This window comes from Gigantopelta aegis, chromosome 6 (assembly GCF_016097555.1).
Source record: "Gigantopelta aegis isolate Gae_Host chromosome 6, Gae_host_genome, whole genome shotgun sequence".
Taxonomy (NCBI): domain Eukaryota; kingdom Metazoa; phylum Mollusca; class Gastropoda; order Neomphalida; family Peltospiridae; genus Gigantopelta; species Gigantopelta aegis.
In genome coordinates, this window is record NC_054704.1 from 82,340,527 (window position 1) to 82,401,474 (window position 60,948).

The 60,948-nt window shown below is 35.0% G+C and overlaps 4 protein-coding genes across 5 annotated transcripts; 2 read left to right on the plus strand and 2 right to left on the minus strand.

The window, feature by feature from the left end:
• Positions 1–5,863: 5,863 nt before the first annotated feature.
• On the minus strand, positions 5,864–16,379 carry LOC121373935. The gene is made up of 3 exons (XM_041500762.1): positions 16,346–16,379; positions 12,641–12,715; positions 5,864–10,474 (listed from the first exon to the last, which is right to left on the minus strand). Exon 3 carries the CDS (start codon positions 10,317–10,319, stop codon positions 8,262–8,264), a length of 2,058 nt encoding a protein of 685 aa, XP_041356696.1. The 5' UTR covers positions 10,320–10,474; positions 12,641–12,715; positions 16,346–16,379; the 3' UTR covers positions 5,864–8,261.
• A 46-nt stretch (positions 16,380–16,425) lies between these two features.
• On the plus strand, positions 16,426–23,307 carry LOC121375500 (cytochrome c oxidase assembly factor 7B-like). Its single transcript, XM_041502980.1, has 3 exons — positions 16,426–16,641; positions 19,638–19,778; positions 22,673–23,307. The coding sequence occupies exons 1-3, from the start codon at positions 16,542–16,544 to the stop codon at positions 23,116–23,118; spliced, it is 687 nt and encodes a 228-aa protein (XP_041358914.1). The 5' UTR covers positions 16,426–16,541; the 3' UTR covers positions 23,119–23,307.
• Positions 23,308–26,448: 3,141 nt separating this feature from the next.
• Positions 26,449–27,189, plus strand: LOC121374902 (histone H2A). Its single transcript, XM_041502028.1, has one exon. It carries the CDS (start codon positions 26,549–26,551, stop codon positions 26,969–26,971), a length of 423 nt encoding a protein of 140 aa, XP_041357962.1. The 5' UTR covers positions 26,449–26,548; the 3' UTR covers positions 26,972–27,189.
• A 12,038-nt stretch (positions 27,190–39,227) lies between these two features.
• Positions 39,228–51,715, minus strand: LOC121375435 (UMP-CMP kinase 2-like). Of its 2 annotated transcripts, none has more exons than XM_041502889.1 (6): positions 51,158–51,715; positions 47,976–48,122; positions 46,956–47,093; positions 45,468–45,544; positions 40,644–40,740; positions 39,228–39,713 (listed from the first exon to the last, which is right to left on the minus strand). In XM_041502889.1, the coding sequence occupies exons 1-6, from the start codon at positions 51,242–51,244 to the stop codon at positions 39,666–39,668; spliced, it is 594 nt and encodes a 197-aa protein (XP_041358823.1). In that variant the 5' UTR covers positions 51,245–51,715; the 3' UTR covers positions 39,228–39,665. The 2 variants fall into 2 exon arrangements, 1 of the variants encoding a protein (XP_041358823.1); XR_005958312.1 differs by lacking the exon at positions 39,228–39,713 and adding an exon at positions 43,632–43,788 and having other exon boundaries at positions 40,708–40,740.
• Between the last annotated feature and the right edge of the window lie 9,233 nt (positions 51,716–60,948).

Consider the following 60,948-nt stretch of genomic DNA (forward strand, 5'->3'; position numbering starts at 1 on the left):
GAAATAGTTATAAAAATATTGCGTATCAACTAAACCTGTAATCTTACATATGGATGAAATTTTTTAACTGGGCATACACCAAGGGATACATAAAATGGTGATATTCATGAACATTAACTGACAGCCTACAGCAGATCAACCATAAAAATAAAAATAAACATTTCTTCTCACCCTTCTGATGTTTCAAAACATTACAGTAAGATTTCTGTATAATTTCACTGAATCTATGTATCGAGGACAAAGCCCAGGTTGGATGCAAATTTTAAAATATTTTTTATCAACAAGATAACTGTTGAAATCTTCACATGGTGAATTGCCTGAATATTCACCTGATCAATGCTAACAGACATATGTGGTATAAAAAAGCTTTTGAAAGCTTTCGAAATGGTAAGGGATAAAAAAAAAATGAAAAGAACATATCAGATTCCATGTAGATGGCAGCACCTTTTATACAAAGCACTCATTTGACATATAAATCAAAAAAACATTTTATCAATACATTTGACAAATGAAATAATATTGCAATGTTAACAAGATGTTAAATAAAAGTTGTGACTCATTCATAAACAAATGATGATTTTGATAAAATTGATGTACACATCACATTCTGTATTTGGGGAAGGGGCGTTTAAAACACAGAATGTAATTTAATGTTGATAATTAATATGACATGAAAAATGGAAGATAAATATGTTTGTGCATGTTAATAAAAAATTTAAACGTTTCTTTTTCAAAAATATTTAAAATAGCCCCCCCCCCCCCCCCCCCAATCTTCATATATTCATATTCAGTTTTTCTACTGTGATTTTTTAAAATTGATGTTTAAAACTGGTGACAGTGAATATATCCACTATCCTCATTATTATTATTTTAAAATAAATTATAAAATTTACCACAGGTTGGTTGCAATAAAAGTAATTATTCAAGAATTGTTTTTACCAAAATTATTAATTGTTCACCAACTGTAAATGCAAAAAAATCTGGTGTGCATAAAATGTTCTAAGCATAGCAACTTTGCAAATTCAAACTATCACAATGAATAAACATTTTTAAAAAACCTAAAAATTGAAAAGGTTTTAACTAATTCTTGACCAAGTAACTCAACCCAATATGTATCATTTAAACAATTATCAAGGCATTAATAGTGCAACATGTTGGTTGGGGATCAAAACCCAATTGTCAACTGCAATTATAAAAATATGTGCTCACCCCAAAATAAATAACTTAAAAGCTATTGCTTTTAATCTATTATTCGAAATAATACCTGGGTCATTCTGCTCTTTTAGCTGTAAAGTGTGCTATTATGACCATATAAGGTGTTAGTCCTGCACAACATTTTGACATAACATTGTACTGGTCATAGGATCACAATAAGGTATCTAAACCCAGATCACAGCAGATACATAAAGACCAACTGAATAGAGATCACACAGAATACCTCTATTGCAGTATATACTATTCAATTTATTAATTTGTATTTAAAAAAAAGAAAAAAAAAAGGGACAAATTATGATACTTTATGATAACTGTCATTAAGTATTACTAAATGACAATTTTCTTAATTTGGATCTTTTCTCCCACAAGCTCAGGAAAATCAAGCTACCATTTCAAAAGAAGAAGAAAAGAGAAAGGAAGAAAGAAAAATGTACCTAACCCATCCCCCAAAATGACCCTATCTCCAGCAGAATTAATGTTGTGAATTGGTTGGAATTTCATCATCAGTTATCAGTTACAATTGATTTGTATTAACTAACCAAATCAGTCAGACTTATATGAACTTTAATAGAAACAAATTAATATACAGTGAAACTCCTCTAAACTGTTTACCCTTGGGACCAGGTAAAATGTCCGGTTTCCAGAGGTATACAGTTTAAAGAGGTTCTCTTCTACACAGATATTTAAAAAGGGACCAAGTAAAACATCCGGTTTTGAGGGAATTCCAGTTTACAGAGGGTCCTGTTTTGAGGGGTTGTACTGTATTAGGACCTGTGGTGGTGGTGGTGCTCACCATGCTAGATCCTAGAAACTGCTAATTATACCTTTAATATCACTTTTCGTTACTTATTTATATTTATTTCATTATCTAAACTGTAGGAACAATTAGTTAACATTTTTCACAACCGATTACGGAATTTTATAATCGATCATCACAATGGAATATTGGAACTAATCAATTTTCGACAGTAATTATCATTGGAACATCACTAAGCAAATCTAAATAAACATCCAGCAAGCATGTAATGACCTTCAATAGAGAGGTCTGCTGAATTTGAACTGTGTATGCCTGTTGCAATTTATTAAAACGCAATTTAAATGGTTCACTGGTTAAAAAGATATAAATAAAACTTGCCAGGTTTACAAGTGTCTTTTGATTCTTTTAAGAAATAATTATTTAAAAGAGAACTGTAAATGGAGTTAGTTGCCATTATAAGATGTTATGACTAATAGAGCGTCTTTAACGACTAAAACTACACTTTAAATAAGTTTTCCTGTTTAGAACATCAGTGGCTCTATATTCAGTGTGTTTTTGGTTGTTCTAATGTCTGTTGTAGTTTAAACTTTTTTTTATTTCCTAATATATATATATATATATTAGTTTTCTTAAGTATGGAATTATTGGAAGAAAAAAGTGAGTTTGGACTACAATAAACAATAGGACAACCAGAAATACATTGGATATAGTCACTGGATATAGTCACTGATGTTCTAAACAGGAACAATTAATTAAAGTATATTTTTAGTCGTTAAAGACATACTGAATTGTCAATTTATATACAGAAGTAGAGCCCCAAAGTAAATTAATTCTGGTAATATGTAAAAATCTATTAAAAAGATATAAGATTGCAAGTATGAAACATTATTAAAAGAAAAAAAAAGGAACAAAAAGATAGCTACATGTTCTGGATGTCGTAGTGAATCAAATCAAATAGTCTGGCAAGCCATAACGGACATCAAGTGTTTTCCCAAACATGGTATACACAAAAAGAAAGATTCAGGGGGAGACAATCAATTATCACACTGAATTTGGCCATTAAATCACTTTGGCTCATAAACATAATAAACTGTACAAAACGGGCAATAATTTATGACCTTTAAACACTGTACAGAATGGATCATAGGTTCCATGAAAAGCAAAGACAAAACAACGCCAATCCTAAAAGAAAAAGGTGTTTACTATAACCTTTTTCCACCATTAAAGCACTGGGTTGGCCATTAAGTAGAATTGAAACAAAATATTAATTTTATAATACAGGTTTAAAAAAAAGAAGAAAAAAAAAGAAAAGAATTATGACTTTTAAAAAAACCCAGGTGTGTTGAGATAAACATCTAACAGACTTTTGTTTTCTTAAAGTAAAGTTGGTTTAAATTATTGTACATGTTGAGCTTATAGTTTTAAAACATTTTTATAATGGTAATTTTAAGAGGATTCTTTACTTCAAGTCAACCATGAACAAAAATCATATTTATTCATTCCAAAAGATATAATGTAAATTTTCTATTCTGCTACCATTTTTAAATATGTGCTCTCTTGTTTATTTTTCAGATGTTTAAGAGTTCATTATAATAACCACCGGTTTCAGAAAGAGTTTAAATAATTGTAAGTGATCTATGATGTGATGAATGTCTAACCATAACATTATTTGTCATACTAATATTTAATGAATGTAGACAAAATGACTAATGATGGCCTTTTCACCATGGTGATTGCACAGTTTGATTGATCTGGCACTTATACATGTAGTTTATAATAATTAAAAAAAAAAAAGAAAAAAAAAGTGACACATCATTTTAAACAATTAAGCTCATATGTATTATATTGTTTTCCTTGAATATTATTGGAGGTATGACCAAAACAATGTAAAGATATCACACAAGTGAAAATTTTACAAACAATTATGACATCACAGATGACCATTACAGGGAAGACATAGCTAAAAAAAATATATAGTTAGAATGAAAAAATCTTTAATCAAGCTTTGTGACTGGTCCAACAAATTTTCAGTGAAACCTATGCAATAAAATTCTAAAACAAACAAATATTGAAATGCACAAATGACTCCAATGTAAGTACATGCATATTATGTACTATTGTTGTTTCAAGATTAAAAGAATTTTAAAAATATATTTTATCAATATGACAGAACTTAACATACAATTAAACAATAAGAATTAAAAGTGATGGGGAAAAAAAATTCTGTTACAAATATATGAAAAGTGTTGCATTGAATCCATTCCAGAAATGATCACATCATGGAGTGGGTGGAAAGTGGATTTTTTTTCATGGGGACTACTATTTTCAATTTGTAGCAAGAGATATTTTATACCCAAGACAGTACATACCACAGATGTGGAGTATTGGCTGGAACGAGAAATAGCCCAATGGGCCTACTGACAGGGATCACACTTCAGGCTACTGGTTTATGTCCTGTCCCATGATTGAATGAATCAAGGCAATATGACACAAAGACCACATCAAGTCACCAAATTGAAAATGTTTGTAAAATATCTATTTGCTACTTTTTCGGAAGGTATCCTATCCTTTGAGATGGCAGAGGTTTTCCTATCTATGTGTTGAACAGAACATATGCTGGGCACTAAATAGCCACAATTTAAAATGTGCTGAGGTGTTACTAACCAATTACTCCTTTCCCTGTTCACAATGAAGACAACTGAGGCCCTGTGAACAAAGAGTTAACAAACCAATTACCTTCCACTTGCTTCCCATGCGATAATTTTTAGAACTAACAATATATAAATTTCAAACACTGTTATATGAAATGCCAGGTAGGTATTAGGTGATAATATTAACACATTCTCAATACTGGAAAGGTCACTGATCATCATTCAGAAGTGATTACACAGTTCTTCACAAAAATGGAGAGATGATGATGATTAAAAAATGGTAATTCAGTCTTCGCCAAGATAGGCGAGTGATCATTCGTAACCATGTTTTACACTCACATGTAAAGTTTTAGCAGAGCAGCAAATTGATCGCCTTGGAATACGTTAAATTTTATTTGAATCTGCATGTGATTACTTGTCTAACAATTTCAAGAGAACGATCTCCAGCTAGCCTTGATTTTACTCACGACGAAGACTGGTTATTTACCCCTTGTCATGTTTACCAAACTAAAACAACTAAGAAAAAAAAACATGTTCAGCAGCATACGAGGACTAAATTGTGAACACTCAAATCACAATAATTAACAACACTGATGGAAAAACGCACATAAAAACCGTACAACCCTAAAATAACATGAACACCAATACCAAATATATTTGTATCCCCCTCCCCAACAAGTGCTAGGGCCGTACATAGGTTTTAGTTGAAAAAGGCATTTAAATTTATTTTAAAACTGTTTTCTGAAGATATGTAAGAAATAGAAGAATACATTCGTGTCTGTTATATACCATTTATTTTACAACTTGTTGCTTGAAACATATCCAAGTCGCTTTTCTTCGTTGGATACCTTTATAAACAACTTGTTGTAAGAAACAGTATAAACAGCCCCTCATGTAGCAGGGCTTCTAGATTTGTTATAAAATACACTAGCCATGGGATCAATGAGTTTTAAAATTTACTAGTCACAATTAAAAATTCACTAGCCCTACTTCACTTTTTTACTAAATAATAGTGAAAATTGGGTACGTCACCCAAAGAGAGATATAGCTTAAAAACACTAACAATGGGGTGGACTTTTGGGGTAGGATATTCATATTTACAAAATAAACTGAACTGCAACACTTGACTCCCAAAAAAAATTCACTAGCCGTCGGGCATGGCAATAGTAGTTATTTACTAGCCCAACACTGAATATCACTAGCCATGGGAGTGGGGCTACCATAATCTAGAAGCTCTGCTAGCCATCGGGCATGGCAATAGTAGTTATTTACTAGCCCAACACTGAATATTACTAGCCATGGGAGTGGGGCTACCATAATCTAGAAGCCCTGTGTAGTATTCTCTATTTATTACACTGTGGTGGCGGAGATATCCATATTTTCCATCTCCCACAATGTGAAATATGTCATAACCGCCAAATCTGTTGATCGATCGTGTGACACAGCATGATTGTGCACAGATCAAGAAAAAAGTGTTCATGGTTCTTTCAATTCACATTTTTATAATCGGAAAAAAGACTTGCTATCAATTCTTATAATTAATGTTAGCTGCATATTGTAATAAGTTTGTATAGTGGCTATAGCCTTTAATCCGTTTATAAAAATTTTTTATGTAATCTTCATGCATAGTGTAGCAATCCAAAGTTTCATTGATAAATAGTTAAATCAAGTGACCATCATATGATATAATTTTATGATGTCTCATTTAGTTACTTTGGAAGAAATTCCATCAACATTTTGTTCATCGATGCGCAGTATAATAAACAAAATATTATACTCGTTTCCAAAAAGAGACCATTTATAAATATTACAACTTGTGTTTTCGATCATACATCACAGGCTTTCATTCTGGATGTACTATTGAAAATATGCACATTGTAATATAAATAGTCTTTCACAGGAACTCATTTAGTATTCTCTCTGTCATGTGCTCATGATATAATAATTTTATACTTGTACCATATACTGATACAGGAATGTTAAATGGTTTGTTGCTTTTATATATTGTTTGGTGGAGTATGTAACCATGGCCCCATTCCACAAAGCTATCTTAGACCTAAGATCTTCTGAAGTGCATGTAGTTAAGCATTTAAAGTGATCTTTGTGCTAAGATTGCTTCGTGAAACGAGGATCAGAACTAATCAGTTAAAATAAATGGCTTGCCAATGTTTTGAAAATTCCACCTCATAGAATTTTAATTATGATGAAATTAATGCTATTGAACAATTTGATTCTGTTTCCCCAAAACGTAAGTAGAATTATTTTTACCTCTGATAAATCTGAATTTGTATAATGAATGCTATCACTAAAAAAATTATGAACTGTGTATTTTGATCTTGTTACAAATAATACATAAGGGATATAACTGTTTATCTTTTAATGTTACCTACAGTAAAACAAAGTACAAAGTACTTGTAAAAGTACATGTATTTACCTCCTCTTTTTGGGGGGTTTTGTTTATGTAGATGCCTCCGGGTAGTTAGTCTTCAAATTAAAATTCACACAACATATCCCCTTAAAGGACAATCTAGATATAAATATTTAACAATATACACTAAAATACAAAAATGTACACTTTTGTTGTTTTGATAAAATGCAAACAATGAGAAACAAAACAGATCATAGTTGATACATTCTAAATGTATCTGTTATTTACAGAACAAGTCAACAATCTTCATAAACTGGATGTTGAAATAATATATACAGTACAGTGGAAATTGTTAAAACCAGAATAGAAGTTCTGTTCAGGTTCTTTAATACACCAAGCCATTTGATAGCAAATGCTGAGTATGAGTTGGTGCATACTATAAAAACAAAATGAGCATTCTTTTGAAGAACGTTTCATGGAAAGGAAATTATTTAGTGTGATTTCTTTTTTTTTATCAAAAGAAAATGATGTATTTAGAAATAAGCAATACATGTAGTCATGTACATCATTTGTCAAACCTGATTCAGTGTAATGCTATCACATCAAAAGAAGTAATCGAATCAATGTGCCTTGATAAAAGTGTTAAGTCCAATGGTATTAAATTATGTTCCTAAAGCAGTTTAGGCAAGTTCCACTGTATAAGGAAACAATAACTATCACACATATTCAAAAGAATCTTTCACCTTTAAGAATAAACCTATATTCAAAACTATCATGAAAACACAGTTATTGAAATGCCAGAATAGCATCCAACAATTTCAGTCAAAATTGTGACATGCCATGTTCAATTTGAAGAGCTTTTCAAATGACACAGTTATGTACTTTAAAAAATCAAACATTAAAAAATGTCTGTAAATAATAAAGATTGTATTTGTTTCTTCCTTTTTTAACTTTTAGTATGTACAGTCAAACACACTAAACCAGCCACCTCTGTTAAACACCCAAAGTACTATTCTCGCTAACCATCTTTAGAATATAATACAACCAAAAACTGTATTTAAACCCTCATGTACATGTACCATTTATTTTAAATGGCTACTTTTTGATACTTTTTTTTACACTACTTTGGGTGGCTGCTCAAGACTGGTTTGACTGCAGTTTGCAATTAACACCACAAGATATACTTTTAAAGAGTGAAAAGATTCGACCATAATGCATGAAATGCAGCAAGTCCTATCAGTGGGAAATGCTACATTATTGATGACCAACATCACAAAGAACGGTAGTTCCAAGCCACCAGACGGTCCAAGAACTTCTCGAGATCCTTTGGAAAGCGGAGAACGTATTCGTACTTCAGTGTGAGATCAGGGAGCAACAGTTTGAGGAGAGTGTAGATCTTTTCCTGGTACTCCTCCAGGCAGTCCTTTGGAGTGTTACACAGCTGAACCTGCGGCTCAAACACTGTAACCGATGAAGTGTCTGCTCTCAGCGACACGCCGAGAAGCTGTTTGCTCAGCTCTTCAGAGTCCATGAGCTGTTCATCCTCGGGAGATGCTTCCAGTGTCCTTATCACTTCGTCGAGCATGTCTTCGAACCTAAGCGATTCGGGAGGCATTGCAACCAGAGCAGACTCCAGTCTCGGAAATAGGTGTATGAACAGGATGTGCAGTTTCTGCTGCAGACTGGACAGGTTTAAAGCACTTTTCACAAACTTTCTTTGTTTCGGTGACATGTACGTCACATCGCACTTGAGATGTGACGTCGATCCACTGGTGAACACAATGGAGCCTGGAGTGTTCGAAACGGAGAGCGACCGCTTGCGTTTTTCACCTCTGAATCGGTGTTTCTTCGGAGAACTCATACAGCAGCCACAAACGCGAGAACCGTTTCTCCGAGACTTCTGGCGGTTTTGCCTCGGGATCTTTGCCTCCTCTTCCAACACAACATCATCACAGGAATGATCAGGTGAAGCTGCAGCCAACTCCTTACTCACGGAATCACATTCGCACAGCCTATCAGTGACAGACTCAACACTGACACTCTGCTTGAAAGAGTGCCTTTGTTCTGGCTCGTGGCTGGAATTGGAAATCTCACTATGACTCCTTGATGATCTTTTCCTACAAGAATTGTTTTCGCTAGCAAAACCACGACTGTTTCTTTCTGAATCGATCAATTTCAGCTTTGGAGGTGAATCGGTTGGTGTAACATTTTCACAGAAGTACATGGGAGATTTTTTGTACTGCGGACTCCTGTCGCACTTAATCTTTAATATAAGAGGCCTTTCTTCATCTCTTTGGCTTTCTAGTTTGTAATGTTTAGAAATCTGCAGCACCGTCAAGTGCTCTGGTGATTTAGATGGGTTACAGTGACTCACAGTATGACTTGGTGATTTTGATGGAGGTATGTGACACGAGTTGGGGGACTCAACGAAATCAGAATCGTAAGAATTAGGACTGTGGTTCTTACGTGCAGATTTGGTCCTGTACACAGAATGCAAGTTAAATCCGACACCAAGACTCTTTGAACACAGGAACGCGGGATGATTTCCTTCCCCTGCACTACTGAGCGGGGATTCGGACTGACTAGGTGGCGAGACACTGGTCAGTTGGAATTCTTCCATAGAATGGTAACCGTTACTCCTGCGGGAGATGTCATCGTGCTCGGAATCAACAGCTATGTCTTCACCGTAACCAGCGTCACTCACGGGAGACACCTCAGTACTATGAGGAACAGACATTGAATGGCTGTCTGTAAACTTTTCCACCGAATTCTTCTTCAGCTGAGATCCATCATCTGTTCTGCGAGACCCATATTTCCCCCGGCAACGACTTGCGTCACTGTGAGAACTGGTGGGACATTTGGCATCAATGAAGTTTGTTTTAATATACTTTTCCTCTTTTTTTCTCGAGGCACCACTGTTTGTGGGTACTTTAATAAAAGTGGATCTTGTATTATTGCTTGCAAATTGCTGTAAGGAGAAATGTCTCCGGCTGTTACCGTGGTTACTGAAATATTTTCTTTTGATTGCTTGGCACAGAGCCATGGATGGTGGTTTATGTCTTGTCAGTCGTTTTAGCCTGATTGTTTTGCTGCTGTTCTGAACATCCTTAAAATGACTAGATAACAATGGAGGACTGTCTCTCATCGGCCGAGCTGAGGGTAGATCACCATCCACGTCAGAATCCGTGTTATTGTTTTTGTCCGCCTGGCTACAGACGCTCCCAGTCTCTACCTCATCCATCCTCTCCAGTGAGGGAGGTGCTGCCTTGCTTAACCACTCTTCAAAAGCACTCTCAAAAGCAGTCAAATTGTTTGATGGTTCATCCATCTTGCGTGTTAGAATCGCCGATAATTTCAAGCAAACACTATAAAACTTAGTGTTAGGATGGAATAGTGATGAATCGGAATCAGGTGCAATCAATCGTCTTCAGTGTGCAGCTGCCAGGGACTTCTTCAAAATCCATGGCAAACACGACTCTAAACCTGAAATGCAACAAGTTTATTAAATATCTGGCAAACACGACTCTAAATGTGAAATACAACAAGTTTGTTAAACATCTGGCAAACACGATTCTAAACGTGAAATGCAACAAGTTTATTAAATATCTGGCAGTGCTCAATTTTAAGGATTTTGGTTGCTTGCCTGGAGGGCAAGTATGGGTTCACATTGAGGTTGCCCCTCCAAAAATTTGGTTGCCCTGATTTTGAAACTAGAGTTATATTTATATTCCAATAAAACAGTAACTAACAGGTTTGGAATTAATATGTTGTCAATGTAAAATGTAATATGTACTGTCTGATAATAAAATACATTACTTTTTAATAATGTTTTTAAATGTTTGTAGTTATACACATGTACACATAGGGCCTAATTGCTTAAGATGGTTGTGATTTGGCGACACATCAGCTATTTTCTAATTGAATGCACTCTATGTTCCAATCGAATGCACTGGAATGTTTACTATTCGGAATACTTAAGCTGATTACGATTTTTCCTGATGTCTCACAGAATCTCATTAAGAGAGGGGAAAAATTACCTGGGGAAAATAAATGTACACAATTACTCACTGTGGGACCCCCTGAAGCGCGGGGACATAGCATGTGCTACATGTGCTACTAGAATAAACCAGTAAGAAGAAAAGTAAAATGCTATTTTTGTGTGCAATTTAGAAAACAATCGGTTCAGAAATAAATAATGTGTAGTAAATTCCATAGCATGAAAAAAGGTGTTCCCTGTGGGAGCAACTATAAATGTGAATTGCTTCTGTACAGATAGATTAACGAATGTGCCCAAAGGTTTACGAAATTATGTTTTCCAACGAAAGCGTTGTGTAAATCGGTTATGCTTACGAATCGTAATAAGTATTATTAAAAAATATTGAAATTGAACATACTAGAAATCTTGTTATATAATCAACATTCTAAAATTGTATTAGTTCATGTTTATTTTTATATTTCAAATTAAATTTTACTGTGTAAAGTGACACGGGTAAACAGTCAACATGCTTTTGTTACAAGCGTACAGCATAACTTCCGAGAATGAACGGTTCTGGTAGTGTTTAGGCATACGAAAGTTGGCATACAAAAACACTATATGCGTATATTATTCATATTGAATCTTAAAACTACCAAAAAGATTATAATGTTGCTTGAACCAGAAATACAACCTTTGAAGGTTTTTTGTGTTTTTTTTAAATCGCAAATTCCGTTTCAGTTACTAAATTCTGCGATTCCGTCCATGTTTTTCGTGATCGCGGAAAATCATCCCCTCTACTTTAGATAACGACAGTTTAAAAGCGATTGTGGGCAAGGAAACTGCACATTATTATGCGACACAACTCCTTTTGGTGTTTAAACAAAAGTCAGTCATCCGATGGGCAACTAGTATCATAGAATTAAGTTGCCCGACTGAATATTAGGTCGTCACAGACGACTGGACGACCGTAAAAATTGAGCGCTGTCTGGCAAACACGACTCTAAACGTGAAATACAACAACTTTATTAAACCCATGGCAAATACAACTTGAAACCTGAAATATAACAACTTTATTAAATATCTGGCATTCTATACCGACATCTCTCAAAATAATGCTTGAAAACGGTGTTGCAGATGTCGAAATGTTATACTTTTGCTTGAAATAAAAATACATAACTATTACAGTTGAATTTATTTCCTTAAATCGGTAAAATACTAGTTATTCTAATCATTTTAACATATCATTCTAATCATTTTAGTTTAGCCAATTTTCAGAAATTTAGAGTATCTAAGGAATATTTTATTAGCTAAAAACTAAATGCTGTAGCCACTTTGTATAAAAATTAGCAATTGGTTAATTTGGCACTGTACAGGGTGACCCCTGTGAAGGTAGTGTTATTCCTTATTGACCCCTAGAGGTGCTTGGTACTACCTCTTAATGTAATGGAAGTGGGGCACCAGGAATAGAAAGGTTATGAAACACAGTACATATCAAGGCAAACAATTTATGAAAACGTAAATGAATTGTAAATTTAACATACACTATGAAATGTAAAATTGAACACTACCTATGCAGTATTGTAACACCAAACTGTTTAATGTAAGATAAGCAGTTGCCATCGCTAAGCTAATGTCAATATTTGTAATGAATACAAACGATAATTTAAATTTACCTATATCGTGACTGTCATCAATTCATTATTTTGCCATCATAGTGAGAACGTTTTCAGAAGCTGGTATACAGATATCTGAAAAAGACAATAGGTAAACTTTAATATTCTGAAAAAAAATCATCAATCCACGTTAAAACAAAAATATACGGTATGAAAAATGTTTTGTTTAAGGACACCACTAGAGCACATTGATTTATTAATCATCAGCTATTGGACTGTCAAAAATATGTCCATTTACTAAGGTATGATTGAGACTGTACATGTGGTTTATTATTTACAATGTTGGAAATTGCCATCAATGAATGAATGAATGAATGAATGTTTAACGACACCCCAGCATAAAAATACACATCGGCTATTGGGTGTCACAAATGGTAAGTATATGAAAATGTTATTTATATACATTTATGTAAAACCACAGTGTAAGGAGCTGTGGGTGAAAAATATAATACAATACATAAAATCAAGGTAAGTACATTTTAAAACTTTGTATAGAAGTCAGTGTTTTAAAAACGTTACAATTAATTCTGGATGGAATTTAAAAGATTCCAAAACATTTCTGTTGCCAAATATATTATTTATCGTCGTCTTGAGATGATCACACTCCACCAAAATGTTATTATTAAGATCACAGGGTATTCTTCAAATCGTAATGGACTTATCAGCCTTCCTGCTTTATTACTGTAAGTAATTCTGTAAAACTCTTCTAAAATCATAAAACTGACCAATTACGTTGTCCCAAAGAAAAGAAAAGTATCACTTGGGTATCGTGAGTGGTCGTTTTTGCTCAAACATACCCTACCAATAGGCCTAATAATCTGCATTTTTTCTTTGGATTTTTTTAAAAAAGAAAAATACTATAACTCCATTTCGTTATATTGATGCAAACTGAAATATATTTAGTTAAATAATTTATTATACTATCAAGTCATTTATGTTGTTTTACAAGTCAGTTTGCTGAAAGCGAAGCGCCTTGTCGTAAATTATAGCATTTGTTTACACTGTGATGGACGGAGCCGACGTCACTATGCCCCAAGCTATACCACTGGTTGTCACAAAAACGAAACAAAATGGCTGCCCCCAGTTAGTAAGAATAATCATGTTTTTTTAATTAACTCTAAAATTACGCGTTTTTAGTTTCTTAAAGTGTCAGTATGTGTTGGTGGTCCGGGTATGCATCTTTCCAACACATAAGGCTCTTGTCTGAGTTGACCATACCTTTAATCAGGCCCTATCTAGATTTAAAAAAGTGGAAGTGACTTCTCCCTTCCCAGAAGAAAGTGGAGAAGTTTGGTAAAAAAAAATTAGGTTGAAGTGAACATTGATTTTATCGGTATATTTGTTCCAAGTTCATTCGGAAAAATTCTGAATTCTGAATTATGCATGCAGTTAAAATCGTAATATTTTAATATAAAATACTACTACTTCCAGTAACAAAATTTAAACAAAACTGTATGTTTCATTAAAAATTTGATATTATTTAGTAGTTGATACAAGCCTGGAAATAAGTGGCCCGTTACAGACACTAACCCGTACAAATTTGACATTTGTCAAGCCTTGAGATCACCAACTTTAGATTAGCAGTCATTGAAGCAGTTCAATGCAGTATGTTTTAAAATTCATACTTAAAATCGTTTATTGATCATATCATGCAGCATGTATCTGCTTATTTTGGAAATTGCTAGAATGCATTTGCCCGGAAATGTTGTTCCCCATGTCTATTAATAGACATCACCGAGCAAGCCCGATGACCTGATGTGTTCTGAAAGATCCAAATTGACAATGCATATTTTAACACGAAAAATTGACCTCGGTGGTGTCGTGGTTAAGCCATCAGACATAACGCTGGTAGGTACAGGGTTCACAGCCCAGTACCGGCTCCCACCCAGAGCTAGTTTTAACGACTCAATAGGTAGGTGTAATCCACTGTCCTGGACAGCCAGGCCATATAGCTGATGTGTGTCCAGGACAGCGCGTTTGAACCTTAATTGGATATAAGCATAAAAATAAATTGAAATAACATGAAAATTTAACCATCTAAACTGAACAGTGGACAAATAATCTAGTTCCATGGTGTTTATTTAATGCACGGTCCCGTGGGTAGCAGTCATTATTTAAATTCTGATATGTACATTGACCAAATAAACAGGTTTTGTGATGTGAGCAAGCTTAAGAGTCAGTTATCAATCCACATTTATCAACACCGGCCTCGGTGGCATCGTGGTTAGGCCATCGGTCTACAGGCTGGTAGGTACTGGGTTCGGATCCCAGTCAAGGTATGGGATTTTTAATCCAGATACCGACTCCAAACCCTGAGTGATAGCTACACAAAGCTCAATGGATAGGTGTAAACCACTTGCACCGACCAGTGATCCATAACTGGTTCAACAAAGGCCATGGTTTGTGCTATGCTATCCTGCCTGTGGGAAGCGCAAATAAAAGATCCCTTGCTGCTAATCGGAAAGAGTAGCCCATGTAGTGGCGACAGTGGGTTTCCTCTCCAAATATGTGTGGTCCGTAACCATATGTCTGACGCCATATAACCGTAAATAAAAAGTGTTGAGTGCGTCATTAAATAAATCATTTCTTTCTTTCCATATTTATCAAGTGCCATAATTGACAGGGTTTTATTTCTCAAATCTGACTTGATGCACATGGCTTTGCTCTTTGGTGGGCAGCGGTTGAACGAAAATTACATGGCTTGGTCTGACTGTAATCAGAGTACATAACCTTCCAAATGTCCATCTAGCTCTCTTACAGTCAGAGTACTTGGGCTAGCAGAAAAGCTAATGACAAAAAAATAATCTAACATTAAGCTTTCTTTTAAATTAGTCTATCAAAATCATACTAAAGAAATTAATTGAGAAATATGCCATGTTGATGAGCATGTTAAGTACAGTCTTGATTTCTCTGATTTAACCTCATCTTTACTAACATTTCTATAAATGTGACAAACGTTTGTTTACTTTCATTACAAAATGGTCAATGATGTCAGAAGTCTTCAAATATACCTACTGTTATACACAATTGATCAATGTTTCTGCCAGAAAGAAATTTTTGGATATGGCACTATGGAATTGAATGCAACCACAGTCAACCGGGGGTATTGGAGGCCTCCCCCAAAAAGAAAATAAGTTTAGGGTTAAGAAAATCATACAATAAGAGTAATTAATTTTGTCAAAAAGTTAACTTAAATTTGTTTAATCTTTTATTAAATAAACATTTTTGGGTATGGCACCATACCCATTTTACCCTCTGGCAGAAACCCTGTTGATGCATCCATTGAAACAGGCTCCCCACTGAAACAGGGAAATGGATGACATAAATGTCAGATCCATCAAAAAATATTTTTAAAATGTGAACAGCAATGCAGCTATGCTTAACACTATCATAAATTAAAATCCAGAATTAAACCATACATGCAACAAAAAAAGCATACCCGGTACTATGTTACATTTTAATGGTAGCTTTCTAAAAACAATTCATTAATGGCTACCAACAATCTGCTAGCCTTGACAAATGAAATTGTAAACACCTCAAATCGGTTAAAATGTTTTCTAGAAAGTATGTAATCATTTTACAATACAGCCATATTAATAACATATTTAGAATATTAAAACATATCTTAACAAACTACAAACATAATTTGTGCGCATTAAATGGTTAATATATTGAAACTGAAACAAATTTAACAAAAATTTTAACCTGATCCTTCAATAGCTTCTGGCGCGAACTGCCACCTGTCGGCAGAATTGACTTCCGTTTTTGTGGCTTGACGTCACATCCTTGTTTTTGGTAAACACCACACGTGTGTGTAAATGTCAAGTTGCGTCAACTTGATTTAAAAGATGCAAATTTTTCTTCGATAGTTGTGAATCAAAGTTTAATATATGTTTTTGAGATGTCGTACGACTTTAAAGATGAAGAACAAGTTAAAGAATATATAAAAAATCTTGGCACAGAATATCGTTTTCAGTGTTATCATGAAAAAATCCCGGAAGGTTAGCAATGACATTGACAATAAATTGATATGGGAAAGAAGGAAATGGTTTATTTAACCACTCAACACATATTATTTACGGTTATATGGCGTCGGACAGATTTTGAGGGAGGAAACCCGATGCTGCCATTTCATGGGCTACTCTTTTCGATTAGCAGCAAGGGATCTTTTATATGCACTATCCCATAGACTGGATAGCACATACCACGGCCTTTGATGTACCAGTCGTGGTGCACTGGTTGGAGCGAGAAATAGCCCAGTGGGCCCCCTGACAGGGATCGATCCCAAACCGACCGTGCATGGAGCGAGCGCTTTACCACTTGGCTACGTCTGTCATTCATTAATATGTAACAATTACGTCAGTGCAACTGACATAAAATATTCAAATTTGTAAAGTCGATTTACATGGTGTTTTAGCAAATAGTTCCAATTTTTGAACAGATGTAATCCTAGCCATAATCCTGTTACTAACTCTAGGCTAACAATCCTGAACCTAACCTTGTTATAATATGTTGCATAAAACTGAGGGAGGGGCGTGATTTAGTGGTATCAGGTCGTTTCGTAACCATACCGTTTCGTACCATACCGGCTCGTACCCAAAAGCATACCAGTTCGTACCCAAAGGCATACCAGTTCGTACCCACATTTGTACATGTTATTTAATGAAAAACAAAACAACAAAAATCCAAGCCAACTGCATTTTAATAATTAGCGATTAGAAATTGTCACGAAGAATCATGTCAAGTGAAGTCAGCTTATTTGTTGATATATTTCAAACACATAACATTTTTCTTTTTACATGACAAAAAACATTTTATGTACAAACATAATAATATTTACAAACATCGTAATATTAAAATAATTATATAATTATATATAGAGATATTGAAACCCAGTACATTCATACAATTGTATTTATGGTAAAGGTAAATGTGAAATTAATAAAAACTTATATGTTGGTATATTTCTAAAAACTTTCAAAATGTGACTTATTCCCTATTTAGCACCGAGTCCTTCAATTATTGACAGGTGAAAGTAGCATTATGAACTTTTAAATTTGCATATGACATGAAATTTGCATACCGTTATTACACGGGTTAATACAATCAAATATTAAATGGGTTTATGACAAAAGAATTACTCTTTGGCTTCGAAAAGGTATGCTTTTTGGTTACGAAACAGCATGCTTCAGTGATGATATTACCAAATGATAAACTGAAGGAAAATTGGAATTTGTGCCACAGTTTTAATTGATATATGCAGTGTCATACCTAGTTCATGAAGATAAACATCGCCGGCATGATATTTATTATTGTGATGTTTATTGCTGTGTCAGAGGTCCAATAGAAGGATGGAAGGAAATTTTTATTAAATAACACACTCGGCACATTTTATTTACGGTTATTGATTTATTAATCATGGGCTACTGGATGTCAAACATATACTAATTTTGACATACAGACACAGAAAGGAAGGAAATGTTTTTATTTAACGATGTACTCAACACATTTTATAATATTTATGGTTATATGGCATTGGACATTTGTTTAAAGACCACACAGATATTGAGAGAGGAAACCCACTGTCGCCACTTTATGGGCTACTCTTTCCAATTAGCAGCAAGGGATCTTTTATATGCACCATCCCACAAACAGGATGTTACATACCACAGCCTTTGTTACACTAGTTGTGGAGCACTGGCTGGAACAAGAAATGGCCCACCGACGGGGATCTATCCTAGATCGATCATGCATCAAGCGAGTGCTGTACAACTAAGCTACACCCCGTCCCAAGAGGTCCAATAGATGTCAAAATGTTAATAAATGGACCGGAGATGTTTACCTTGGTGAACTATGTCCTACCTAACACAACAAATGCACATAAGTATACATACACTGTAGTCCAAGTTGCATCTTCTGTTACATACTTTTAAAGTTGTTTATTGTTTTTGTATATTACTGAACAGTAGATTACTGCAGAATAAAATCAGTTTTCTTTGAAGGGTAAAGTTCTAAAGTTTCAGGACAGCCACACTAAGGCTTGAAGCTAGTCTTGTCTCACCATATCATAAACATAATTTACTAATGTGAAATAGCCAAATATGTCTTATACAGTTCAAATTCAATAATTCTTAAACGTGACAAAATTCAGGGCTTCTAGAATGTTATAAAAATTCACTATCCATGGGATCAGTCATTTTAAAAGTGTACTAGCCGTGATTAAAAAATTTCTAGCCCTACTTTAAATAGATACAATTTTACTAATAGTAATAATCAGATATGTCACCTAAAGAGGGAGATTGAGCTTACAAATCCTTAGATTGGGGTGGAAAGAGGGGTCAAGATATTTACATTTATAAAATATGTAAATGCAGCATTTGACAAGGTTTGGTTTCCACTAGCCATCGGGCTAATTATAGTAATTATTTACTAGCCCAACACTGAATATCATTAGCCATGGGAGTGGGGCTACCATAATCTAGAATCCCTGCAAAATTGAAAAGTATTATAGCCGAGCTTTATAGGTCGATGGGACTCTTGTTTGTTTTTTTACTTTTTACCAGTAGAATGGCACTTAGCTTCTCAGTGTTAAAATGAAGAATAATATTTTGCCTGTATGTTAATTAAATAGCACATATAACCAAACAATATCAAATAATGGTGTGTGGTAGTTAAGACAGTGTTAAAGATGGGTTTTTTAACACCACCACTAGTGCACATTGATTTATTAATAATCAGCTATTGGATGTCAAACATTTGATAATTCTGACTGTCTTGATGAAATTCAGCAGCAAGGGATCTTTTACATGCACTTTCTCACTGGCAGGAGAGCACATACCATGACCTTTGATATACATTTGTTGGGATGGGAATAGTTAAGAGAAAGTGAATGACCTATTCTAAATTGTTAAATATAAATGAAAATATATGTGATACTGCAGCTTTAAATTATTTCCTACATTTACTATATCCAACAATATATTACCTTTATTTTCAGGCTGTCACAGACTAGGAGATTTTTTTGAAAGCATCAAAAAGGATCTTGAAAAAGCAAGCAAAGTGTTCAAAACCAACTGTGATGACAACAACTATGGATGGAGCTGCTTTAAGGTTGCCAATTACTTATTACATAATAAAGGTATGTCTCTTGTTACATAATGGGCAGGATTTAGCTCAGTCGCTTGAGGTGCTTGCATCACAGGATCGAGCCACTTCGGTGGATCCATTCAACTCGTTTTTGTTTTCATTCCAAATAGTGCATTACAACTTGTCAAAGAGCTTGGTATGTGCTTTCCTGTTTGTGGGAAAGTGCATATAAAAGATCCCTTTCTGCATTAGGAAACATTTAGTGGGTTTCCTCTGATGACCGAATTACCAAATGTTTGACATCCAATAGCCGATGATTAATTAATCAATGTGCACTAATGGTGTCATTAAACAAAACAAACTTTACTTGTTACTTAATGGGGTGGAACATAGCTCAGTGGTAAAGTGTTCGCCTGATGCACAATCTGTCTGGGATCACTCCGATCAGTGGGCCCATTGGGCTATTTACCATTCCGGCCAGTACACCACAACTGGTATATATATCAAATACTGCTGTATGTGCTATCCTGTCTGTGGGATAGTGCATATAAAAGATCCCTTGCTACTAATGAAAACATTTTGTGGGTTTTCTCTCTAAGACTGTCGAAATTACCAAATGTTTCACATCCAGTTGCTGATGATTAATAAATTAATATGCTCTAGTGGTGTCGTTAAGCAAAACAAAATTTTAACTTGTTAACTAATAAAGGTACATGTATGTTACTTATTACATGATAAAGGTTTGTCAATTGTTACATAAGATATTTCATTTGTTACATGATAAAAATAAATATTACATGATAAAGGTACATGTCACTTGTCACATGATAAAGGTACATGTTAGGTACATGTCACTTGTCACATGATAAAGGTACATGTCACTTGTCACATGATAAAGGTACATGTCAGGTACATGTCACTTGTCACATGATAAAGGTACATGTCAATTGTCACATGATAAAGGTACATGTCAGGTACATGTCACTTGTCACATGATAAAGGTACATGTCAATTGTCACATGATAAAGGTACATGTCAGGTACATGTCACTTGTCACATGATAAAGGTACATGTCAATTGTCACATGATAAAGGTACATGTCAATTGTCACGTGATAAAGGTACATGTCACTTGTCACATGATAAAGGTACATGTCAATTGTCACATGATAAAGGTACATGTCACTTGTCACATGATAAAGGTACATGTCAATTGTCACGTGATAAAGGTACCCGTCACTTGTCACGTGATAAAGGTACTTGTCACATCATAAAGGTACCCGTCACTTGTCACGTGATAAAGGTACATGTCACTTGTCACATGATAAAGGTACCTGTCACTTGTCACATAATAAAGGTACATGTCAATTGTCACATGATAAAGGTACCTGTCACTTGTCACATGATAAAGGTACATGTCAATTGTCACGTGATAAAGGTACCTGTCACTTGTCACATGATAAAGGTACATGTCAATTGTCACGTGATAAAGGTACATGTCAATTGTCACGTGATAAAGGTACATGTCACTTGTCACATGATAAAGGTACATGTCAATTGTCACATGATAAAGGTGCATGTCACTTGTCACATGATAAAGGTACATGTCAATTGTCACGTGATAAAGGTACCCGTCACTTGTCACGTGATAAAGGTACCCGTCACTTGTCACGTGATAAAGGTACTTGTCACATCATAAAGGTACCCGTCACTTGTCACGTGATAAAGGTACATGTCACTTGTCACATGATAAAGGTACCTGTCACTTGTCACATAATAAAGGTACATGTCAATTGTCACGTGATAAAGGTACCTGTCACTTGTCACATGATAAAGGTACATGTCAATTGTCACGTGATAAAGGTACCTGTCACTTGTCACATGATAAAGGTACATGTCAATTGTCACGTGATAAAGGTACATGTCAATTGTCACATGATAAAGGTACATGTCAATTGTCACATGATAAAGGTACATGTCACTTGTCACATGATAAAGGTACATGTCAATTGTCACATGATAAAGGTACATGTCAATTGTCATGTGATAAAGGTACATGTCACTTGTCACATGATAAAGGTACATGCATATCACTTGTTTAGCCCTTGAAATTCATTATGGCAATTAGCAGTGCCACTTCAAAAAGCTATTGCAAATTTAATCCATAATGGCATTTTTAACATTATTGAGGTTTTACTTTGTTCTTTTTTGGTACTTAATTGCTGTTGTTAGATGATCTGAATTTCAGGAGCTGCTTGTTACCTAATTCTGACATGCTTCTACTGTGGTACTCTACTACACTGGCGGTCCAAATATCCACAAATGAGTCCAGGACCTTGCTGGAATACATAAGTAAAGCTCTCGTGGGCCCATTGGACTGTTTCTCATTTCAACCAGTGGTTGTCCTGTGGCCAAGTAAAAGATTTCAGTGCAGTTTCATTTTAAGCAATCACAAACATTATCCTTGGTACTTGAATAAAACAATCCATTTATTTGCCAAATAAATGGATTATTTTATTCAAGTGCCAGGATGATTGGGACAAGTGAAAATATTGGTAGACAAATAGATTTCTAGATTTTTTGCTTATTTCTATCACTGTTTACTGTCCTGTTTGTGGGATGATACATTTAAAAGATCCCTGATAATAGAAATCTGTAGCCCATGGAGTGGTGACAGAAGGTTCCCTCTCTAATTATCTGCGTGGTCCTTACAGTGGCTTAGTGTGGGTTGCCAGCACACAGGGCAAGGCAAGTATTGCACCCCCTAACTGGTGGACCATTAGCACTCCCCAAGTCCCTTCCACCAGTCCAGAATTTTGTGCCCAGGGCAACCGCCCCGGTAGCCCCACCCACGCTACGCCACTGGGTCCTTAAAAATATGTCATGTAACTGAAAATGAAATGTTTTGATAGCATCATTAAATAAAAGGTTTCTTACTTCTTTTCAGTTTCAGCTGAAAAAAAAGAAAAGAATGGAAAAGAAATAGCACAGTATTTTGTGAAAGGATGCGAAAATGGCTACGTTCCTTCCTGCCACCTTGCAGGATTGCTATTTAGTACCGACAAGATAGGGCCAGGCAAGGACTTCAAGAAAGCGGAGCATTACCTACAGAAAGCTTGTGATCAGAAATACGCTGCAAGTTGTTACCAGCTCAGCGCGATGTTCATACGCGGTAGTGAGGAATATCCCAAAGACATGGCAAGGGCTTTTAAATATTCATTGAGGTCATGTGATATGAACCATATGTATGCCTGTTCCAACGTCAGTCAGATGTATAAGAAGGGAGACGGAGTCGTGAAAAATTTAAATCTGGCAGAAAAGTTCAGAAAGAAAGCGAAAGAGCTTTTTGAAGCACAGAAGGTTCCAGAAAAGCCGATAGCGTTTAGTGAATAGAACTTTAGAAGACAATGTTTGCAGTGCGTATCAACTTTATTTTGTTCAGCACCATGTTGTAGCTGATTACGCAAGTTTTAAAGATCACTACAAAAAAATTTAATTTTAAATATTAGTTGCTATTCAATTTTAAAATATATTATCATAATGTATAATCCTATTGGATATTAAAAAGCTTTTTTCACATTTTATAGTTTTCTGTTTCTTTTTGGTACCTCATGTTGTCTCTGTGTGCAATGATAATGTATTTCTATGATTAAAGTTAAACTTTCCATCTTTGACACTAAATTATATATATTTTTTTTTAAGTTGAAATGCTTCAATTTGTAATACAACCACAAGAAGAAATGAAATAATCTTGACAAACAATTTATGACATTTAGAAGATGCTGCCATTTTATTTTTCATTACTAGGCTTGCATGTTGTCAAATTAACAGTGGTTAAGCCATCGGACAACAGGCTGGTAAGTACAGGGTTCGCAGCTCCAACCCAGAGCGAGTCTTAAGGGCTCAATGGGTAGGTGTAAGGCCACTACACCCTCTTCTTTTTCACTAACCACTAACCAATTAACAACTAACCCACTGTCCTGGACAGACAGCCCAGATAGTTGAGGTGTGTGCTCAAGACAGCATGTTTGAACCTTAAATGGATATAAGCACGAAAATAAGTTGAAATGTCAAATGATTTTAAAAAATCACCTGAGATACACAGTTCGGAATGTGTTATAAAAGATGATAACAAAATATAAAAAGAGAAGGAAATAAGGTTGAAAAGTGAGAAAAAAAAATGTTTGTATTATTATCGCCCAATGGAAAGGAATATTTTCTTAACAACACAGCATACTTTAAAAGTACATCTACGGTATTTAATATTGAAGGGCCAGTACGGTATATCCATGCTTGCTGAACAATGGAAGGGAGATAACTACACAATTCCTCATACTGGTCAATGAAGTTAATGGAATTATTTTATAATAAACGTTTCTAATGCGGTTAAATATCTTTAGGTGGCAAATGCAAATTTTTTAAAATCTTGTTAACAGTGAGTAGTGTGGTATCTAGTCAAAAATAATAGGTTTGGTCATTTGAAATTTTTTTAAAAAAGATTATACATATATCTGTACACCAATATAATTGGGTTTTCCAACTAAATAGTTCCAAGGCAGTTTGAAACTACAAAAGGCACGTCGTATTTTTCGGTGGGTGGGGGCAACTCCGCCCAATAAAAAATCCTGACCCCGCTAGTTAGGGTCGTAAATAGTTATCCTGTATTCTGGCATGTTTTAATTCAGCTTTTCTGTTATTTTAAAACCTTTTTGTTTCCTATATTTGTCTGTGTCGCCACCATGCATATTTCTATCAAAACCGCATGCATTAAAAACAATACCCTAAAAATACGCCCAAAAAAACCACAGTGAACAAACAAAAACAAAATGGAAGAAGAAAAGCAAAAGAAAAAAAGAAATTGGAGGTGGGTGAGAGAGAGAGAGGGGGGGGGGGGGAGGGAGAGCGAGAGGGGGAGGGAGGGTAAAACATATATAGACAGGCCTACAGCATAACAATTAGGCAGTAAAAGTGCATACAGAAACATACAGTATCATTTTTGGAAATTGCTCAAATTTAGTAACATCAAAAGGTTTTAAATCCCACATTTAATTAGCTATTATTTACATGTATATAATAAGAGTAGTAAACTGACTGAATATAAAATCGTCATAAACGACAGACAAGTGTCATAAAACCAATTAACATATCGCATGTAATACTTTGATGTCAGCAGTGTAACACAAAATAATCGCACACACACAATTAACCATTTCACCAGCCTAATTCTTTCCAAATTTTTTTATTTTGAAAGTGTACGGAAGCAACACATCTGTTTGTTGTTAAAGCCCTTGTATATGTAATGCTTTGATGTTAATAGTGTAAGAAAAAATGAAAACACATAATGAACCATCGTATCCCCAATCCATTTATCTAAAAAAATGTTGATTTTGCAAGTGTATCAACATTTATATGTTTGTTTTAAAAGCCTAGGTTGGGATTAACTCGTCAACCCTTACGAGCGGTTTGTATATACACTTAAGTTATTGAACGACACCTAATATCGCTACCTGCATGGTAAACTTTTGAGGGTGCTCTAACAGTATAAAATTACTTCGACTATTAGTTCTGTTTGTTTTAAAGAGCGAGTTAAAGGGACATTTACTGCATTGTAAGATGTTTCCGGCAAATAAAATATTTCTACGATTAACCTTACATATTAAATATATTTTCTTGTTTAGAATATCAGTGTCTGTATATTTAGTGTGTTTCTGGTCGTCTTAATATCTGTAAGAAGCCCAAATTGGATTTTGTCTTCAAATAATATACCCTAGTCTGATACTCTCTCATTCAGACGGATCCGGCTTCTCAAGATCTGTATTTCAGCACAGCACTACACCTTCAGCGTCTATTGACTGTCAATCTAGGGGTTTTCTTTGCGGGATGCAACCCATCTCGTCCCTATAAGCTGTGCACCTAAACGGCCTTAACGAGGCCACTCACGTGAACATATCGATTGGACTTTAAACTTTTAGATCTGCGTTAAAAAATTTATGTCGAAATTACTTTTTTTTTTTTTTTAATATTATTAAATAGTCCGATCCTCTCTTCTTTCTCTTATTTAATTTTGGACTGTCCTTTTAAAATGCTCCAAATTATATAAATATTCGGCCGAGTAGTCAATTCTTTTTATTTTTGGCTTGTAACTTTTTTTTTTTATTCTATTAACTTTTTTACTAATTGCTATTTTCAAAATTCTGCCCATTTTCAACTCTACCCCACCCCTCCATCCCGAGTCAGGCCACCGATCTTATCGGAGGTCGGACTCGGGATGGGCGTGTTCGAAACCCTAGTGGTATATGGGCACGTTAAACTAGTTATTATCATCATCATCAAATAATTTCGTACGAAAACAAATTATTTACGAAATAAAATGAAATTTAACCTATTACAAATATTAGAACGATCAGAAACACGTTTAATATACAGCAACTAATATTTTATGTAATTACAATCGTTAAAAAGTCTCATTTAGTCGATAGCATTCTAAAAATTGCAGCAAACTCAGGAATGTCACTTTAATGGTAAAATGTTAGTTCAATGGCAGTACTCGGTATTGGAGTGCGAACCGACCAAAACCGATCTCGAAAAAGTCATTCGGCCTTTTCCGTAATTGGAAACATGCCATTTTTGACGGACCTAGAAGTAAACGTTTTCCAAACCTTATATGTGGATTGGCTGTATTTATCCAATGAAATCGTTTTATTTTTAGATCCACTTCCGGCATATATAAGTGAAAAACCTCGCAAAATTTTTGTATTAATCTTGAGATTCGTTTGTTGAGCAGTTGTTGAGTTGTAGTTTTGTCTTCAAAAGTTAAATCAAGATGTCTGGACGTGGAAAAGGCGGCAAAGCTAAAGCCAAGGCGAAAACAAGGTCCAGTCGTGCTGGTCTGCAGTTTCCAGTCGGTAGGATTCATAGACTTTTGAGGAAAGGAAATTACTGTGAACGTATTGGTGGAGGGGCACCTGTTTACCTTGCGGCCGTTCTAGAATATTTGGCGGCAGAGGTTTTGGAATTGGCGGGAAATGCCGCGAGAGACAACAAGAAGAGCAGAATTATCCCCAGGCATCTGCAGCTTGCTATTCGCAATGACGAAGAATTGAACAAACTTTTATCAGGTGTTACTATTTCCCAAGGTGGTGTGCTGCCAAATATTCAAGCCGTACTTTTGCCGAAAAAGAGCGCGGCCGCGGCCGCCGCTGGAGGTGGAAAAGGAAAGAAGTCTTCCCAGTCGCAGGAGTATTAAAGCTAGACATTCATTTCATTGGACACTTTTAAAGTATATTATGTTCTTAGCATACCTGCGCAAGATTGTTTGGACGTTTTTAAATGACAGACTCCTGATGAGGAAATCTTTTGCAGAACTTTTTTCATAAATCTTATCATTTAGTGAGCTTTTTGGCATGCTCGGTTTAAATCATCATTTTATTGTTGTATTATACTATTAAATATATAAAATGAAAATAGTTTTTTTATTTTATTTATGAGGTGTACTAGTTAATCATAGATTTTATGGTCATAACAAAATAAATTGATTATCCAGTTATATTTTAAAAAAATTAAGAGGGTTGGGGGTGAACAAATTTTGTATTTAGGAATATATCATCAAGCAATTTTTTTTTGGATGCAGACTTTAGGACCTTTTAATATGCTCATTATTCGTGTGTACTGTCCTAAAAAAATATTTATTTGCTGCCAACCACTCAACTTGATGGTGTAGTGGTTAAAGCTGATGCTTTTCACTGTTCGTCCACTATTATAACATTTAGACCAATAAATCAAAAATATTATTTCTTAGCCATTGAAATGGTTGATTGTTTTTGTTTTGTGGTAAACTACTAGTATATGAAACAAACAAATTTTAGTGGCACTATCAACTCGTGGATGAAATGTATGGTAAATAATTAATACAAAAATAAATTAGTGGACAACTTGTCCAAGAACAATTATTGGTTGTGGATGAAGTCTCAAGTTAAACAGGACGAATCATCTGCAACCCAAAGCTGATGCGTACCTGCCATTGAAAAGAAGGAAAAAACCCTGAATAAGACTAAGGCCAAAAAAATTGCCTCGGGGAACTAATGCCCCCACAGCATTGCCAGTTGCAGGGGTTGAACAATCTTAGAGTAGTCCATGGTGGTAACAGGTTTTGTTCAGCTAGTTCACTAACTGGTAGGGCTAGCTCTGGGTGAGCAGGAAACTGGTCTGAAAAAAAAAGCTAGCCTTGGACTGTTATATAAAAGGCTGTGGTATGTGCTATCCTTTGCTAATGGAAAAATGTAGCAGGTTTCCACTGACTGAATTATCAGATGTTTTACATCCAATAGCTAGTGATAATAAATCAAGATGCTCTTGTTTTGTTAAGTAAAACTATAACTGAAAATAATGTATTGAGTAGTTAAAAGTCAGGGCTTTAAAATTTGTTTTGTTTAACTACAGCACATTGATTTATAAATCATCAGCTATTGGATGACAAACATTTGATAATTAAGACATAGTCTTAAGAGAGAAAACCCAGGATAAAGTGGTCTGGGATCTATCCCTGTTGGTGGGCCTATTGGGCTATTTCACATTCCAGTCTGTGTACCAAAGGCTGTTGGATGTGCTATTCTGTCTAGGATGGTGCATATAAAAGTTACTTTGCTACTAATGGAATAATAGTGGGTTTCTGTAAGGCTATGTAAAAATTACCAAATGTTTGACATTCAGTACCCAACGAGTGATAAAACAAAACTAACATGTTACCTGATAAAGATATGTTACTTGTTATTACATGATAAAGGTTTGTCGTTAGTTACATGATAAAAATAAATATTACATGATAGAGGTATTAGATAATGGTTTATCAAAGGCTGTGGTATGTGCTATCCTGGACCTGTGAAAAGATCCCTTACTAATTAAAAAATGTAGCAGGTTTCCTTTAAGACTCAAAATTACCAAATATTTGACATCCAATAGCTGATGATTAATAATCAATGTTCTCTAGTGGTGTCATTAAACTTATTTAGAAAGGAAACACTACATTTTTCTATTGGTAGCAAGGGATCTTTTATATGCACCATCCCATAGACAGGATAACACATACCATGGCCTTTGATACACCAGTCCTTCACTGGCTGGATCAAGAAATGGCCCATTGGGCCCACAGACTAGGATCAGTCCCAAACCAATTGTGCATCGGGGCTCTAATTTAACGGCATCTTGTTGCTGCATTGACTTCACGGCCAAAGTGACTCCTAGAAATTTTATTGTGAAAACTCGACCATTTACACTTCTTTATTTTGAGGTGGTGGGCCCCTTTGGCTATTTCTTGTTCCAGACTTCACTGTAGCTTAGTGGTACAGTGCTTTCTTGATGCAAGGTCTGTCTGGGATCGATTTCTGTTGGTGGGCCCATTGGGCTATTTCTCGTTCCAGCCAGTGCACAACTGGTATATCAAAGGCTGTAGTATGTGTTAAATCCTGTCTGTGGGATGGGGCATATAAAAGATTCTTTGCTACTAATCGAAGAGTAGCCCATGAAGTGGTGACAGCAGGTTTCCTCTCAATATCTGTGTGGTCCTTAACCATGTCCGATGCTATATAACCATAAACAAAATGTGTTGAGTGTATCGTTAAATAAAACATTTCCTTTTTTTTTGTTCAAAAAGATTTGTTAATTAGGAGACAACCATATGGAGTTTTTAAATTTGCGGGTGTTATTGTCTATTTGATCCCACAAATGTCATTCCATTAGTAGCAAGGTATCTTTTTATATGCACCATCCCAAAAACAGGATAGCACATAGCCTACTTTTTGATTAACATGGTATGACAATTCATTGTACAGCTTTTGGTCATTTAGTACCATTCACAGGATACTGGTAGGGATGGGAGACCAGTCCCTAGATGTTATTCGATCCTGTGACCTCTACCACAAAGTTGCATCCAACATATAAATGTTATGTGCTCAATATGGAATTGAATTATGTTAGGGGTGAAGATATAGAACCACTACATAAGTATTTATAACCTTTCATTGATATAGACGTATTTGTAGCAGTGACTTGAAGCATTCCAGTTGTGGGACCGGCCTCGGTGGCGTCGTGGCAGGCCATCGGTCTACAGGCTGGTAGGTACTGGGTTCGGATCCCAGTCGAGGCATGGGATTTTTAATCCAGATACCGACTCCAAACCCTGAGTGAGTGCTCCGCAAGGCTCAATGGGTAGGTGTAAACCACTTGCACCAACCAGTGATCCATAACTGGTTCAACAAAGGCCATGGTTTGTGCTATCCTGCCTGTGGGAAGCGCAAATAAAAGATCCCTTGCTGCTAATCGGAAGAGTAGCCCATGTAGTGGCGACAGCGGGTTTCCTCTCAAAATCTGTGTGGTCCGTAACCATATGTCTGACGCCATATAACCGTAAATAAAATGTGTTGAGTGCGTTGTTAAATAAAACATTTCTTTCTTTCTTTCTCCAGTTGTGGGTCCATGCCTTTGAAACTACAAAGAAGAGAGGCATTCACATTTTGTCACCATTCTGAGCAGTACAAGAAAGTCCTGAATTGTTATGGATTCACTAAAGGCTAAAAAGGACTTCACGTGCACATTCAGAGCAAGCTGTTGTAGCGCACGCCTATACTGGGCACAGGGACCGGCCTTGGCCGAATCTGTCCAGGACAGGAAAAAGGTGGGAGGGTTAAAGAAGGGACCTGCACTGGCAAGTGCAAGGGAGCACCAGAAGTCCCAAGTATTGGTGGCAGGCGGAAAGAGGTTGGTGCTACGGAATTTTGAATGTCCCGTAGGATTAAGCCAAAGAGAAAGGTGCGCGTTTACATGAGGGAGATTTGGTGCAATTTTGATGGTCGTTCTAATTGGAAAGTGAGGAGAATGGATTCACTGGAAAATAATTGCATTACATGCAGTCAGACCGGGGGGTGGGGGGTTGTAGAGGTCCCCTGTAGGACTGGTGGTTAAATTTTGGCAAGCAGTTTAATAATTTTTGCACCCCCTCACTTCACATATCATATCTATGGCCCTGGAAATAATTAAATCAAATACACTTAAGTTATTTTAATGTTTATTGATATCAAACAACGCATGACCTTGGTACATGCATACACATGTATATATAAATCTAGATTTGTATTTTTCATATTAGAATGTTTTCATTATTACAAGCAGAATAAATGTACAAGCTGCTGTTCAATAAACAACACTGTATTCAACAACAATAATATTAATGCAGCTACTACCCACACATTAATTTGTAGCTAATGAACATTACTGGTAATACTGTGACATGATACATACAGTACACAAACCACCAATAGACAGGTGGTTGGATTAGGTTTTCACGTCTGTATAAATTTACCAGAGTAAAGTTAGAAGTACTTGGACCAACCAAAAATTGAGAATCCTAGGATAAGTACAAGGGTATTCACGAGTATTTGGGCCTAGTCTAGCAATACTTGAGTCCATTCACAGGAAGAGCACTCTTTATTTAATTATATTTTTACATAATTTTGCCATATGCCTCCCGCCATAAATACATTATAATTTGGGAAAGGGAAAACAAAAGTCGAAAATGTGGAATGCAATGTAATGGCATGATTTGGCATCCATGTTCAGTGCTGGAAATAAGATGCATAATGCTATTTTACTTTATTTTTTATTCAGGCTGGACATAGCCCAGTGGTACAGTGCTCGATCAATGCACGGTCGGTGTGGGATCGATCTCTATATATATCAAATGCTGTGGTATGTACTATCCTGTCTTTGGGATGGTGCATATAAAAGATCCCTTGCTGCCAATAGAAAAGAGTAGCCCATGAAATGGCAATAGCAGGCTTCCTCTTTCAATATCTGTGTGGTCCGTAACCATATGTCCGACACCATATAACCATAAATAAAATGTGTTCAGTGTGTCGTTAAATAAAACCTTTCTTTCTTTTTATTTTTGATTCATGGAGGCCCTAATAAGTACTGTGCATTGGTGGGTCAGTTACCTATTAATGACTTCACAGTGTTCTCACTGGCATCACCAGGGATTTTTGATAGGAGTTAATTTTTATAATGTAACTGAATTTTATGGTTAATATATTTTTTTGCAAAGAACTGCAAACAACAATTGTCAAAAGGGAGTTTGCACATTTAAACACCCACCCCACACCACTGAGGCACCAGCTCCTCCACAAAACAAAATTTATACTTAATGTACAAAATGGGGCACATTGGATCCCCCACATACATATGGCTTAGTCTATCCTTAAATATTGGTTTGTTACAACCTGACGACATTTTTACAGCAGGTTGGACAATAATTTATTTTTTTCCAAACGTTAATTTGGCAAATACATATAGAAAGAAATAATTATAAATTTACGAGTTGATAAGATTTTAGAATATATTATCAAGGCTGGCTTAGCTATTTGGTTTTATTCTCAGTGGTAATGGGCAATACTTTTACATCGTTACCACTGTTTGCAACTCACCATGTGAATTACAATACAAATGTTTGCAAAAGAAATTATCTACCGGTGTTTGTAATGAAATACATAACTTTATATATCAATTTATGAAACGTACAAAGACATGTTTACTGTATTATATGCTTACATAAACCATTTACTGCATTATACCAACAATTACATGTACATGTATATGCAATTTACCCAGATTTATTTTATTTTTCCCATGACACCAATATTTATTTTACAGGTCTGGGTTTGGCCCCAGATATGTGTAATCAATATCCCATTAAAATAGTAGACAAAACCTATTTGACAGATTCAATATATTCCAGCTTATAAAATGCTTGCAGGCCTTCATATTTTGCAAAAATTATCAGTACAGTAATGTCTGCAAAACCACAAAGCCAAAAGTCTGCTACCCATTATCTAATATAATCCACAATTACACCATGATTACCAAAAAATACTTTCCGATGGTAATCAAAGAGTGCATAACAACAAAAAACAGAGGTTTAATCCTACACGCCAAGCACCTCAGACTAGCGTTCAAATAACTGAATTAGATCCCAATTCCTAATCTGTAAAAAGTAGCAGACTTGTAACACATTACAATAAACAGTGTTTTTTCTACAAAATTAACCACATTCCCCCAATTCTACTCACGAACACATAAAATGAGCACAAGTATTTTACATGCACAAAAAGTAACATTCAAATATTTATATGTAACATAATACTACAATATAACCAAGTCTGAACCAGCTGCACCTGTTTGCAAGACCATAAACAGCCTGCAATATTGATGTAGTTAGTAGAGTTATTTCCCCTAATGTGATGAATGATACTTTTGAATACCAGGCCTCAGACCACAATTAATTTCGCTATATGTTTCTATATAGCCTTAGTGGCTATAACATTTTTATTAATATCAGCAGGCCCGTGAAGTTTTGTATGTACCTTTGCCTGCATGGGGGACACATACCCTGAAAAGGACAACCCCTGTTGTCCAACTCTTTCTCCCAGCATATTGGTTTAAACAGACACACCCTCTAAACCAGGCCGGAGTACACCCATTTTACACAAAAAGCACTACTTTTTCATGGGCCGGAATTACCACAAACAAGTCTTCAATGTCAACAAATTACACGTTTACAAACTACATGCTATCCCCTGTCACTTCAGTCAAACAGTTGCCACTTCATAGCTGTCTGCCATGAAATAATCAGTCAAACAGCAGACTACTTGCACGGTCAAATTTCCGGATTTTGGACAACCAAATGGGAAGATAACTGTAATCTGAGGCCTATCAGTCCATTTTTCCCCCTAAAAACTGGCCCACACTAATGCATTCCAATGATGTACATATTAAAGCAATGCTCAGTAAGTATCGGGATGTCACCTTTAAACTGAGAGTATATAGAGGCTGTGTTAAAACACCTACCACAGTGCCTTGCCATGGCCAATTTTAGCAATGGAAACTTGAGAGACACCAACTTCAAAATGTAATAACTTTATCAAATTTTGGAATTTCTTCATACAATGAGCAGCTATTTTTTCTTCTACATATGTTCTATCTGCACACTGTTGTCTTGGAAAGATTTTGAAATATTTAAAGGAAAAAAAAATCAATCATTAGATTTTACTTCATTTTTAATTCAATATTAAACTTAAATTTAAATTTAAATTAAAAAAAAAAAAAAAATCTAAAACTGTAAAATTTTGCATTTTAGATATGATAAGTGGAGGCTTATTAAAGATATGGTGACTGAATTCATGGTACATTATTAGAAATGTGTCAGAGGGATGGTGAAAGTCACAAAATTGGGACCATTTGCAACAAATTTTTACACACTAATTTCAGGGAAAATTAGACATGATAGGCCTCAGATTCAATTTTGACCTGCTGTATTTACTTAATCTACTTCATTTACTGCATTAGACATGTAGCCACTTTGTAAAAGGCAAAACAGTCCATATAAATGCATATTAATATGAATATGCCCTACAGATGTTACTTAGGTATACACCATAATATGTTTTTTGTTGACGACAACTTTGAAAATGAAGATTTTGTCACAAAATGCTGATATAAATCCTACCATATTTTTCAGCTTCCAGTGATAACTGTTAACAAGTGTAATCATGTGCCAGTGTCTTGGATACCTCAGTGTAGTATTTCTTGATTGGAAGGATGTTTGTAGTAATGACCACTGAATATGCATTATGGATTATTCTGCCATATGTTTTACAAGCCAAATGTTAACTTTTTTGGCAGATTTTCTGCAATAAACTTGACAAGTGTACCAGCATCTGATTACTGAACACAATAAATACAGTCAGACAGCATAGAATATTAGCCTATTAGATTTTCTAAGGATAAAAGACCATTTTTTAAAAATTACTGAAGTGTGTAATTTACATAAATGTAGGTGAAATGTATTATTAGAGTACTTAATCTTGTTAAAAACTGTATACTATTTATTTAAAGTGTTTAATTACATTTAGTAGGGATATATTCATTATATTTAGATCTTCTGTCCAATTGCAATAATTGAGAAACTCATTAAAATTCAATATGTAAAAAAAATAAAAAATCTCAATATTGACCAACAAAATCCAACTTTTGCTCTTTTTTACCAAATTATTAGCTCAAAACTGTTAAAAAATATTGCAACAACATGTAGTAACATCAGAGGTAATTTTATGCTATTTTGGAGGATATTGAAATTTAAAAGTTGAAAACTTTAATTTTAATTTTTAATAAATTCAAAAAAAAAGTTTTTTAATTTAATAAAATATTTAGAAAATAAATAAACGAGTTTTCATATTCCTTGTGGTATTCACAATCAGTCTGTGTAATTTCACCTCTCTGGTTATAATACTTTCATCAGAATCAAGCATTTAACCGGTGTAATGTGTGAACTATATCAGGCCTCAGACCACAATTAATTTCGCTATATGTTTCTATATAGCCTTAGTGGCTATAACATTTTTATTAATATCAGCAGACCCGTGAAGTTTTGTATGTACCTTTGCCTGCATGGGGGACACATATCCTGAAAAGGACAACCCCTGTTGTCCAGCTCTTTCTCCCAGCATATTGGTTTAAACAGACACACCCTCTAAACCAGGCCGGAGTACACCCATTTTACACAAAAAGCACTACTTTTTCATGGGCCGGAATTACCACAAACAAGTCTTCAATGTCAACAAGTTACACATGTTTACAAACTACATGCTATCCCCTGTCACTTCAGTCAAACAGTTGCCACTTCATAGCTGTCTGCCATGAAATAATCACAGTCAAACAGCAGACTACTTGCGCGGTCAAATGGGAAGATAACTGTAATCTGAGGCCACCACAAAATTCATACTACCATTATTAATTGGCTGGGGAAAAATGCTATATGTTTTTATTATTATTACAATGACTGATTATTTTACAGCAACATAATTGCTACATTTTGTATGTATGTGGTTTAAACAATATTTATTGCCGTTGAAAAGCAGTAGTGGTCTGGAGATTGGCTAACAGGCATTAAACTATATTAAGGCCTCTCCCAACGTTTTACAGTATGAATATTTTACAAGCAATAAAAATAAAACATGAAGATTATAACTTATTCCAAATTTACTAACAAAGAGAGGAAATAGAACGAAGAAAAGGAAAAAAAAAAGAGGATGAACAGATTATTTTTACCATTATACATTATTTATACATTGTATGTATATGACAATGTGCTTTTCTTATTAGTTTATTTGAATGAGACAATGTGAATTTCCTATCACTTTCATATAATAAAAAAAAAACACAGCTGCAGCTTACTTTTTATCCCTTTGGGGTGGTGGTGGGGATATGGTTTGTCTAGGGAACAAAGTGGAAGAAACATGTCAGAAAATGTCTTTTGTGAGGCTATGAGTAAAACATTTGAAGTGTGGATAGACAGAAATGCAATTATGATGTTTGGAGCCAAAAATATTGTCTATTAATTTGAAAAATTGGATTCTGTATAGGAGAAAATGGGCTTGCTGTGGAAGAATTCTAGGAGGCAACTGCTCCATTCCCCGTTAGTTTGAGAAATGGAAACTAGTCAATCTGATTAAAATCAGCTCCTCTGGGTCTTTAAGTACCGGTGGAGCTGATTTTAATCATATTGGGAAACTAGTTTACCTAGTTGCTGACCCATGAGATAAAGGTTAACTTCAGTAAACAATATTGTACGATCAAACATGCTCAAATACCCAAATGACTTAGATTAACAGCCAAATGTCTTCAGAGGTGGTGGGGGGTGGGGGGGGGGGGGGGGGGGGGGGGGGGGGGGTGTTTCAGTCTCCATACATAACTAATTAACATACACTCAACAAAATTAATTAAGGATAAAAAGTTTTAGTCAATTTTTGCTTGTGCTGTATTGTTATGATCGCAAATGATTTCTAAATATTGGGAGTAAATTGTGAACAATGATGCATGCAAAAACTGTGCAAGTTTGCTTTGGAAAATTAAAAACAAATGTATTATGTACCATATATAAAGGAAAATGTCATAAATATCTCGTGGTCATTAATTAATTTTGCCGAGTTTAGGTTTAATCAGTTCTATGACAGATAAGACTGCATTTGTTACTAGTAGAAGACAATCAATAAAAAAGCAAATCAAAATCATATCACTTCCTTTCTTCTACTCTAATTTAATATTGTGTTTCTACTATTAAACTAATAGTAAAATTTGAAGTGACAGACTCAAGTTTTTAGACACTACAGCATATTTTTTCACTTTAAGTGCCCTTTTCTTATAACTGAAATCAGACATTACTTAGATTTTATTGTTTAGATTATCCATTTCCGTACATCTGGAGTGTTTCTGGTCATCCTGGTGTTTTTAACACTACGAAATGCATTTTTTATATATATTTTTAAAGCATTTATACTTCTGGAATGTAACAGTTACGAAGACAAGCTCCAGTCTGCATTTTAAGGGCATCTCCCTGTTTCAACAGCAGAGACTCTATTTTCACTCTGTACAGTTTGGTAGATAACCAAAATTAGTGTCCATTTTCACGTGTTTAAACTAGGGTCTGTGACTTTTAACTAGTGTTAACAAATGTCTATCGAGTTGCTAATGCCGCCATATCCTACAATTTATGCTTACATTTATACGTCTCTCAGTTTTCTGTTAATATAGCTGCCTACTTTTCTCACATATCCTCCTACCCAGTATTTTCAAAGATAGTGAAAACCGTAGTCTGTTAAAAGAAATTTAACAGAAATATAAAAATTGTCATGTTATCTTGTCTGAATCTCTTGTTAAGTTATTTCATACGTTAAACATAGTGATGTACAAATATCATTTGACATAATATGTTTTGTATTATTGTCTTAAATTAGCAGTTAAAACTAATACCAAAACCATTATCCCATACTGTAGATTGATCACAAGCAGGGTGTACTTCAAAGTGGGATCAGCTAGTCTGGGAGGCAAAAATACTTGTATCTGAGGTCCCAAACTTGTTGGGGGTGTGAGATTTAGGGGTGTGTTCTTCTAAAAGCAATTGGCATTTGTTAAAATACAACATTTCCAGATTTCTAAAACAATTAACAGGGAAAAGTAGAGTGGATGGCATGGCCCCACAGCCCATGAAGTTAACATTTTAATCCATTGATCTATATTAATCAACACATTTGACATTCCCAATAAATATTACTTTATTATACTAACTATAAGACTATGTAATCAACCCTGATTACTCCAACTATACCTACAATCTACCAGTTGATGAGCTATATAATGGCAAGAATAAATAGGTAGATATATCCGAAAATAAATGCCATGTCTGAGTGCCCAGACAAAACTAAATAAACTGGATTAAAAGCACTGGATTAAGTATGAATTATGCCCCAAAAAGTCAGATCAACGTATATTGGAATGACTTTGCTCATAAAGCTAATATTAATTTAAAAACTGAAAGTCCAAGAAGTAAAACTCTGTGACAATTTTTTTAGAATTAGAAATACATGTAATTATTACATTAATGTACAACAGATTATGTATCAATAAAAAAAGTTTGTTGGTAAATACAGCACCAGAGGATCAAATGGGAAAATGACCATTACCCCTCAGTTTTGAACACACAGGCCCAATAGTTGAACATTCTTGATCTTTAATTAGATATAAGAATGAAAATCAAGTTAAAATTAAAGATACAGCCTACCCATCTGTGATTTATTATTTATCTTCTTTAATTCATTCAAATTCATAGGTAATGTGTGTAAACTGGGTCATGTATATGCATAAAAATTGGTCATGTCAGCTCTCTACACAATATATAATTTTTGTGATTCACTAAACAAGTTTCAGAGATTGCCACACAATTTTAAAATGTTAAACAGTAATTGCTTATCAATTCTCAAACTAATTATCAGAGTCGATAATCATAACAGTCCCAGTAAATAACATAATTCATTCTCTTATAATATTTATATCAAACAACTACACTGGAGCTTCATTTTAGATGCATCATTTTACAATCTTATGACACATTGGAAAACCCACAACATAATAGAATATTCTATCCACTGTCCCGGGCTTCTAGATTTTTTTATAAAATCCACTTGCCATGGGAATCAGTAATTTAATATAAAAAAATTATTAGCCACGACAAGCCCTACTTTACTTCAAGTTAATACAATTTTACTAAATAATAATAATAATCAGATACATCACCTAAAGAGGGAGATAGAGCTTAAACACACTAACGTTGGGGTAGGGTCAGGATATTCATATTTATAAAATAGACTTAACTGCAAAATTTGACAAATGTTTTTCACTAGCTGTCGGGCATGGCAGTAGTAGTTATTTACTAGCCTAACATTGAATATATCTAGCCATGGGAGTAGGGCTACCATAATCTAGAAGCCCTGCAGTCCAATAAAAATGCAATATGGTCGAGAAGTCAGGTTACAGAATAATGTTGGCATATTTCACTCCATAACTGATCTCGTTTGATCATGGTGTAATGAACACACAGTACTTTTTAAAAATGTGTTTACAAGTAAACAATTTCTTGGATTTTATTTAACATAACATTAACATAATGAATATTCAAAGCGACAATATTACTGTTAAAACATCTCCTCAATAATTTTTTTCATGAAAGGAATAAATATACTGTAAATCATAAAATTACTGCATAAACTGTTGCCAATGTCATTAGTGTAATAATTATTTGAATTTTTTTTCACTGATAACATCAAGAATTAAGACACCCACCCAACAAAAATGTGCATGTGTTAAAATTTGAGGTACACATTTTTTTAAATGTTGCGACTGCCATATGCATTAATTAATAAAAACATGAATTGTTACATGTCCCAAAGCAATAATCATCAAGCATTACTTTTATGATTTACAGAATATATATATTTTAAAGTGCTGTAGTAAAATTTTGTAATCTGGTACAAAAAGCACCAACATCTACTGTTCTGCTCTTATTAACTGTTTTTGAAGTTTTCAAACACCGTCTTCACATCTTGAAAAACCTGAAAAAAAAAGATTCAGCAGGGTGTTACTTAGGTTTTAAAGTCAGAGGCTGCTTATTAAAAAAAAAACACAATGGGTTCACCAAGGAGGTTTAATGCTATGTCCCAAACATCTCATGTTAGCACTTAAAACTACCGAGTTAAATCCTGTTGCCGTAATCTCTAAAAAGTAGCAGACATTTCTATAAAAAGTGAAATTCTTCAGTAATTCCAAGGCTAGCTTTGGGTGAGCACAAACTTTTGCCAAATTAAATTTTTAAAATGGCAGAATACCAGTTATTTTGCAATAAAATTATTTCGCAAAATTAAAATAAAATTCGCCAATTGTTTTTAAAATTTGCAAATGACGCATTTAGCAACTGGTACAGCTAGTCCTGGTTATTTTGAGAAATCTGATTCAATATTCAGCTTTAAAGTGAGTACACAAATGTATTTCAATATGCAACATAATTTATCACTGGTTGTGAGAGCAGTCCGCAAGGAAAGGAATGTGTTTAATAACACCCAGCCAATTGTTTAATCAGCCTTTACAAGTTGTCTAACATATTATAATTATGATACTAGTACTATAGAATAAAAAGAGACACAGTTTAAAGAAGTCGAGAAGAAACCCTCTTAATATTCTTTTGAAGTCATAAACAGAATTTGAATGTGACAAAATGTAGCGAATATCTTATAATTTTTTTTACATTATGTATCTTGTATGATGCCATTCTGTAAAAGCCATTTAAGGTTGATTCAATTTGCGTACAAAAACTGGAATAAATATGATTTTCCTACTATTGTTGTATTGCATGGTAAATAAAATAAGTGGTTACTGCCATAAGATATCAGCTTTATTTTAACCATTGCAGGATAAAGCCGACATCTTAAGGCACTAGTTATTCTCTATATATGGTTAATAATTAAATATAAATGTAATAAAATTACCTTTGTCTTATCTTGTTCTGCATGAATTTCTGCAACCAGATTCAAGGATTTATAGTGTGCAATTATTGGCAGTGTTGACTTATAATATGTTTCTATTCTGAAAATAGAGAGAAAAAATAATTACGGATTAGTTTACATATTGCTCCTTTGTTTTTTAAATTAAGATTTAACCATCAAGTTCCAGCCCATTCCAATCTGTATCCAGACCCTGTGTTAATAACATATTAGTCAAGACTTAAAAAGTCGCAGACTCTAGTTTCAGTCTGTGAAAACGGACACTGAGTTTAGTTAATCTACCAACCTGTAACACTTATGTATAAAGATTTAATAAAATGAAACAAGTGTCTGTGAAAGTCTAAAAACAGACTGGAGCTCATTTCCGTAACTGTAACTTATCAGAAGTATGTGCATTTTTCGAAATATGAAAAATACATTAGGTAGCATGACCATAAACACTTATGGTGACACCGTGTATAGAAATAGTAAAAAAATATGTTGTAGTGTTTAAAAACTAAGGTCTGTCACTATAAGGTTTTAATCTTGCAGTTAGTCTGGATACTTTGCGGTAGTCTTTAGTCTGAACTTTTAAAAACATGGACCCCAATTCTAAATTTTTGTTACAAATAATATTTTAACTGCTGTAATTACAGATAGTATTTCACATTAAATAAAAACAATCCTGATCAGATTAGTTGACCCTGAGATTACTTGTTGATGTTCTGTCAACTTACCAGAGATTATTTGAATAATCTGGTGGTAAAATGGTCTTCAAGGTAAGGTACTAAATGTCCACACACAAAAAAAACATTACCCCCAAAAACCTATGCTTTTAACAACTTAAAAGTCTGTTTTGTTTAATGACATTGCTAGAGGACATTGATTTATTAATCATGGGCTACTGGATGTCAAACATATATTAATTTTGACATACAGACACAGAAAGGAAGGAAATGTTTTTATTTAACAATGCACTCAACACATTTTATTTACGGTTATATAGCATCGGATATATGGTTAAGGACCACACAGATATTGAGAGGAATCCTGCTGTTGCTACTTCATGGGCTACTCTTTTCGATTAGCAGCAAGGGATATTTTCAGGGTTCGCACCCTGGAAAGTGCTTAATTTTTTTTTTACCCTGGAAAGTCCTTAAATGTCCTGGAAAAGTCAGTTTACCTCCTGGAAAGTCCTGGAAATTTCTAATTTTCTTTCTAATTTTTTTTTAGTGATGTTACAAATACATAAATAATCGCGTTTGACTTAGGTACCCCTCCCCCAAAAGAAAGAAAGAAAACCCCCCACAAAAACAATACCTAAACGCATCGATGATTATAATGAGGTCGACTGCCATTGGTCAGTTGTTGAGCAGGAAATACTGTGTTGGTTTATTTGGTCTATAGATAGGCGTAGTGGTGCTCGTTAGAGCACGAGTAGATAATCTTAATTGACAAATCTACCTTTGACAAGCAGACAGCTTCTACTACACCCCCACCAGTGACTGTCGCATCGTTTGTAAATCGGAGCGAGTGTTTGAGATCAGAAATATTATGGACACTGAAAGTAATCAATTCACATTTTTCATACAATTCGTGTTCTGATGTTTCATCAATATTTTCACTGATGTTTCCCGACAGTGAGATTGCGAAACGATTCACCTGTGGCGAAAGGAAAACGGCCTACCTTTCATGTTTCGGTCTTGCACCATATTTCAAACAATTGTTGACAAAACGCATTGATAGCCAGTCAGGATATGTTCTCCTTTTTGACGAAAGTTTGAATCGGAAAACCAAAAACAAGCAAATGGATATTCATTCCCGCATATGGCAGGAGGATGGAAAGGTATGTTTTTTGTTTACTAAGTACTTATTTATAATATGATAATATAATATGCTACATGTGGCCTATACTGTTTATAGTAAATGAAAATTATTTGTAAAAAATTATAGCTACACATTATTTCATTCATAGAAGTTCATTTATTATTGTGTACGCTGTGGATATGATCAGTCAGGTCCTGTTATTTTTAGAAAAACAAGCATGCGTCTGACGTCATATAAGTTGACTACTTGCATGTAAATAATTTTATCGACCTGTTAAATCCCAACAAATTCGAGTAACTGAATAAATCCATTTAGCTCGTAAACGTTAATTAAACAGTGTATAATTAAGTAGGAATTAACACCTCACAAAGTGAGCTATCGCTTTAACAATGGCCTACCGCTTGGGACTGAATCCTGTGCGGCGAGTCGTGACCATGATTAATCATTTGACCGGAAAGAAGCCCATATCTTTAAATAAACCCCATCGATGTAACGTGAGATTAAGAATGAGTTTAACACCATAGAGATTTGCAAAGGTCTCCTTTCAACAATCGTAACAGTGTATAACATTGTTACACTTGTTTCTTTTGGTGGTGTCGCCTATGTTTATTCGATCTACTTGAGCCAAGCCAAAACAAAGGAGATGTATATTTCAGAAGGCGCACGTGCAACACGCTTTGATTTAGCAGCTGAGCTTTAGCTGCAAGGATTTAATTGACAACTAATTTACACAAGGAGGTGTGGACAAGACCAGTTTAGATCACACAAATAATTATAAACGTTCTAAGCTGTTTCATACTTGTTTGTGTGTGTGTGTATATATATATATATATATATATATATATATATTTATTTATTGATTTATTGTGTGTGTGTTATTTTGCTTTATTTACTTCTTTTTTCTTACATGATGCATATTATATTTTATTTTTTATTTTTGTTTTAGGTGACAACTTAAATATGAGAAACCTGCTCCAAGTTTCCATGGATGGGCCAAATGTCAATTGGAAGTTCCATCGTCTTGTATAAGACAAACTGACAACAACATGTGACAACACCTTACTAAATATTGGTAGCTGTGGGTTGCATATCGTCCATGGTGCATTTAAAGATGGGTCCAATGCGTCTGGTTGGGACATACAGAAACTACTGCCAAGTTTGTATTACCTGTTTAAGGATACACCAGCTCGAAGGGAAGATTTTGTTTCAATGACAGATTCCAATGTCTTCCCTCTCAAATTCTGTAACCACAGATGGTTAGAAAATACACCAGTAGCCGTCAGAGCACTAGAAGTATGGACACATATTAAAAAATATGTGAAATCTGTGGAAGAAAAGAAGGTATCCAATCCTAACACAGCTTCCTTTGAAACCATCAAGACATGTTGTAAAGACAAGTTAATTACAGCTAAAATCCACATTTTCACTTTTATCGCCAAGCAGATTGCCATTTCTGGTTTAATACCAAACAGATCAACCGATGTTGCCTTTCTTAGGTGAAGATATGTTTCGTCTGTGTAAAAATCTTATGCAGAGATTCATGAAAAGTGAACTGTTGGAGAATGTCAGTGTTTCCAGTCTGTTGTCCTTGGATCCATGGGAAAAGAAAAACCACTGTAGTTACTCAAAGATTGATATTGGCTTTGCTGCAGAGCAAGAAATGAAAAGGCTTAGTGTTACAAAACAGATGAGCGAAAAGCAGGCTCTGGAAATGAGGATGGAATGTAAAGACTTCCTGATGAAGATAGTATGTAAACTGCTGGAAAAAGCGCCAATGAAGTACCCGGTTGTAAGGAATCTATCCTGTCTAAATCCCAGGAAAATGGCTACAGATAAAGATGGCTGCATCACAAGAATGAAAAACCTGTTAAAGTTATTGAATGACTCGCACAGAGTGAAAGGTGGATCATCAACATGTGATGATGTTCTAAGAGAGTTTAGGGAATTCCTGGAAACCACTGTTGTTGAACACAAATCAGAATACACAGTTCTCCACTGAAAGCAGCAGGGTAGAAAATCTGCTAGAATGATCGGTAGAGGCACAAAGATTGATTTGTGATCATGTGACTTCTGTTGGAGGCGTCCAGAATGTGAAACTCACTCCACAACTGCTAACAGCTGCAGCAGCAGGTAGACAGAAATACATGGCGTATTTGGAGGAAAAGAGAACTGAAAAGTTGCAAGTGGAAGGGATCAAGAAGAGGAAGCTGTTTCTTGATGAAGTAGATGAAATGAAAAAAAAGAAAAGAAGACTGGAAAGTGACATTGTGGACTTGACCAAATCAGCAGATGAGTTTGCCGAGAAAGCAGAGTCAACCAGTAAGCTATCTTGGATTTCAAAATCAAACAGTCTGAGGAGAACAGCTAAAGAAAAGAATGACCAGCTGAAAGATCTGTGTAGCGAGATTTACACAAAAGTGGACACACTGAAACAATAGTTACCTAGCCAAGTTGATTGCTCTATTCTATTTGAGTATTAGATACATGTTTATATCACTATTTTGTACAATGTACAACAAATGTAGTTAATAAAATATTTTATTTCAACAGTTTTAGTTTACAACTTTACCATCCAAAAGTTATATCCAGAGTTGGGTGTGATTACTGTAGACCGTGTGTAACAAGTATTGTATGTTGGAGACATAGCAGCCACTGACTAAACAATCTGCTAGGGTGTCGTTAAACAAAAACTTCTTTCCAAGTCATATATTCAGACCCCTGGAAAAAGGTAAAATAGTCCTGGAAAATGAACGGAAAAAGCCCTTAAAAGTCCTGGAAAATGAAACCATTTGAAGTGTATGAACCCTGATTTTATATGCACCATCCCACAGACAGGATAGCACAAATCACAGCCTTTGATATACCAGTCGTGGTGCACTGGATGGAGCAAAAAATAGCCCAATGGGCCCACCGACCGGGATCGATCCCAAACCGACTGCACATCAAGCGAGCTCTTCACCACTGGGCTACATCCCACCCCCTGATCAGGAATAAGAACACTACCTTTTCTTCAAGCTTTCTTCATTGTCATCTGTACGGCCACTAGTTTTTCCTCGTTTCAAGCATCTCTCTACACACACCTGCAATTAATGACATAATATTACAATGACATACATTTGTGGAAATCTCTGACAGATACTTTACCAAAAATGAAATAAACTGAATTAAATAATAACACACAAATATTTTACAACATTAATCATGACATGAAATTATTTCACCAAATTAAAATACTCATTCTAGCCAGTGCTCCACAACTGGTGTAACAAAGGCCATTGTATGTACTATACTGTCTGTCGGATAGTGCATAAAAAAAGACCCCTTGCTGCTAATCGAAAAGAGTAGCCCTTAAAGTGGTGACAGCGGGTTTCTTCTTTCAATATCGATGTGGTCCTTAACCATATGTCTGATGCCATATAACCGTCAATAAAATGTGTTGAGTGCATCATTTAATAAAACATTTCCTTCCAAATTATAATAAAATTTACTTGGCTTTTCAAATGTGAAATTACTGAATTCTGCAAATGACAGAGCTAGTCCAAAGTATCAGGACTATTCTTTGTGATAGTTTTTTTTTTATCTAGATTCAGTGTATAAAGGACATTTAAAATCAACATTATCGTCGGTGGGCCCACTGGGCTATTTCTCATTCCAGCCAGTGCTTACAACTGATATATCAGAGGCCATGGTATGTGCTATCTTGTCCATAGGATGATGCATATAAAAGAACCCTTGGTTTAAACAATATTTATCTGCCATAACAACAAACTGGGATTGGTCAACAGGCTTAGCCTATATGAAGACCTCTCCCTACAATTTACATGTGAATACATGTTTAGATACCACAGACTATAGTAGATTTAAAGGAGGAAGAAAAGAAGAGAGGATAGAGTGGAAGGTGTAGGTATAGTAAATAGAAAACCAAATACTTTTCTTTGGTGTAAAAGAACCCTTGTATCTAATGGGGAAAATTTAGCAGTTTCCTCAGTCAAAATTACCAAATGTTTGATATCAAATAGATTTTGGGGGAACGTAACCCAATGGTAAAGCGCCCACTTGATGGGTGGTCGGTTTAGGATCGATCCCCGCCTGTAGCCCCATTGGGCTATTTCTCGTTCCAGCCAGTGCTTCACAACTGGTGTAACAAAGGCCATGGTTTGTACTATCCTGTCTGTGGGAAGGTGCATATAAAAGATCCCTTGCTGCTAATCGAAAAGAATAGCCCATGAAGTGGCGACAGTGGGTTTCCTCTCTCTCTCTATATGTGTGGTCCTTAACCATGTCTGACGCCATACAACCATAAATAAAATGTGTTGAGTTCATCGTTAAATAAAAAATTCCTTCATTCCTTCAAACAGCTTCAGTGGTGTCGTGAAACAAAACAAACTTTACTTTATTTTTTCTTCATCTAGTTTCAATGGCATTACATTAACACAAAATGAACATGTAGAGTCTAAAAAAACTAAACAAATATTGATGAATAATGGAAACCTGATCTGGACAGTTGAAAAATAGAACACATTGTATTTTAGCAACTTTATCCATTTCTGTATTCCAGCCATCTAAATTGTCCTTGTTTCTGGGGAATCCATCAATTAGGAAGTTATGTTTACCACTGCCTTGCATTGCCTGGAAAAAAATAACAACACAGAATTAACAAACATGTATTAACACGGCATTATATTTTGTTGTCCAAATTAATACTGCATTACTGTCTGAACATAATTCATTTAAGACTATGCATATTTGGAACAGTGTCTACTCTTGCATACGGACCCACTGCAATCTAACTAAATTTTATAGCTTCTCCATTTCTTACATTTTGAAACAAGTTAGACCTAAAATTGATAATTAGCCAGAACGTCATAATTATAATAATAATGGCCCTGTCTTATTTTCATAATTACGACATTATGCCTCCAGAGTACTATCAAGAATGTTTAGTATCCCCCCCAACCAACAATCAAGGTATTTATAAAAGAATTGTTTGTTGTTTTTCGTGAATTTATCAATGTAAAACAGTTACAAATTGTATTGAAGCTATTTTATACTAAATTGGAATATTATACCTCAATAAACTCACCAAAAATGACAAACAATTTTTATAATTACAAACATTTGACGTCATGTTCTGATGTTTATCAAAGGGTAACATGTTTTCTAGAGATGTCGTCCAATCAGAATAGAGTAAACTGTATAATGGTGGGAAGTTATATGTAATTATAAATAAATAAAAGAGGTTAATGTTAGACCATTGCAGTGTTATGTTTTCACTCAAAATTAAACAGCATTCTTACTAAATGTCTATAGTCCGTCCCACAGGGAACACTTTTTTCATACTATGAAATTTACAACAATTTATTTATTTCGGAGCCAACTGACTTGTAAATTACACACAAAAATAGTATTTTTGTGTTATTTCCAAAACACTTTTACTTTTCAAACCAAACAGAAATTATTTTACAAAAGTTTTATAGAATGATGGGATGGAATATAGATTTTATTTCTTACCCTGTATAGAAGAGCACAGGTAATTTTTACTGGAACAATGGTACCATTGCGGATGTGATTATCTATCTCTTTGGAATATTCGGAACCTTCTGTGTTCTGTTCATTTCTAAGCAGCTCTCCAGCAGAAAGATGGACATAACCAAATTCCTGAAATAATGGAAAGAAATATTTGTTTATAATACTTCAACACATTTTAAAGTACATGTATGGCCGCTATTTGGTGCATAATTACCGTAGTGTTACTGTTTAAAAACAAATTCTAATATTTTTGTTCATAACCATGCAGTAATACAATAATTATTTTACAGAAAAACATCCAACAGTAGTAAATAAATATATAAATGACATATATATGTATACAATAATTACTAATATTAGCCATGGTAATACAAATACTTTAAATACAAATATTTTAAAACACCAATACTCGAAACTGTCAAGTAGCAAAAGGCAACTGACAATCAAAATACACAATATGCTTTGTTTTTCATGCCAAACCTTGGTACAACTATTTGGAATAGAGAATTTACTACAAACTATATTAACATTTAGACCAATATTAAATTAGATATCATAAACTGAGAGGAGACAACTGGTTGCACTTTACATAAAATTAGATGGAACTAGGAAATATTCTGTAGGGGCACCCCAATGCAAACAAAATTAAAGAGAAAAAAAGGAGGGGGGTGGTGGGGCTTGAATATTTTTAAGGGGAATAGGTCCCCTGGTCAGCCCCTTGGATCAGCCTCTGCTTCATAATTTCCAGTATCTGCTTACAGACCGAGACTGAATCTCACAAAATAAACGTTAAGCCTTGAACAAACAATCTCAGCAACAGCAACAAACAGGAAGAAATTTCGCCCTTTTCATGTGAACATCTATATTAAAGGAAGCCTAAACCTTATTTCAACACATAGTTTACAGGGTGAGTGGGAGAACAGCTGTTATCACATAGACTACTCCTAATTGAATACATCATTTCATTTTAATTTATTATTTCCGTACTTGTATCCAATTAATGTTCATGCACACTGTCATGGTCTCACAACTAACCTATCTGGGGAATTTGTCAAAGACATTGGGTAGGGGTTAGTTGTTAGTGACGAGACATGGTTACACGCTAGGTGTATGTTTCTTTTTCTTGTTTTCTTCTGTCTGTAAACAACCCATAACAGCAAATAAATTGTGTGTTTGTTGTCAACATTAATATGCCAACTGATAGATCAGTATTATCTGAGAACCAAGCTCCCACAGTTCACACAGATGCCACATAGGTTATATCAACTAAATAATAGCAAGATATCTCACATAAGCACATACTCATAGGCAGGACAGCACATACCACAGTGTTGGATATGGCACTGGTTGGAAAAAAGCCAAAGGTCCACTGGGAAAGATTGATCCTATGACCCAGCATTCCACATCCTCATGCAATCAAGTAGTCTCTCAGTGAGCCACATCTTTCCTTGATCAAGTCATAAACCTTTTTTTTTAACATGCACATTGTGAACAAGCTGTTGTAGTACACAGGCTCATGTGTTGACTTTCGCCGGCTCCTCCGTCCAGGACACACAACGACTGGTACATCAAAGGCTGTGGTATGTGCTATCCTGTCTATGGGATGGTGCATATAAAAGATTCCTTGCTGCTAATCGAAAAAAGTAGCCCATGAAGTGGCGACAGTTGGTTTCCTCCCTCATTATCTGTGTGGTCTTTAACCATATGTCTGATACCATATAACTGTAAATAAAATGTGTTAAGTTCGTTATTAAATAAACCATTTCCTTCCTATGGGACGGTGTAAGGCCACTACACTGACTTCTGTCTCACAAACCATTTACTTCCTTCTCCTCTTTCTTATAAATTCTTTCTCTTCTCATTGTAAAATCCCAGCTTAAACCAATTACAAGTATGTATATTTACTAATCTTGTACCTACTTACTTGGATACCTTTTTGTACGTGTACATATATATATTTAAATAATAATAATTAACCATATTTTAATAATGTTCAAGGAAATAGTCTATATACCTGAAAATTGTCTAACTAAAATTCATAATTAGTGTTAACCCTGTACCTGACAATTAAAAAGTTATACTCAATAATATCATTACGGTCGACAACAGTCACTTTTCACACCCTTGTTTTGGGTTAGTACACAATAAATATAGCATATCTTACCGCAATCGTAAAAGGTACAATTTTTTAATCACAAGATTGTCTTCAAACAGATTCAGGTGCATTTGTATTGTTTAAACAAAACATTTTCATTAGCAATTTTGCATTGGAATTTTTCCAGCATTTTTAAAACGGAAACGTCATGTACCCAGTGTATGGTTATTGTAAGGAGATTCAAAGTGACGTCATTGGAATACTGACGTCATTCAAATTCAAAATTAGCTATATATACAGAACTTCACATATGTTGTTTTCGCTTCCTATTTATTGCACGAGTTTATTTTGCGCAAGAATATATACCAAGAGAACGCGTAGCGGTAGAGTGGTATGTTTTTTTCGCAAAATAAACGAGTGCAATAAATAGGAAGCGAAAACAACATATGTGAAGTTCTGCATTTATTACATACCTTCTTTTATGTTTTACAAAAACAGTTTTTAATTTAATGTCATAACTACACTTTGTTAAATCTATGATCAAAACTCTTTTCATGGATTCATTTAACGTTAAGAATCATACTCTGCGGCAGTTTTGTGTAATGTTTCAAAAACTATGTGACGTCATTTGTAAATCATATATGACATCAGTAAATAAAAGGCGCTAACTGCAGTAAAAAGAAAAAGGGAATTCCCCATTTAAAACTTCCAGTCCAGATTTTAATGTAATGCTATTTGAATGGCGTTGTCATGACGTTAAAGTCTGGACTTTATTAAAGTCTGGACTTTATTAAAGTCTGGACTTTATTAAAGTCTAGACTTTAAGGTTTATAAGCACGGGGCAGATTGCACATATGTTACCGTTGGATATGTTTTACTTACTTACGAAGCCAAAACAAGGGTGTGCAAAGTGACTGTCGTCCTGAGTTATATTACCAACAGTTGTTGCTTACTAAATGGTTCACAAAATCTGTGATCAATTTAGTTTTTTTTAACTTTTACTTACCCATAATACCCATAAAAACAAGGTTTACGGTCACAGGATGGATCATCAGCAATGAAAAATTACCTTTTGTATCAGTTGACACTGTGTACCTTTTCCAGCTCCAGGTCCACCAAGCACAAAAACAACATTATATCTGGAATCTGTCGACATTCTACAATGTTTGAAAAGCGATGCTCCACAAATTTTGTAAGGATTTAAAAGTTTGGGCTTGCCGATGAGAATCCTGTTCCCTTTGCGGCAAAATGTTACTAGTACGTTTTGAAAAATGGTGAAAAATAAAAGAAAACTTCGTCCTTGACCTGTTAGCTGTCACACTGAACTAGTTTGATAAAAACAAGACTAGTCTAAATGTTGTGGCTTTAAGGCAAGAATCGACGCCACAATAACAAAATAATGAACCGCCTCGCAAAATCAATGAAACCATCAGCTGATCGGACTACAAATATAAAACAAAATCTTAACAATGTGTTCACAGTGTTTCCCAGCAGAAATAAAAACTAAATAAAAATGTCGATTATGTCTCGCCGCTATGATATCACACAAATCTTTAAAATGTAAACAATCCACCGATAAGCCAAATAATGTTATGTCTCATTTTGTTCACGTCGAAAGCAGCATGGATGTGGCAAACTTGAAGAATTATAAATTGCAAATTATATACCGAAACGCAATTATTGTTAGAAAACGAAATACTTCGGGCTCGGCAATAACTTTCCACATCAGTGATGAAGTAAGTTGGCTATTGAACTAATAATACTATTTTTAGAAGATGTGACTTTGTTTGTTCTTCAACTTCATCTACAAAATCTTATAAGAGCTGGTTGAAGTGTTTTTGAAATCAATCTAATTAAAATTAGCTCCACTATCACATGTAATAGTGGAGCTAATTTTAATTAGATTGTTTTGAAATCAGCCTCAGTATTTAGTCGATTGCAGACAACTTTGCATTTAAAATTAACTCACAAAGCACATCTGTTCTGACCTCAGTTAATGTTCAGATAAGTCAACCATGAACAGATGGTGTGTCCATGATAGACTTGTCTAAACATTAAATGAATGTAGCTGTGTACAGAATTAACTCTGCCTTGGTAACATGGGTTAACATACTAGTGATTAAGTCATTTGAAAACGAAACCAGAAAGCAAATTCATTAGCGAACCCAGCCACAATGGTTATCACACAATCCATTCATTCATTCATTCATTCATCCATTCATCCATTCAATCATTTATTAATCAATCCATCCACCCACCCACCGATTCACTTACTCACCCCATACACACACACACACACACACACACACACACACACACACACACACACACACACACCTATCTACTCATTCACCCCACCCATACACGCACTCATCGATCCACACACCCACACACCCATACATCCATCCATCCATCCATCCACCCATCCATTCACCCATCCACCCATTAATTCTTCATGATCGAGTATTCACTTCAGGTTCAAGAACAATGTTTTATGGTCAACACGTCAGCTATCTGGTCAGTTTCACAAAAACAAAGGTTTAATGGTTAGTTGTTTTCGTGGTTAATGAGAAAGAATTTGAAGTCGGTTAAAACACCGAATTTTGTTTTGTTTAACGACACCACTAGAACGCATTGCTTAATTAATAATAATAATAATAATAATAATAATAATAAATGTATACACATGTTATAAGTCAGAAATTTTAGTTTAAATTCACTAAAATCCTTTAGCCTGAATGAATGCAATCATAGGCGCACGGACTCCCTTTTTTGTTTTATTAAATGAAAATTACTGAATTTGGATAACAACATTTATTAATATATTAGCATTACAGCCTGTGACGGTACATGCTCTTAATTTTGTTTTCTCCTGTGGCGATATTAATTGTTTTAGAAGGCCGTGTGCAGTTCCAAATTGCACTTAGCCTGGTGGGCAACTTGTTACGTAATACTTCTGCGCGACGGTCCTCGATCGGTACGCCTAATACACACCCAGAGCAGATGTGGAGGCCATGTGGCTAGTAGTTACGTAATATCTCCGGTAGTGCTGTTTATGGCCAGGGGATTGCTCGCGGTTGGCGACAGCCAGTCTGGCGATCTAAGAGAAAGATATGCCGTCTTGTTCGCTGTGGAAATTCAGATAATACGTGAGGTACCGCCTTGTACCCCCAGATTTTCTGAATTTATAATAAATAGCTAGGGTTTAGAGATATCTGGGAGAAGCAAAAAGGACGGCTCCCAGGGAACGTTGTCCGTTTGGACTTTGGTAAATATATATATTATTTCTGCTCTGTTGTATAACCTTGATGTGACTTTTAAATATTTTAATACTGTATTATACCAATATTCTTTAGACAGTGTCTTCGGTCATCTGACGAAGTAAATCGTAGTCTTATTGTTCTAACATTATACGAGTATTTGGTAATATAAAGCTTAGCCAGTCATCCTAGAAGACCTAGGTAAACTGTAGGTTATTGTCTTTATTGTGATAGGTACCAGTATTAATTTTGTGTTACAAGGTTACTGAATGAGTAGTTAAGGGTTAATTAAAAATTAACCAGTTAGGAATAGTGTTGTAATTCCTTTATTAATTAAGTTCTCCTGGCAGCGTTTCTCAATTATCACACGTTATTGAACGAGTAGTTAAGGTTAATTAAAAATTAACCAGTTAGGAATAGTGTTGTAATTCCTTTATTAATTAAGTTCCCCTAGAAGCGTTTCTCAATTATCACACGTGTGGGTGTTGTGTCACGGTGAAGTGATTAGCATATTGTGTAAACTAGACACCTAGAGATTAACTAATTAAGTGATCAGTTCTGGGTTGTTATTATTGTTGTTATTAATTAACTACTGCGGCAGTGCATTTGTCAGCGTAGGTTAATACAGATTCCAAAGTGTATTGTGTTTTGTTGTGTTTTCTAGTGAACTAAATGTGCTATAATAATATATACTTGTATAGATCGTATCTGATTATACCTAGAGACGAGCCACAGCGGGTATATACCGCCTGTTACAGAGAGATCTAATAGATATACAGTTAGGAGAGATATTTGGACAATCGTGTTTTATTCAGTTACGGGTATTATAGAATCCCCGTGACACAGCCATACAACTTTATCGGATTGCATACAAATTACTATGAATTTTTACATGGTTTACAAGTAATTTTGTGGCTGGAAAGATGGAAAAACATGGTGAAATCGTTTTAAGCCAAATAATTTTGCACGAATATCTCTTTCGTTTTTGCCCGAATTTGAGCATTTACTCCAACATTGGGGGGGGGGGGGGCAGTTGCATTCCCCGTGCCCCTCTCCCCCCCCCCCCCCAGTCTCGTACGCTTATGAATATAATATATACTCAATAATTGACGTTAGGCAACTTAAAGTGCTGTGCCAGACCATACACTAAAATTTCAAATTCCACAATTAAATGCTTTCTTAATTCATTGCAATAATATTTTACACCGATATGTAAATCAATAATTACGAAAATGCCCCATAAAAGTATTAAAACATCACCCCCGTAGAACACTGCCGGAAACGACCGAGTAAAATTCTCGGTAAAAACATTTGGGTGGGACCGACAGCGATTCTTCTTTCGATGATGAAGTGTGGTAATGATGACTGGACTAACACAACAAATAATGCCTTATCAGTTTGCCTTATCAGTTTGAACCTGGAACATCTTCCGACGAACCACCGGCCTGACAGATGACGATGAAAATGGTCGTGGAGACAGCTTACCACTAATTTACAACTTTTATTCTTGTTTTGTTCTTTAGCTTTTCGTGCGAATTATTTTGCTACACTGTATGTTCTAATACTTGTGATGTAGTAGAAAAGACGATAAATAACTCTTGAATTCTACGAGTCAAGTGGACCCGATATCGGTAATTTTAAGAAATAAACAAAAACGACTTTTAGTCCGTCCCATCCCTCTATGAAGATGGGTTTTTTAATGAACAATTTTAGTTTAGTTTGACGTAAAAAAAAGAGTAAAAGTGTTTTGGAAATAACAAAACAATACTATTTTTTTTCTGCATTTATGAAAACAGTCTGCTCAGAAATAAATAACTTATTTTAATTTTAAGAAATAAACAAAAACGACTTTTAGTCCGTCCCATCCATCCATGAAGATGTTTTTTTTTTGTGTGAATAATTTCAGTTTAGTTTGACGTAAAAAAAAAAAAAAAAGTAAAAGTGTTTTGGAAATAACAAAACAATACTATTTTTTTGTGTGCAGTTGTGAAAAGAGTCTGCTCAGAAACAAATAACTTATAGCACATTCCATAGTATGAAAAAAGGTTTTCTCTGTGGGAAGATATAGTAAAATTAATTTAATGTATTTATAGTCTGTTTTACAGGGAACGCCTTTTTGTCATACTATGGAATTTACAAGTCATTTATTTCTTAGCCGATTGTTTTCTAAGATGCATACAAAATTAGCTTCTACTTTTTTTCTTTCTTTCTTACAAAAAAACCCTACATTTTTGTAGGATGGGACGGACTAGGCTATAGATACTTACTTGTTTGTACTTTATTGTTTTAATGTTCTCGAACTGTAAAGAAAAATCTCACAAATGAACGAGATGCAAACGACAACAAATCGGATCTCGATGATTGCACGAACCGTGCATGAAAAAAAAAAACTGACCGGAGTTGAAAGCATAACGCAATTTGGGACATTGACGATATGCACCCCAAGGTCGTTTCGGTGTGGATGGCGTCGGCTTGTTGTCATTTGTTTTGTGTCGCAGAAAAATTGTTGGTATGGCATCTTTTTTTAAAAGCCATAACACATGGTATTCCCATATCTCGCTTAAGCCGACAAGCCAGTTCGGACGAATCGAAACTAAAGTGCCTGCAGTCACAACGGTCTCCAGCATTTTCTTCCTGTCCAGTATTTTCACGTTATTTTAATCAAATTCACACACAGATTTCTCACAGCAACATTACTAGGAAATGCGTGAAGACTACATTTATCGGCTTTTGTATTGCTACAGCCGCCAACAACACGCCGTTTAACCATAATAAACACAAAAGAAGCAATGAACAATGGCGCTGACTATCGAAAGAAGTACCCTTCGTGACGTCACGGATCAAATCTTACGGAAATTCCCGAAACGTATTCAGCTGGTTCTGTTTTTCAGGGGAATATTAATTTTTTAAATGGAAAATATACCGGTATATAATTTTTTTACATTTTTTTTTTTAATTTTCTAATCATATTAAATAATATCTTGATTGATATAGCTCGATACATCATACATCTGGAACAGCACTTTAAAGGCCAGTACACATGTGTTAACATTTGTGATTAAAAAAATAAGTTAGTTGTACAACGCAAACTACCTGTTGCTCCACACACGTTGAAACGTGTTGCCAAAAAAAAGAAAAAAGGCAACAGTTTGCAACATGGACCAACAAACTTCCACTAAAAACACCAAATTCAGAAGCGTGTGTACTTAGCCTTAGCTTAAATGCATACCGACTCCATCCAATTACCACCACCATTCGACGATTCTGGCGTTTGTCTTTACGTTTGTTTGGGTTGGTGTATAAGCCTAAAAAGAACAAGATACCAATAACTGGCTGCATTTTACTTTATAAAAATACGAGACAACTGTTATAAAAACTCTTGACTCTTGACAAATAGGCCTACTCCATTCCCTCGTTACGCATCCCATGGTCCCTCCCTGACCTAGATCGTTACATAAGTGTTGAGCAACCCCATACTGACACCTGAATAAACTATTTGGTTTAAGGTTACTGACCCTAGGTCCTAAGGTATGATGGTATCGTTTTTGTTTCAAATAGGCCTAACATGTACTTGGAGCTATGGGAAAAAGTTTGCTAAAGTTTGTTTTGTTTAACGACACCACTAGAGCACATTGATTAATAATCATTGGCTATTGGATGCCAAACAATTGGTAATTCCGACACGTAATAATCAGAGAAAACCCGGTACATCTTTTTCTAATGTAGCTAGGGATCTTTTATATGTACTTTACCACATACATGATAGCGCATACCACGGCCTTTGATATACTAGTCATGGTATACTGGCTGCAACGAGAAATAGCCCAATGGTCTCACCGACGGAGATCGACCCCAAACCGACCACGCATCGGGCGAGCGCTTTACCACTGGGCTATGTCCCGCCCTGGAACTACAGAATGATTCGAAAGAAAATGTCCGACTTTGTCAAAACTGAGGGGCAAGACGTAGCCCAGTGGTAAAGCGTTCGCTTGATGCGCGGTCGGTCTAGGATCGATCCCCGTCGGTGGACCCATTGGGCTATTTCTCGTTCCAACCAGCGTACCATGACTGTGGGATGGTGCATATAAAAGATCCCTCGCTGCTAATCGAAAAGATTAGCCCATGAAGTGGCGGCAGCTGGTTTCCTCTCTCAATATCTGTGTGGTCCTTAACCATATGTCAGACGTTATATAGCCGTAAATAAAATATGTTGAGTGCGTCGTTAAATATAAAGTAGTAGTGGATCTAAAATTTATTTAAAAGGGGGGTGGGGTCGTTTTATTAATTTAATACCATAGGCATACCTAGTTGAGTGGCTATTCACCCAAAATTCAGATGCATCAATCCCCGTCTGCAAAATTACACAATCTTGCATTATACAATACGATTGAACAAACAGTTTAAATTAAGGGCCGTCCATAATGTTCAAAATTTCCACGAGCGTACAAACCGTATGCGGGGGAGAGGGGGTTAAAGGGCCAGCGTACACTTTAAAAAAAAAAAAAAAATGTCGATCAACATTTTTCATTTGGGGGATGTACACTTTTAGGAGGGGGGGGGTCAAAAGTATACTCTTTGTACACTTGTGAAAATGTTGAAAATTATGGACGGCTCCAAGTCGGGCTCCAAGATATGGTTGATGTGGTATGTGTGTGTGTGTGTGTGTGTGTGTGTGTGTGTGTGTGTGTGTGTGTGTGTGTGTGTCTGATGTATGTTGTATGTACTGTATACAAGAAATAAAACAAATATATTATAGACAAAATTTAATACTGAGTTAAAAAAAAATTAGTGAGGGGCGTTGTAACATCTTATCATAAGACCATAGAGTGTACACGCGCGCATGCATACCCGTACAAGAAAGACACAAATAGAAAGATAGACACACAGAGAAAGACAAAGACATAGATATTTATTAAATCATTGGCAACCAGCTAGTTAGAAAGCATCTCAATAAAGTATTTAACTTAGGCCTACATTAATAAATTATTTAAAATAAAAGATATTACCTGTTTTTCATTTTGTTAAGGGACGGGACGTATCCCAGTGGAAAAGCGCTCGCTTGATGCGCGGTCGGTCTGGAATCGATCCCCGTCGGTGGGCTCATTGGACTATTTCTCGTTCCAGCCAGTGCACCACGACTGGTATATCAAAGGTCGTGGTATGTGCTATCCTGTCTGTGGGATGGTGCATATAAAAGATCCCTTGCTGCTAGTCGAAAAGAGTAGCCCATGAAGTGGCGACAGCGGATTTCCTCTCTATATATCTGTGTGGTCCTTAATTAACCATGTCTGACTCCATATAACCGTAAATAAAAAGTGTTGAGTGCGTCGATAAAACATTTCCTTCCTTCATTTGGTTAATATCCAGAAAATCATGCAAAAAATATTTTAGGATTTTGAAGGGAGTGGGAGGACACAAAAAAAAAAAAAAAGGTATGTTTGAGTTTAGGCTATTGAAGGGAAATGAGCCGAGCTCGCAAAATGAGCGAACTTTGTAGAGTCCCCTCCACTCTCATTAACTGATGGCAACAAAAAAAACAACAACCCCAAAACAAAAACAAACACACCCACCCACCCCAAAAAAAAAAAAACCCACAAAAAAACCAACACCCAAACTGTATTAGGCCTATTTTAATTAACATTAATTTTAACATTTTAATTATTTTTATTTTTAAAATGTAATTTCTGCTTATATCCAAATAATATTCAAGCACGATGTCTTGGGCACACACCGTAGCTATATGGGCTGTATTTTCTGGACAAAGTATTAGAGGTTAATGTTTTAGGTGTTGAGCCGATAAGATTCTTTAGAATGAAGCCGGTATCCAGATGCGATCACAGTATCGTCCAGCCTTATAATATATCAAATAATTTATAACCACTACACCATCGAGACCTATTAAAGAATTGAAATATATTTTTTAAAAAGAAGAAAAATTAAAAATGAAAAAGAGAAAAAGACCCACAAAACCAACAAACAATCCGTTATTTAATCTAAAAAATCCCGTTTCGTTTACCAAATAATTATAGAAAATATAAAATTATACCGGCGGGCATGCGCAGTAAAACATGGTTTGACTGCTAAGCGCCAATGTTTACAGGTATGTTTTTCGCATATCATTGCTAATTTAGTCTTTATTTCTGTATAGAATATACTAACCGGTTATAATGGTGACGTGTTATTACAATTCTGCTGTCTGGGTGTGATTTTACACGTTTAAAATGTACGATTTGATTTTAAAATGCTTTACATTAAATAACATTAAGCAACCACTTTCGTAAACTTCGCGTTTGTGATCTGCAAACTTCGGTTTGCATTTCTGTTACTGAACTGTTTTACGAAAACAAATCCATTTAGTCATTTTGTATTCACTCATTCTTAAATAAATAGCATATTTTTTTCTTTCATTTATTTTGTTCTGCACTAAAATCTTTGCAGATCAGGTGGTTACATGCAACTCTGTCATCCGCGGGATTGAGCCAAAACATGTAGGGGCGTGTTTTTCTTGATCAATAGCCAATGCTATTGAAGCTTTATTAATAGGCCTAGTTACTGAGGATTATACCAACAAGTAGATGTGTATTAAACTGACATGTGTGATTAAGTGCTACATCCAGCATATAACATATTTGTTATACTTCGTTGTGCATATATATTTTGATTAAATAAATTTATAAATAAAAGTATTACTTATTTTAAATTAAAATTAAAATTACTGTTTGCAAGGCAAGGTGTTGATTTGAAAAGAAGTCATTAATAACATAAATAATACTCTCTTAACCATGTATGTTTTGAAAAATTTACATGTGTATCTATTAAATCCAGATCCAAGATTTATGTTGAATATTATGGTTAAATTACCAGTTTTAAAATAAAAAAGAATAACAAATATTAATATATCTAAGAATATAGGCCCTACATGTACATACATGTAGACTGGTATGTACTAAAATGCGGGCAGTCTGAATAGACAAATCAGTCTTAGCCAGGAATACAGGTATGTGTAAATATGTGATTGTAATTAAGTTAAGGATTAGTTCAGCTAAACATTATGATAATATAATTATAAAAAACACAAATCTAACATATTTTGCTCAAAGTTTGCTCATCTTGTGAATTATTAGCTGTACAGTAACTTGAGTAAGATGTTGAAGTTGCATAATATTTTGAATCTAATTCTATTTCAAAAACAAAATCACACAACAGGTGTCAAGACACAGGCTTGAATATTGCCAAACACTTGCCAACATTTAAGTTTTTGGTGCATTGTTTCAGTCCCTATGATTTGACACAAGCACTTTGCTCTTGCTTGGACCACAAAACTATTTCCACATGGGTAAAAAATTGCATGCCACATTACATGCTAATATTGCTAAACTCAAAAATGCTGAATTTGTACACTGAGAACAACTACTCTCCTATATAATTTCACTGTTTTTCAGGAGAATAGTTTCTTGCTTACTGTCGATTTTCACACCCTAAGTACTGATTGTTTTGCTTTGGCGTGAGATTGGGACATAAACACATGTTGGCTCGTTAACAGTTTCAAGATTGGTGCCCAGAGCATTGTTCATTTCTCACTGGGCTCCATTTTACTAAG

Coding starts and splice junctions, on each gene's coding strand:
- LOC121373935 (XM_041500762.1), bottom strand. CDS start 10,319: ATGGATGAACCATCAAACAATTTGACTGCTTTTGAGAGTGCTTTTGAA.
- LOC121375500 (XM_041502980.1), top strand. CDS start 16,542: ATGTCGTACGACTTTAAAGATGAAGAACAAGTTAAAGAATATATAAAA. Junction 16,642..19,637: donor TCATGAAAAAATCCCGGAAG/GTTAGCAATGAC, acceptor CTTTATTTTCAG/GCTGTCACAGACTAGGAGAT. Junction 19,779..22,672: donor TTACTTATTACATAATAAAG/GTATGTCTCTTG, acceptor ACTTCTTTTCAG/TTTCAGCTGAAAAAAAAGAA.
- LOC121374902 (XM_041502028.1), top strand. CDS start 26,549: ATGTCTGGACGTGGAAAAGGCGGCAAAGCTAAAGCCAAGGCGAAAACA.
- LOC121375435 (XM_041502889.1), bottom strand. CDS start 51,244: ATGTCGACAGATTCCAGATATAATGTTGTTTTTGTGCTTGGTGGACCT. Junction 48,123..51,157: donor AGTGTCAACTGATACAAAAG/GTAATTTTTCAT, acceptor CCATTATTTCAG/GAATTTGGTTATGTCCATCT. Junction 40,741..45,467: donor GAAGAAAGCTTGAAGAAAAG/GTAGTGTTCTTA, acceptor CTCTATTTTCAG/AATAGAAACATATTATAAGT.